This window comes from Eumetopias jubatus, unplaced genomic scaffold, assembly GCF_037043125.1.
Source record: "Eumetopias jubatus isolate StellerSeaLion01/CBP00866 unplaced genomic scaffold, mEumJub1_p1.0 scaffold_13, whole genome shotgun sequence".
Lineage (NCBI taxonomy): Eukaryota > Metazoa > Chordata > Mammalia > Carnivora > Otariidae > Eumetopias > Eumetopias jubatus.
In genome coordinates, this window is record NW_028274819.1 from 102,673,146 (window position 1) to 102,745,234 (window position 72,089).

General features: G+C 39.8%; 3 protein-coding genes and 1 long non-coding RNA gene across 5 annotated transcripts; 1 reads left to right on the forward strand and 3 right to left on the reverse strand.

Moving 5' to 3' along the window:
• Window positions 1-14,297: 14,297 nt before the first annotated feature.
• On the reverse strand, window positions 14,298-24,374 carry REXO2 (RNA exonuclease 2). Its single transcript, XM_028106036.2, has 7 exons — window positions 24,190-24,374; window positions 23,143-23,226; window positions 20,213-20,290; window positions 19,507-19,618; window positions 18,033-18,141; window positions 16,619-16,672; window positions 14,298-14,743 (listed from the first exon to the last, which is right to left on the reverse strand). The coding sequence occupies exons 1-7, from the start codon at window positions 24,334-24,336 to the stop codon at window positions 14,614-14,616; spliced, it is 714 nt and encodes a 237-aa protein (XP_027961837.1). The 5' UTR covers window positions 24,337-24,374; the 3' UTR covers window positions 14,298-14,613.
• Window positions 24,375-27,235: 2,861 nt separating this feature from the next.
• Window positions 27,236-36,695, reverse strand: LOC114211279 (uncharacterized). The gene is made up of 4 exons (XR_003609724.1): window positions 35,894-36,695; window positions 28,089-28,165; window positions 27,897-28,003; window positions 27,236-27,800 (listed from the first exon to the last, which is right to left on the reverse strand). It is a non-coding gene; the product is annotated as an uncharacterized LOC114211279 (long non-coding RNA).
• Window positions 36,696-37,841: 1,146 nt separating this feature from the next.
• On the reverse strand, window positions 37,842-51,746 carry RBM7 (RNA binding motif protein 7). Of its 2 annotated transcripts, XR_015766633.1 has the most exons (6): window positions 51,549-51,746; window positions 50,505-50,667; window positions 49,783-49,870; window positions 46,857-46,947; window positions 40,995-43,824; window positions 37,842-37,981 (listed from the first exon to the last, which is right to left on the reverse strand). XR_015766633.1 is itself a non-coding variant. In XM_028106038.2 (5 exons), the coding sequence occupies exons 1-5, from the start codon at window positions 51,642-51,644 to the stop codon at window positions 43,471-43,473; spliced, it is 792 nt and encodes a 263-aa protein (XP_027961839.1). In that variant the 5' UTR covers window positions 51,645-51,746; the 3' UTR covers window positions 40,853-43,470. The 2 variants fall into 2 exon arrangements, 1 of the variants encoding a protein (XP_027961839.1); XM_028106038.2 differs by lacking the exon at window positions 37,842-37,981 and having other exon boundaries at window positions 40,853-43,824.
• A 232-nt stretch (window positions 51,747-51,978) lies between these two features.
• CUNH11orf71 (chromosome unknown C11orf71 homolog) lies at window positions 51,979-52,374 on the forward strand. Its single transcript, XM_028105754.2, has one exon. It carries the CDS (start codon window positions 51,979-51,981, stop codon window positions 52,372-52,374), a length of 396 nt encoding a protein of 131 aa, XP_027961555.1.
• The last annotated feature ends 19,715 nt before the right edge of the window (window positions 52,375-72,089 follow it).

Sequence of the window (72,089 nt, forward strand, 5' to 3'; positions counted from 1 at the left end):
GTACAGTGAATTTCTAAAATATTCGCCTGTTATTTTAAAATCAGGAAAAAACTGACATACAAAATACATACAAAACAAAGACTCTGTCAAAATATAAGGGAAAAGGCAGCCTAGTAAAAGCAAACCAGTGACCTAGAAGTACACACAAATCTAGTCTATCCTAAAAAGATAGTAAATCCAGAGAACACCTATAACATTAAAGTCTTCTTCTCTGTAAATTTATTTAGGGGAACTTCCAAGTGCAAACCCACGTTCCCAAAGCCCTGATGCTGGAAAAAGTGATGCCCCGTACAGCACACATTAATATGGTAGCTTGCTTACTAGAGAAAAAGATCCCGATGTAAACCAGCATTCAGAATTACACATCAGACCCTTTGTGTGTTTGCCTGGAGTAAGTTCCTTCTTAAGGGACTGGTCTACTGTTGGTATACTGATGAAACCAGATTTCTGGGCCTGTAACCCAGAGGAACCTAAATTTGTGCACCCAATTGAGCTATTGCTCTCAAATCTGAGTTAACCAGTTGACCATCATCCACAGTGATACCACCTCATTCATGATCACCTTTTACTCTGCAATAAGGGATTTTAGTATGCAATAATGATTTGCCAGAATGAAGGCTATCAAAATCTTACACTCGTTCACTCATTCATTAAGCAAATACTTAGTAGGGCCCTATTCAAAGAGCCTGGGGTGTCCCCTTCTCCTTCAGCTCACTAAGCTCTATCCAAGCTTTGACAGTTCCAAGAATACAGTAAACTCTTTGCTACTTCAAGTCCACAGTTTTCTATGCCTCCTACAGCCTCCTTCACAACTTTCTGGGCCAGACTAAAATGTTGCCTAATCATGGCAACCTACATTAGTCATCTTATTTAAAGTAGCCCTGCCTCCACCCTCAACACCACCCCCTTGGTCTTCACCACGGCGCCTTTTTATTTAATAGCACAATTATTGTTTTATTTATATAGTGTTTGTCTTGCTCACTAGAACATAAACTCCATGAGAAAATGAAACTGTGTTAAGTCTTGGCTAGATGTTCAATTTTTAAAAAATAGCACAGAGGAAGCTGGGGGAAGATGGTGGAGAACCAGACTCATGTCACCCCACAGACACAACTACATCCAAAAATGATTTGGGGAATGGCAAACAGACCTTCCACAGCTAGATGTGGAGAGGGAGGCCAGATGCAAGAGGGCAGAAGGGCTGAAGACACAGTTAGAAAGCAAAGCCCTGATGCAACTAGAGGGGACAGACTCCACAGACACCTCTAGCCCTGGGGATGTGCACTGGGAAGAGGAGTCTCCCTTATGTCTGCTTTTGAAAACCAGCAGGGCTTAACTTCAGAAGCTTTAAAAATCAGGGGGCTTAACTTGGGAGAGCCGGCAGGTGAGAGAAACGGACACTCCACCCTTAAAGAGCCAGCAGACTAAATAACTCAGCGCTGGACACAGCACAGATGAAGCAGTTTGAAAGGTGCCTAGGGTATATGTGAAGAATCATTACCCAATCTTAGAACGTTGTGCCAGACGGGCAGGGATCCACTGGGGATTTCTCTGGGAACAAAAGTGCCAGTAGGTGCCATTTTTCTTGCCCTCACCCAGTCTGTTCCCCTGCAGACCTGCCCCACCCAACCCATCTACCTCAGCAAGCGCCCCTCCAAAGCAGCTCCTGCCCTGCTACACTCTACAGGCAGCCCTGGCCAGGACCAGCACCATTCCAAAGTGATTCCTGCCCTGGGGATGGGGGAGAGAGAACCCAGCATGCCCACAGTCATGGCAGCTGTGCCTTTTAGTTGGCTGTGGAGGGGGCAAGGCCTGTCATTTTTGTGCCTGAACTGTGGCAGAGGTGAACTGCAGGCTGCTAGGCTGAGTACCAGCCCCAGCAACCAATGAGCCCACAGCAGCTTTAGTTGGGCTTCTCTACAGCATGAGGAGCAAACCTTGCACTGTGCACCCAGAGGAGGTGAAGTGGGTCATTATAATCAGCTGGGCTAAAGGCCAGCCCACCAACAAACATGCCCACGGCGATAGTGTCTCAGTGAAAACAGAAGTCACACATGCAACCCACACAGGGGACACCACTGGAGGGTGTGGTTCTGATGACCAGGGAGGGGATTATGTTACAGGGCAACACAGGACCTCTTTACACAGGCCACTACTTTCAAAAGCAGGAGACAGAGCTAACCTACCTAATACACAGAAACAAACAGAGCATTGGACAAAATGAAGAGACGGAGGAGTATGTCCCAAATAAGAAAAACAGGACAAAATCAGAGATAAACAAAACAGAGATAAGCAATATGCCTGATAAACAGTTCAAAGTAATGGTCATAAAGATAACAGATTTGAGAAAGGAGCAGGTGAGCTCAGTAAGAACTTCAACCAAGAGATAGAAAATATAAAAAATAACCAGTCAGACTTGAAGAATGCAATAACTAAAAAGAAAAATGCACTAAAGGGAATCAAAAGTAGATTAGAAGCAGAAAAACAGATCAGCAATCTGGGAGACAGGGTAAAGAAGAGCAACCCAACTGAAGAGCAAAAAGAAAAAAGAATGATTTAAAAAACTGAGAACAGGTTAAGGGAACTCTGTGACACCATCAAGCGTAATAATATTCACATTATAAGGATCCCAGAAAGAGGAGAGAGAAGGGGGCAAACAACTTATGTGAAGACGTAATAGCTTAAAACTTCCCTAACCTGGGGAAGAAAACAGACATCCAGATCCAGGAAGCACAGAAAGCCCCTAACAAGAGGAACCCAAGGAGGACCACACTAAGACACATAATAATTAAAATGGTGAAAATTAAAAAAGAGAGAATCTTAAAAAGCAGCAAAAGTAGCAAAACAGCTACATACACGGGAATTTCCATAGGTTTATCAGCTGATCTTTCAGGAAAAACTTTGCAGGCCAAAAGGGAGTGGCATGATATATTTTAAGTGTTGGGAGAAAAAAAAACCCTACAATCGAAAATACTCTGCATGGCAAGATTACCATTCATAAGTGAAAAAGAGATACAGAGTTTCCCAAACAAAACTTAAAGGAGTTCATCACCACTAAACCAGCCTTACAAAAAAAGTCAAAGGGAAGTCTTTAAATGGTAAACAAAAAAAAGGCTATACATAGAAAAATTTATGAAGAAAAAAATTTCACAGGTAAAAGCAAACATACAGTAAAGATAGTACCTCAATCACTAATAAAGCCAGGTTAAAAAACAAAAGTAGTAAAGCCATTATATCTACAAAAATCCAATGAAGGGATACACAAAATAGAAAGATATGAAACATAACATGATACAAATAAAACATGGAGGGGAAGTAAAAAGTCAGTGTTGTTAGAATGTGTATGAACTTAACCAACCAACAACCTAACATGGGATGCCATATATGAACCCAATGGTAACCACAAATCAAAAACCTATAAACAGATACACAAAAATAAAGTGAAAGGAATTGAAGCCCAACACTAATGACAGGCATCAAACCAGAAAGGGAGAGAGCAAAAGAAGGAGCAGAGAAGAACTACAAAAACAGCCAAAAAATAAGTAAGAAAATGGCAGTAAGTTCACACCCCTGTCAATAATTACTTTAAATGTAAATGGACTAAATGCTACCATCAAAAGACATAGAATGACTGAATGGATTTTTAAAAAACCAACTCATTTATAAGCTGCATAAAAGGGACTCACTTCAGTCCTATAGACACATCCTGAAAGTAAATGAATGGAAAGATATCCCATGCAAATGGAAGAAAAAAAAAAGATCAGAGTAGTAATAATTATATCAGACAAAACAGACTATTATTTTTTTAAAGATTTATTTATTTTAGAGACAGCACAAGTGGGAGGGGCAGAGGGAGAGAGAATTTTAAGCAGACTCCGCACTGAGTGCAGAGCCCGATGCAGAGCTCAATCTCATGACCCTGAGACCACAACCTGAGCTGAAACCAAATATCAGACACTCACCCAACTGCACCACCCAGGCACCCCAGACAAAATAGACTTTAAAACAAAGGCTGTAACAAGAGACAAAGAAGGGCATTACATAATGTTAAAGGGATCAAACAAGAAAATAGCAATTATAAGTATCTATGCACCCAACACAGGACACCTAAATACATAAAACAGATATTAACAGACATAAAGGGAGAAACTGAGAGTAATACAACTATAGTATGGAACTTTAACACCCCACCCACATTAGCATATATATCATCCGCACAGAAAATCAACAAGAAAACAGTGGCTTTGAACAACACATCAGACTAGATAGACTTAAGAGATACATACAGAAAATTCCATTCAAAACAGCAGAATACACTCTTTTCAAGTGCACACGAAATACTCTCCAGAAAAGATCATATGTTAGACCACAAAACAAGTCTCAATAAATTTAAGACTGAAATCGTATCAGCCATCTTTTTCAATGAAAATACTATGAAACTAGAAATTGATTACCAGGGAAAAAACTGGAAAAAAAAAAAAAGGTGGAGGCTAAACATGATACTAAACAACCAGTGGGCCAATGAAGCAATGAAAAAAGCAACGGTCCAAAATCTTTGGGATACGAGAGCAGTTCTAAAAGGGAAATATGTAGGGATACAAGCCCACCTCAAGAAACAAGAAAAAGCTCAAATTACAAGCCTTACACCTAAAGGAACTAGAAAATGAAGAAACAGCCCAAAGTTAGTAAACAGAAGGAAATAATATGGAGCAGAAATAAATGAAAGAGACAATAAAAATTTTTTTAAAAAATCAGTGAAACCACGAGCTAGTTCTTTGAAAGAGAAAAAAATTTGATAAATGTTTAGCCAGCCTCATCAAGAAAAAAAGAGAGAGGACTCAAAATCAGAAACAAAAGAAGAAAAACAAATGACAGCACAGAAATACAAAGAATTATAAGAGACAACAAAAATATTCTGTGCCAACCAACCGGACAACCTAGAAGAAATCAATCAATTTCTAGAAACATACAATCTTCCAAAACTCAATCAGGAAGAAATAGAAAATCTGTACAGACTGATTCCTAGTAACAAAAATAAAACTTCCAACAAACATGTTGGGACCAGGACCAGATGGCTTCCCAGGTGAATTCTACCAAACCTTTAAAGAAGACTTAATACTTATTCTTCTCAAACTATCCCAAAAAAATAGAAAAGGAAGGAAAACTTACACATTCATTTCATGAGGCCAGCATTACCCTGATACCAAACCACACAAAGACACCATAAGAAAAGAGACTACAGGCCAATATCCCTGATGAACATGGACACAAAAATCCTCAACAAAATATCAGCAAACCACATTCAACAATATATTAAAAGGATCATTTACTACGATCAAGCTGGATTTATTCCAGGGATGCATGGGTGGTTCCAATTTTGCAAATCAATATGATACATCACATTAACGAGTAGGACAAAAACCACAGGATCATCTCAACAGATGCAGAAAAAGCTTTTGACAAAATACAACATCCATTCATGATAAAAACCCAACAAAGTGGGTTTAGAGGGAACATAACTCAATATAATAAAGGCCACATATGAAAAACCCAGAGCTAACATCATACTCAACAGTGAAAAAGTGAAAGACTTTCCTCTAAGATCAGGAACAAGACAAGGATGTCCACTCTCACCACTTTTATTCAACATAGTACTGTAAAGACCTAGCTGCAGCAATTATACAAGAAAAAAGAAGTAAAAGACATCCAACTTGGTAAGGAAGAAGTAAAACTGTCACTATTGAGTAAAACATGTCACTATCAAGGATTGGAAGAATGTCATTAAAATGTCCATACCAGAGGTGCCTGGGTGGCTAAGACATTAAGCATCTGCCTTCGGCTCAGGTCATGGTCCCAGGGTCCTGGAATCGAGCCCCGCATCGGGCTCCCTGTTCGGCGCGAAGCCTGCTTCTCCCTCTCCCACTACCCCCTGCTTGTGTTCCTGCTCTCGCTGTCTGTCAAATAAATAAATATTTAAAAAATAAAATAAAATAAAATGTCCATACCACTCAAAGCAATCTACAAAGGCAATGCAATCCCTACCAAGATATCAACAGCATTTTTCACAGAACTAGAATAATCCTAAAATTTGTATGAAACCACAAAAGACCTCGAACAGCCAAAGCAATCTTGAAAAGAACAAAGCTGAAGACAGCACAATCCCAGATTTAAAGATATACTACAAAGCTGTAGTAATCAAAACAGTACGGTACAGGCACAAAAAATAAACAGATCAATGGAATAGGACAGAGAACCTAGAATTAAACTCACAATCATATAGTTAAATGAGGCAAGAATATTCAATAGGGAAAAGAGTCTTCAAAAATTGGTGTTGGGAGAATTGGACAGCTACATGCAAAAGAATGAAATTAGACCACTTTCTTACACCATGTACAAAAGTAAATTCAAAATGAATTAAATACCTAAATGTGAGATGTGAAACCATAAAACTCCTAAAAGAAAACACAGGCAGTAACTATCGGCCTTGCAACATATTTAAGAATATGTCTCCTCAACACGTGAAACAAAAGCAAAAATATTAGGACTACACCAAAATAAAAAGCTTTTGCATAGCAAAGGAAACCAACAATAAATCAAAAAGGCAAACTACTGAATGAGAGATGGTATCTGCAAATGATATATGCAATTATGGGTTACCATCCAAAATACATAAAGAATTCCATATACATGTACGACTGAACACCAAAAAAAGACAATCCAATTAAAACATGAGCAGAGCACCTCAACAAACATTTTTCCAAAGACATACTGGTAGCCAACAGACATGAAAAGATGCTCAACACCACTAATAAAGGAAATGCGAAGCAAAACCACAATGAGACACCACCTTACATCTGTCAGAATGGGTAGCATCAAAAAGACAAGAAATAACAAGTATTGGCAAGGATGTGGAGAAAAGGAAACCTTCGTGCAGTGTCGGTGGGAATGAGAATTGGTACAACCACTGTGGAAAACAGAATAGAGGTTTCTCAAAAAATTACAAATAAAAATATCACATGATCCAGTAATTCTACTGAATCCCAAAGAAAATGCCCCCCAAAAAGAAAATACTAATTTGAAAAGATACCTGCACTCCTATGTTTATTGCAACATTATTTACAATAGCCAAGATATGGAAGCAACCTAAGTGTCCACTGACTGACGAATGGATAAAGAAGAGGGGGCATATTTATACAATGGAATATTACTCAACCATAAAAAAAGAATGAGATCTTGCCATCTGCAAAAACACGGATGGACCTAGAGGGCATTATGCTAAGTGAAATAAGTCAGAGAAAGCAACACTGTGTGATTTCACGTATATATGCAATCTAAACAACAAAATAAACCAAAAACGACTCTTAAAAACAGAGAACAAAGTGATGGTTGTCAAAGGTGAGCTGGGTGGGGGGATGGGCAAAATGGATTAAGAGGTACAAACTTCCAGTTACACAGTGAGTCCGGGAGATGAAGTGTACAGCATAGGGAATACAGTCAATAATACTGTAATAACACCACGCGGTGACACATCATGACTCTACTTGCCGCGAGCACTGAGTGATGTATTGTGGAATCGCTATGTTGTACACCTGAAACTAACATAACGTTGTATGTCAACTATACTTCATAAGCAAACAAACAGCACAATCAGAATCTTCAAAAAATGTATCAAAATAAGTGAAAATAAATTTTTTAGTCATAAAACTTATTTTCTAGGGGCGCCTGGGTGGCTCAGATGGTTAAGCGTCTGCCTTCAGCTCAGGTCATGATCCCAGGGTCCTGGGATCGAGCCCCACATCGGGCTCCTGGCTCAGCAGGGAGTCTGCTTCTCCTTCTCCCTCTGCCTCTCCCCCTGCTCCTGCTCTCTCTCTCTCTGTGTCTCAAATGAATAAATAAAATCTTTAAAAAAAAAAACTTATTTTCTATCAACTAAATACTATCTAATTTAATTCTCCACAACTATGGAGATCTGCTATCACATTTATGTAACTTATCTATTTTCAAAGAAGAAAATCCCAAAGCATGGACCATTCTCCCACTTAATTTTAGAACCATTTTTATCATGATCTCTAACACTGCATTTCCAAGGGTCTTTCAGGAGCTCAGTATTTAAAAGGATTTGTCATTCTTTTCTCAAAAACCAGTATTAATCGTAGGAAACACTTACTTATATTCTTCAAACATAAACTAGATTTGGGATTTAATTTGGGTGAGTTTTTTTTTCTTTTTAATTTTCAGGCTTTATCTGAAACTCTAAAATAATTTTAAAACTCATACCTGCCCCCTCTCCCCACCCATCCTCAGAAAGCCAGTGTTAGAACATCAAAGACTTCTTAGCTAAAGGTCAGGCAAAAACAGTTTCAGAATGTCAAAACTGGAAAAACAACATTTCAAATAACCAAGGAATCCATAGCATTCTTAGAATCACCTGGAAAGACTGTACAGGGTCAACAATGGTATAAAACACATGGAAAAAGCACCTTGCTTTGATGCTCTGACCATTAACACATCACAAAATTTCATCTCAACTAGACCACTACAAGGCTTTTTTGCCTATCTTCCAACTCCTCTCATTTAATAATTGTCAAAAAAAGAATTATTTGGGTAGGATAGAAGGTACCTTCTTTCTCTCCTCTCCCAGGAGTGTTTTGGAGAGATGTCCCATCCCAAGCGTAAATATACCAGTTATTCCCAAACTCCAGGCTAGTAACTGATAGAGGCCCAGGATTAAGATGGTATGTTTTTTAAATCAACCTGAAGTGCAATGAAAATAAGGACACAATTGGATTTTTCACAAAGCTAAATGTATTCCAGTTAAAGTACCTGTTCCTCATTCTGAAATTATGTTCGTTATTTTTTAAGATTTTATTTATTTGAGAGTGCAAGAGAGAAATCAGAGAGAGAGAGGGAGAAGCAGGCTCCCCGCTAAACAGGGAGCCCGACACAGGGTGACACGGGGCCAGACCCCAGGACTCTGGGAACTTGACCTGAGCCGAACGAAGGCAGACACTTAACCAACTGAGCCACCCAGGCGCCCCCTTTGTTATGTTTTAAAATGCCTTTTCTCTTCTGAAATGGTGATAGAAGATGGTATTTTTAACATCCTTATTGGGCAAAATAAACATTGGCAATCTCTAGAGAGTATCCAAATAACTTAACATTTTTATTATTTATAAAACCCAAAGCTGTGGAAAACTAATACTGATAGAGGAAGAAACAAGATTTTCTATAAAAGCAGGCCCTGGAGCATGTGAGGCCAACCCCCGTATTTCTGGACGCTTACGTTGAACCCGTAGTTCAAACAAGAGCTACCTTCCCTCCTGTTCCACTCTAGGAACGGCCAGGAATTCCCTTCAGTGTCCTTCGTATCTGTCCTGCTCTTCTGACTTGGCTTTCTGCTAGTTATCAAGCGTGAATATAAAAATGACGGGGCAATCATGTTGACATATTTCGCAAAGCACTGTAAGGACAGAATAAGAAGGTACAAGGTCCCTTGAACAGTAAAGATGAATGTGTAAGAAAAATAAACGGGGGCGCCTGGGTGGCTCAGTCGTTAAGCGTCTGCCTTCGGCTCAGGTGATGATCCCAGGGTCCTGGGATCGAGCCCCGCATCGGGCTCCCTGCTCGGCGGGAAGCCTGCTTCTCCCTCTCCCACTCCCCCTGCTTGTGTTCCTGCTCTCACTGTGTCTCTCTCTGTCAAATAAATAAATAAAATATTAAAAAAAAAAAAAAAAAAGAAAAAAGAAAAATAAACGGGAGGGGGGTGCCTGGGTGGCTCAGTCGGTTGGGCGTCTGCCTTCAGCTCAGGTCGTGATCCTCGAGTCCAGGGACCGAGCCCCGTGTCGGGCTCCCTGCTCGGCGGGGAGCCTGCTTCTCCCTCTGCTCCTCCTCCTCCCCACTCATGTTCTCTCTCTCTCAAATAAATAAAATTTAAAAAAAAGAAAAAGACACAAATGATATGGACAGAGGAGAGTCAAAATATTTACTACATAAGGTCTCGAACTTAACAGTGGATTCTATTACCTACTAGAGAGAGCTGGTGAGGTAGAATGGAAAATGGAGAGGTTTTCCCACAGAAGCAAAACAGGCCTGGATGCCAGGGCAGCCTTCATGAGCCAGTTAACCCAGATGGTGCAGGAAGTACACCTGATGCAGAAATCAGAAGCATCTCTCATGGGACTAAATTTAAAGGTAGGAAGAAGGCTAGATGCTCCCAAAGGATATTTGCTAAATTTCCTTGGTCTGTAAATAAAACCAGTCATTCCTTATACCAATTTGATGCCAACATAAGAGAAAGCAGCTCCCTAAATTCTCCACCTCCTGCTATTCCAAATTGGGAAACAGAAGATCTTCTTCCCAAGGGCACAAGCAAGCATCCACAAGTTCAGCTCCTCCAGGCCGGCTTTCATTTACACATTCGTCCTAAGGATCATTCTGAAAATGGGTTGTGTCAAATTATGCATCCTTTTTTGTGTGTGTGGTAAAATATACCTAAAATTTACCATTTTTGCCATTTTAAGTGTAGTGAGTTCAGTGGCACTAAGTACAGTTGACCCCTTGAACAACACATGCTTGAATCACATGGGTCCACACATATGTGGATTTTTTTCAATAAACATGTTGGAAAAATTTTGGAGATTTGCGACAATTTGAAATAACCCACAGACGAGCTGCATAGCCTAGAAATATGGAAAAAACTAAGAAAAGGTTAGGTATGTCACAAATGCACAAAATACATGTAGATACTACTTTAACATTTACTACCATAAAATATATACAAATCGATTATAAGAAGTTACAATTTACCAAAACTTACACAAACACTAATAGGTCATACCCTGCACCATTCATAGTTGAGAAATGTAAGCAAATATGAAGATGCAGTATTAAATAACAACTGCATAAACTGCACTACCGTAATAATTTCATAGCCACCACCTTTGCTACTGCAGTGAGCTCAAGTGTTGCAAATATCCACTTAAAATGCTGTGTGGCACTGATCATCCCCGCATGAGCACTGCAGAGAAAAGCAATCTCTGGAGATTCTATTAGTAAAGTTTCGGGGCAGAAAGTTACATATGCACATTTTGCATGGGGGGATTGGCGCCCCTAACCCACTTGTTGTTCAGGGGTTAGCTGTACAATTCACACAGCTATGCACCCCAAATTATGCAAACTCTCGTGGGTCCCCAAAGATTCTGCAGGCTGTTTATGGTAGGTTTTCATTTGCACAAGAACACATTTTTGCTCCACATTCCCCAAATCTTTCCATTTTCTAGGTCTTATTCCTGAATGAGAGACTCCTGTTTTCTGTACCCTAGAATACCAGTGGTATTACAACCCAGGTGCAAAACGATACTGATTACATTCCCCCGGACACCAAGTTAAAGCTTGGGTCAGATGCACTCGACTTGACAAGTCAGTTATGAAAGCAACTATTACATCTGTCTACATTTTAGTGGAATGAAGATTTATAATCCCTTTTTAGCAGCCTTTAATTGAGATAGCTGACATACAGAAATTATATATTTAAGGGGCACAACTTAATGTTTTTATATATAGGTATACATTGTGGGGGAAAAAAAAAACATCAAGCGAAATAAATGTCCATACTAGTTACCCTTGTGTGTGTGTGTTGAGTAGATTTAAGACCTGTCCTTTTAGAAAATTTCAAGTACTCCTCTACTCAGCAGAAAAGACTCAACTAAGGAGGAGCTCTTCATTTCCATGAACACTGTGGCTACGGTATAATTGGGAGCCACATAAAATTAAAAGGCTTTGGTCAAATAACCCAAACTCAATACTCACAACAGACAGACAGCATGTAGCGAAGTCCAGAGCATTAATAGTTTTTGCCTCATCAAAAGATACAGAACATAACAGCTTTTGCTTTCATCAATCTGCTACAGAGGGCTTATCCTAACAACCAATTTTCCACTGTCCCTGCTACTTATTAATTTTTCAAGATGTGAACACCTTAGTCTACCTAGGACTGTCATGAACTATCACAAGGCAATCAATGTGTCAAAATTTATTTAATGACAAAATTGCACTTGAACATTACAACTAGCTATTCTTACCTTTTTTCTTTAAGGCTTACACATATAAGAATACCACTTCTGTCAAAGGAAACGATCAATTTCCCTTTGAATTTGTTGGCTGGTTTATTAATAAAGAGATCTATTGTTTCGTAAATGAAAAAACACAGGGGTCTCAGGCTCCATCCTTATCTGCTATGGCTACGCTACTGAAAAAAAGGGGTCTTTCTTGCCCACACACTCACTGTCATGGCAAGATTACCATGAGAACTCAAGGAATGCTGACTGGAGACTATCATCACTGTACTAATCCATTCACCTTATGAGTTTAATTCAGGGGAAATATACCTGCATAATCCTATGAATATAGCTTGCAGGATAATTACAGGACAGCCAGAAGAACCACTAAATGAAAAGCTCTCGGGAGTGCTGGAACAGCAAGCTCTGCTAAACAAACATACTGATCATTCTTAAGGCTGTAGTTATATTTAAACCAATTTGCATGGCAGTTCATTTCACAGAAATTACTTCATGGCTTCAGGAATCCCCTGTGAAATCAGTTACCAGCACTACCAATTTAAATTTTTTTTTTAAAGCAGACTAATAAATAATGAACTGATCACTGAACCATCATGCCTTCATAGAGACCTGCATCAAACCAGATTTGCTTATTTCACAGGTTGCCAATTATCTTGCTAAAAATTAATACATACTCCATCAGGGGATACTGCTCCATTAGGAAGATAAGGAATAGAGGATTAAATCAGTGAGCAGGTCATTGATGGGAATGAAGATTTAAAATGAACACCAGGAGCTAAAATTCTTAAGAAAACTAAACAGTGGGGCTCAAACCGTTAACCTGATGAATACATGGGCCAGCTGTAGGGGAGAACCCCTGCAGCATTAACAGCAGCATCCGCCTCCTTGGAACCTTTCTCAAGCCCAGTGTTTTCCTATCTATTCTTGCATTAGAATTTATAACATTCCTGAGAGACAAGTAAGAACGAAGACTATCTTGCCAAATTTTAGTTGGAAGCACTAAGTCAGGTCAAGGTCACACTGGCAGTGAAACAATCCTCAGCAACATAGAGTCAGTCACAGGCCATTAAGTGAACACGGATTTAAAATAATGCCCCAGTCACCATAGCAAATCAATCATAGCACCATTTCCCAGAGATCCTGACTGAACGAATCCACTCTCACTGCGCATTAGTTATCACAACAGGGTACTCACTGTGTACCAAGCACTGAGCTCAGAACTACATGAGAAGCATTTCATTCTAACATTATTCTTTAAGTCAGGTACCATCATTCTCGTTTTATAAGTAAGAAATTTGAGGCTTAGAGAAGTGAACTTGGCAGAGCAACTCAGGTTTCAAAGCTCAGATCAGAAGCCAGAGTTTGATGCAAGAGCCCTGTCCTCGACTAGGATACAATCCTGTCTTCCAAACCACTGAGGATGGCACATGAGCTAAAACCCATGCAACTCCAGACAGCAGAAAGAACACTGGTCAGAAAACTCAGCAGACTTATGTTTCTTCAGCTTACACTTAACTATACTTATGAATTTGAGCCTTATCATTTGGAAAAGGTTCAAGTCTTTCTCCACTCACATGGTTGTTGCAAAGCTAAAACAACTTAGTACATAAAATTATGATAATTCTGATCTACAGTCTAGTAATTTCTGTATCTGCAACTCTTACACATCAGGATCACACAGCTATGTTCATATAATGGCCATAATGGGCTGAGGAACGTAATTTGAGATCCAATGGTTCTCTAGGACAGGCAGAAGCCACCTATGGGCCTTCCCAATTCTGACTTGAGATGACATTTGTCAGAGTGAGTTGTGTTCCATAGACAGATTATTCTAATACACCCTCTGGCTTACAGAGCATTACACCCAGGGCAGCCAACGTTTTATAAAACGAGCACAGGGATAGCGTAACACATAATATCTCTTCAAGAATCCTTCTTACTTACAGAACCCCTCTCTGATGACAGACTTGAATTTCTTGGGTGCAGGGAAAAGTAGCCATTCCAGAGCTCTGTGAGTTTGATAACTATAACAATGAGCCCAGATTTGCCCCAGTTATTCTATTCTTGATGTATAAAGCAAAACAGAGCAAGTTCACCTGCTGTTTAACATACGAAAAGTTAACCAATCCCTGATGTCATCATGAGAATTTAAACATTAGCCATACCACTGAGAAAAAAGCCACCATTTCAAACTACTAAAGAATAGATGGTACAAAAACATTTGCATTTCAATAGAACTAGCTTTATTATTATTATTATTTTTAAACAAAAGAAATGGTCTAAAAGCAAATGCAGATATGTACCGAGGGATGGACATGACCTGGTACTTACAGAGGAGCTGCTGTGTCATAAATGAAAACAGAATGTTAGGAGAAAAATGGTATTTCAGGTACTGTCTGCTTGAATAATCTGGAGACGCAAGTTAACTGAAAGAAGGTGCTGTGCCAAGCAATCAGCAGGAACAAAAAACAAAACCAAACACAACCACCAGCAGCTGCTTCCCAAAAACTACGTGCTGACAGCATGAGAACTGCCATCAACTCACAGTCTTCTCATTTTCCCCGTTTTCTATAATTTTCCTCTTCTTTTCATCTGTTTTCTTCTTGAAGATGTTATTTCGGTAAAACTGAAGTTCTTTGATGCTTTCGCTAATGTCATCAAGCGCCCTACAAGCAAACACATCATACTGAATTGAAATGTCCACAGAGGAAGTAAGCAACTGACAACGTAACTTCTTACAAGTAACAACAGGTACAACTGCAAATGCCACTGACACCATCAAGAAGAGGAACATTTCAATAAAGCAAATTTAAGTACTTTGTTAAAAAAAAAAAAAGGCTGTTAAAAAAAAAATCTCCTAAAATATATCAGATTATAAAGTCTCCTAAACTGTCCTATAAGACGGTGAAGTGTTCCACGGAAAAAAAGAATTCTAGGGTTGTGAGTTTAGGAAAAACTAGATCAAGCATTCCTTTCCTGAACTTATTGACGAATGTGTATTATGAATTTCCAAGGGGAGGCTGTACTAGGCACACGGTATTTCTAAAACTTAACCACATGTGTGGAATAATCATTAACAGCTCATGGAACAGTGTTTGGGAAACACTGTGCAATACTTAGACACATCCCTATGCAAAATATACTGACCTGCTCAAACATGACTCATGACTCAGTCATAATAAACATTGATCATCAGACAGTACCTAACCATAACAGAGGATCTACCTCCTCTCTGGTAGAGATTTGTGCTACCATCAGCTACAATACCCTCTCTTCTCCAACATGCTGTCTCCCATCTGTTGTAGTCTGAGAAATCAAGTAACAGAGATTATGAGACCTGTGTGCAGGTCAATCAGTAAGCTCTGAATGATAAGCCAAGGGCTTCTTCTAGAGAATAAACTGCATAAATGTTCGTGCGAGAGTTTTACGATGGTTATTGCTGTGGCTAAAACGGCAGTTTTGCTTTCTTCCCTGGTATTGGATATATGGTGGAGAGTGGACTAAATCAAGGTACACAACATCTTACCTACAACACTTCAATCCAAAAACATCTGAAAATCCAAAGTACTTTTATGACTCACTCTGAGGCAAAACCTGATCAATCTTGACATGGGGCTATTCTCATCAGTTATGCCATTTGGTGTGCATGTCTGTACGTTTCGCTGCAGAAACATCCATGTGTTTGACCATTGGATGCTTCTTCAGACCTTCTAAGGCATGTTATATAACGGTAAATACCACAAATACACTACTACCTTTCTAAAGCTTGAAAATTTCCAAAATCCAAAACACATCAAACCCTAATTGTTTCGGATAAGGTATTCTAAACTTGTATCGTGCTGTGGTCTGTGCAATCCCCCCGCAAAGAAACACTAGCATGCCAGGCTCCTTACAGCAGGGACTCGGTCTTTCTGTTTGCCTAGAACTGTGCACGTAGGCACTCAGCAAAGGGATGAACTCAATGCTGCCCTTAGAAGCCAGCTGCTAAATCCCCAATTGAGTCTTATGTTCCTCCTGAACGATGGTAAAATTAAAAAAAAAAAAAAAAAAAGTAAAAGAGCCAGTACAGGACACTGGATAAACAAAATCTTCAAATTTCTTGTGTACCTGTGCCTAAGTCTGCAGACTTAATAGAAAGGGTCTGAAACACTCAAAAGTGTCAAAGTTAGGCTATGTTATATAACTGTTCACAAAGTGTTCTAATTAATTTTAAGTGGCTACAATATTCATATCCTTGCTGGGAAGAATATTAATACTGCTCATTACTAGAAAGATTACAGACTGTTTCATCATACCTACAAACTAAGCTATCTTTTAGTGTTTAAAGACGCTATGCATCTCAGAAAGGAATACTAGACTCCTGACGAGAATTCCTAATAATCTTAGCAAAAAAAAAAAAATTATCTTTATGCTAGTTGACCTTTGTTTCCCGCCCCACCCCCCAAGAAAAAAGAGTAAAGAACAGACTGTTTTAAGCAGTCAAGAATTTGGGGGTTATGTGTGTGTCAGATTGCCAAGCGCTTGGAAGGACCCAAACTTACCTGTGAGAAGCAGCCTTCTTTGGTGCAAATTCATATTCTTCTGGATACCAGCGTCTATACACAGCAAAAATGGAACTCTCAAAGGAAACTGTCTCAAATATACTGGATAATTACCTCCTTCCAGTCATTTATTAACACTGAAAAAGGCATTCTGGATTGTGACTATCAAGATGCTTCCTTGCCTGGGACTCTCTTTTCCACCCTCTCTTCACCCTAGATATTCTCTTTAGGCAAGCTCACCCACGTCTACGATTCCTAGATTCACTCCACTCCAGCCCTCTCCTAATTTGTCATGGATAGCCAACCACCTGCTGGACATCTCCACCTACAAATCCATTAGACATTTCTAATCAACATATATAAAACTACATTTATCCTCAAGACCTCCCTTCTCCCATCCACCAAATCTGCTTTTGCTCCTATTTTCCCCTTTATCTTTAAACGATTCCATCATCTGCCTACCTGCCCAAACCAGGAACACTACAACTGCTTTAGAGATGTTCCTTTCCCTCACTCCCCCATTCAAGCATTCCATACCGTGCCAAGAGATGTCTCAGATGGGACATTCTCCACACCCTTCTCTGCCACCCAAATGCCATGTCCCTAGCTCATTCTTCCCTCAAGATAAGGCAAAAATCTCCTTTCTTATCTCCCTCTTTTCTTGCCACCTTATAATCTGAATGACCTAATCGTATCACTCACTGCTCTACTTACACTTTTTGAAAGGAACCCATCCCTTATGTTAACCAACTCAGCCCACCATACAAGCCCTTGACGATTTGGCCTCACCTCTCACATTTTGCAAACTGCATGCTTGGCACTCCAGCATTGATGAACTATCTGTAATTCCCTTATCTTCCCAAGCCCTCACTTCTTCATACTTCTGCCCATTCTCTGGAATCCTCCTGCTTCATTTAAACGCCAGGAAAACATCCAACTCCTCTTTAAATCTCAACTTAAATTTCCCAGGTAAAGCTTTCCCCAACTTCCCATTCTTCACTCCAACAGCTAGGGGCTCCTTCCCCGTTGCCCTCAATATTCAAGATGCACATTTCCATTACAGAGGTCATCATACAGTATATGTGTCAGGTGTGTTTTTTACACATCTCTCATCCCACTAGATTCTATGCTATTTCAAGGCTTTTCATCTGTTATGTTCCCAGCACATAGGCCAATGCCTGGCACAGAATGGTGCTCAATAAATTTTCTGGACTAATGAAATTTATACAGAAGATTTTCGACATTGTTTCCCCCATCTCTCACCAGTCCAGAATCAACTAAGGACCTGTCCAAGTGAGAAAGGAATGAAGTTATGCACCCACAGTTCTACCGTTCTATTCAATTACTTTCCACAAATTCTCAATTAAAACATGCTAAATGAGGCAACTTAATGGATCCTAAATATAGCCCTTACCTGCACAGTTCTTTAACAGTGCTCACATCAATTATTCTATAATGAAGATGTTTCATGAACTGGGGCATGTATTTGTCAAGAAACTTCTTATCTGCATGAACTGAATTTCCTAGAAAGACACGAAGCATACTGCATCTGTGTATTTCTAGCAATATACAACAGGATATAAAAATTCATTAACTGGTACTGAAATGGAGATGATTTTTTTCTTAATTCAAATAATTCCTAAAAGCATCTCGGAATTTCTAAATCATGTTTGAGTGCATCTGATTGTGTTACAAGTATAGACTTCTGAGTAGTCAGTCTAGCTCATAATAAATTTATAAACGGCCTCTCTATGGACAAAAGGATAAATCTACCATTCCACATACTTAAAATAATGCACAAAACTATTTGTTACTTTTTCAGATCATATCAGACGTGCAAATTTTCTCCCACTGTCATGAAAGCCACACTATTAACACTAAAAACTTAACTGAACCACATTAAGTAAATAAAGCTTTATTCACATTCCAGTTTTAACAACTCGTATCCATAATCATGTTTCCATACAGTAATTTATCTTAAAAACACTAAATTTTAAATAAGTACTTTAAAATAGACAGCAGCCACACTAACTAGAGGGAAAATATATATACAACATATACTCTAATACTTAATGTCAAAACTTTTTTTTTTTAATGAAATTTAAGGAAAGTGTAAGTTATCATATCAATTAACATATACAAATGCAAATACACCTCCACAGACCATTAACTTTCCTCTGACAATGGCAGGACTTTCAAAATCCTAGTAGAACTGGCCCGGTTTCTTTAAGAAGTCAATGTCACACAGGAAAAACAGAAAAAAAAAAAAGAAAAACAACAGGTGGACATTTTAGATTAAGAGACTAAAGAGACAATAATAACCAAATGAAATGCATGAGTCTTGACTGAGTGCTGGTTCAAAAACAATTAGACATTTTGCACGTGGACTAGATGTGAAATGATGTTACTGAATTATTTTTAATTACCTTAAATGTGATAATGATACTGTGGCTACATAAGAAAATGTCCTCATTCTTAAGAAATGCTTGGTGAAGTATTTAGAAATGAGGTGTCAAAATGCCTACAATTTACTTTCAAATGTCCGACAAAAAAACAGACAGGTAAAACAAACATGGCGCAAGGTTAAACCATTCATTACCAAATCCAACTTTCTTGTACATGTGAAATTTTTCCATAATAAAAACATGAAGGAAAATTTTACTGAATGAGTCTATGTACCCCGGATCCCATGCTGGGTTTTCAGGGCAGTTTCCCAATACTCATGTTATAAATTATATAAGGAAACTTGAACGGAAAATTAAGATGTATAATCCAAGTCAGGGTAAGTGGAAGGCATGATGGTCTTAGTTGATCTTTCTGGAACTGCAGTCTCTTGAACCACTACAATGGAAGACTATCTACAAGGTATACATAGGATTGGATTTTACCTGCAAGTGGACAGAGCCCCGGAGGAGTCTGCTGTCGTACAAAGGACAGAAATTCATACTCTGCCTGCTGCAATGTCATTGTACTCTCCTTCACTGCCTTGGTTAGACCAGACTGCAAGACAGAATCCCCAGCCCCCACCAGAAACACATCAAGTCAGTTTTCAAAGGCATCCAGAAATGAAACTTCACTGCTAAAATGGGCAAATACAACCATAGATGGGCCCTTCATAAGGCTCAAGTTCACACTGAAACTGCCATCTTTGCTCTGATTTGTTCTTAAAGAATCCAGGTCAAATAAGCTATGTTCCTGATTGTTAATAGCATTTCCACACAGTCAAAAAAAGATGGTGCTCAAAGTCCAAGCTCTGGGAAGAAACAACTATTAACAGGAAAGCAGCATTCCCCCTTTTCTGAAAGTTGATGTCTAACCTTATCCAAAAGACTGATTTGAGCAATACTTGACAATCCGCAATGCGTTCGCGACAGACTGAATGCAGGAGAGGAAAAAAGAGAACATTCAGGAGATGATCTCAAGAGGTCCCAAAGATGACAGATAAACAAGCAAGCAGTCTCCCAGGCTCGCCAAGCAATCTTCCTCTAACCCATTTCAGAATCCCATCCAACAATGGTATAGGATTCAGATGTGGGAGCAACACGCTTGTTACTGATCCCCATAGCAGCACTCCTGTTATTTTGGTAATGTTACCTTCCCATGATGCTCCTTACACCAATCTGACATGCTGTCCAGTAACTCATCTGGCTGTTTTATAATCAGGTTAGGACCCTGTGGATGGGAAAAGCCATTAGTCATCCAGAATTGACAGGGATAACCGTGGTTTCTGAGGTGAAGTTTATGCTGCTGTCAGGATTCAATATACAGATAGAGAAAGAGATGAGGGCCCTTTGTTATCTCTGTAAGTGGTCCTTATTCATTCCAGCACTGTTTACAATGGCTAAAATGAATGCATGCATGTGCACGCGCGCGCACACACACACACGCGTGCACACACACACACACACACACACTTCTGAAAAGTGAAATGCCTAATAGAGGACATTGGTTATCTGTCAAGGATCAGCAAACTATAGCCCCAGCCTTTGTTTTTGTTTTTTTTTTTTTAACCAGCAAGCTAAGAATGATTTTTACATTTGTAAAGAGTTATAAAACAAACATGTGACAGGTATGTGGAACTCCAAGCATAAAATATTTACTATTCGCTGTTTTTTCAGAAAGAGCCTGCCAACCTCTAACTAGGAGTTCATTTTGGAAAGTGTCTATATTGCCAAGTGAAAAAAGTAAACTGCAGAACGGTATATATGTGCATGTGATTTCGTGTACACGTGTTTAAATAAAAAAACACACATTTATACATGCATACAAAATACCAAGAAAATATACAAACTTTGGGGAATGCTACGCAGCAGCAGAACAGAGCAAAAAAAACCAGCTTTCTACACATACATTTTGGATAAAGTTATACTGTTTAATTTTAACAATATTTTTGTATCAAAAGGTTAAAAAGGTAACTGGCAACATTCGGAAAAAGAAAAAAAAAAGTAACACATGGCTCTCAAATCCTCCGCTCCATTTAACAGAACATTGAACTTTTGAGTGTCTCAGACAGAGTCCCAGCAGTCACAGAAGCCTGACTTGTGGCATTAAAATAAGTCTTCATGGGTATAGTTTCTCCTGTACGATGGCGATAACAAACTGACCCCCCACCCCCAACGGAATGTTTAACATAGGATAAAAAATTATAGATATCAAAGTTCTTTGAACTTTTGGAAGAAAAGTATTCTATGAATCCAAGGTATTATTACTACTAAGGTGGTAAAAAGAGTTTGCGATCACTGAGAGGAATGACTAGAATTTGACTATTTTGACATCTTAAAACTAACAGGGAGTTTCAGCCAAATAAGAAAACTGGTAAAGGCAATCCCCAAGAAGCAAAAAATTTGTTCTGATTACATAGTTTTTTAAAAAACCAAAAAACCCTCATACTGTTAAAAAAACAAAAAACAATTTCAACAAACCATGATAGGAAAAGGAAACTATTAATCTAAGGCTATCTAACTTATTTTAGGTCCCAGTTTGGCACACTAAGCTACCTACAGAAAAATTTTCAGGGTAGGATGTTTTCTCTTCTACCAGCAGAAAACATTTTCCTCAGACTCACATACAAGAATAAATCATATTTTCCACAGAAAGGACACTTAAGAGCCCTGAGCATTTTTTTTTTTTTTTTTAACATTCTTATCCTCATCTGAGTCTATTTACAAATGCCACACTCATCTGCAGCTGTGTGAATACAGACCCAACTTTCCTCCAGGGTACATATTAACTAACTGGTCCATTAAACTGTCAGTATTTCACATTATATCAACAGTCTAAAGGAAAAACTCTTCTTCAGCCAAGGGTAAGTAGGGCTCACAAAATAAAGACACTTCTCTTCACTATTCATCCATACTAAATTCCAAGTGACAGGAAAAAACAACCAAACCTAAAACGCACTTTATTTATATGTTAAAAAAAAAAGAAAGAAAGAAAGGAGCTAGTTGTTATGATGCGAAATACAAAGTCTTATGATTCTCCTCCAGCTGATGTATCAAGCGGTACTCCAGGATGTATGCCTGGTACTCCACAAAAGTCACAATTCATCTATAAATACCTTCTCCTGTCCCTTACCTACCAAGATAAGTAGAAGTCTTACTGTGCATTTACAAAATCTATCCAGTGTCAGCAGCACATGACTCTTGCTCTCTGAGAACTGATTTTAACAGGACTACCTTTTCCACAAACATCCCCACTGTGTTCCCATTCTAGAGTTTCTTATGGCCTCCGAAAATCCTGACAATATGAGACCAGGGACCAATTTCAGACCAGATGCCCTCACACACTTCTCGAATGCTTCATAAGTGGCCAAAAGGCAACACGTGTGTTGTTTGCTTAATGTTTCAGCTAAAAGCAGCATGTTAAAACCTTAATCATGCCCAATATATCAACAAGAGAGTATTCTGATTCTGCCTCAACGGGAATTCTAAAATCTTAATATAGATCTAGACAAGCACATATCCTAGTTGAGAAGGCAGAAACTGGACACAGAGAATCGAGTTAAAATTAAGGTGATGACATACAGGTATTTTGGCCTGAGTCACTAATCCTGAAGAGACAATAGCTGATTGTCTTATTGGTTAGAAGTACTTTACTCAAACCACCTGGGTTAAATTCCTCACTCCCCCAGTAATAAGCCAGGTGGCCTTGGGCAAATTACCCAATATCTCCGTGCCAAAATGTCCTCCTCTATGAGTGCAACTACCTACCTTATAGTTGTTGTAAGGACTAAGAGTGTATACATGTAAAGCACTTAGAACTGTGGGAGGCACACAGTAAGGTCTCAGTAAACAAGGGCATGTAGGTTTCTGTAATTTTTGGCATGGATAACTGAAAAATAGCTGGACTGTGAGATAGACTACTTTGGTTCCAGAACCAACCCTACCATGACCTAGCATATTCCTTTGGAACTTAACCTGTATGGATCTCAGTTTTCTTATTTTTTAAATAAAGAGATGGGGAAAAATGATTTAGATTTCTAATACACTCTAAACAGTATGACTGTATTACGTGGCATCACCTACTTCAGCCAAAATGTTGAGATCAGAGTCAGTTATCAGACAGGCCATCTCAATAATCTGGTCCTTCTCAATGTCCAATCCTGTCATCTGCAACCAAAAATAAATATGTAACACACCAAACCATCTTTCTGGTCTATTTTACCCAATTTTATTTAACAGTAATTCCCTCAAGCATTTTCCATTTATATCCCATAGCCAGGATAAAAGAGACAATAATGCTTCTCTGGCAAGCCCCCAAGACACTAAACATGAATCACTTATTCAGTGAATATTTACCAAGGGCCTGCTATATGTCAGGCACCCCAGTTCTACTGTAGGACAGATGGCAAAGTCAGCAAAATTGAGTGCTGACAGCATTCAATTTGGTAAGAGACTACTCACATCACTACATCTCTGCAGTTTACAAAGTTTTCATATTAATGACACCTCTTGATCTTCATCGCAATCTAATGTAGAAAGCACTATTACCCCCATTTCATATATAAGAAAACTGAAGTTCAACCGAGGGCGGAGTCTGCGGCATGGGTATGGAAAACCTCGAGGGGTCAGAACTGGGTTCTAGTCCTAACTTAGAACCTAACAGCATGACCTTGAATGAGCTCAATCCTCTCTGGGCCTCGGTTTTCTCGTTTATGGAATAAGAGGTAAGGCTGAGTCATCTCCGGAGTCCCGTCCAGCTGTAACAACCTAGGGTCCTGTTAAGACTGCGGAAGGAGAGTCTGGAGTCTAGCAAAGTCGCTGTCCCAACCCCCCCACCCCAGTGACCCTATACCCTGAGGAACCAAAGCGTTAGGGAGGTTTACATCTGGGTGGAGGGGATTGGGGGGAGCCATATGGATGACTCTTCCCTTTGGAAAAGAAACCCCACAGCCCAGCACAATCCCCAACACCTACAGGACTTCAGCCTGCCGATCTGCCCCGTGCAGCACACAGCCCGGCGGCGCTCACCTGCCACACCTGAGACCCGCCGGTGTCCGCGGACAGGCTCAGCTACTCTGTCTACGCGCAGAACCTCACTCGCCTCCCCTCACCCCCGCCGACCGCACTCACCTCCAAGTCCACCCAAACCATCCGCTGAGCCATGCTCTCCCCTGCCGCCATGGCTGCGCCACCTTCGCGGACACCCCGCGACCCGAACTGCCCGCGACTCCCACCCACACCTCGCAACAGCCTGGAGCCCAGGGAGCCGCCTAGCATCACCCGGCACCAGCCGCCACGGCCCCAGCCTCTCAGCCGGCGCTGGCGCAGGCGCGATGGTCGCTAAACGTCGCAAACCCGCGGGGAGGCGCAGGAGCGAAAACCACAAGTCCCAGCATCCTGCGCGCCAGCAGGCCCTGAACAGCCCGGCTTAGCTGACGAATGGGATGATGGGAGTTGGAGTCTCTCCCGGTGTTCCGACCAGTTTCCCCACCCCCGCCACGTGTTTTCGGATGTTACTGGACGCGCATGTTTTTCAGAACTAAGTTTATTCGTTTCACAGAGTTATTTCCTGAGTTTGGATTAGTTGCAAAGCGCCTAGTTGAAAAAGAAGTCTTACTTTGTTTGGTCAAAAATGACCTAATTATTTATAATTTTTTACTTTTGGTCTCCCCCCCCTTTTTTTTTACTTACCTGCCCCTCCACTCCCCACTGGGTATTTTTCTCATCGACGTAAAGCAGCAGTGCGGTGTGCTTCTTTTTTAGGCCAGAAGGCCAATTCGGCTATCGTCAAATCCTTTAGAAATCCTTGAGATCTCGTGTGAGCGATCTCTTAGCATGCATTAGGTGTTCAATAAGACTTTCCTTCGTTGGCAAAGAGCTGCTCTTTATTCTTTAGGGAGGGAGGTGGTCTGTTTGAGCTCAGCTGTGGGGTGTCAGTGGTAATGACTTCCTGCTCCACCCTTACAAGTCCTCAAAGTTTAAAGCTTGTCCTTTTATAACGAATCTATGCAGCAAATTAAAATGAACTAAAAACAGTTCTGCCTGCTCTGTAATCTGCTTTGGTTTTGATCGAGTAATCTCCGATGTAGCTACAGTTTCCGTCATTTCCAGGAGACGGCCATCAACAGAACCTGTTGACCCTGTAGTGTCAATTGCACGAATCTCTTAAATCTTGGCTATTCAGTAGCAAACTCGTGTGCAGAGTGCAACTTTGTCACAAACGTTGACTTCAGGCTGGAATTACACCCTCTATATATTTTCTCTGAAAGCCGTATTGCCACTAATTACAGAGCTTGTGGTCCATCGCATAGTAATTCGTACCTGGTGAGCTGGTTTTGTGAGAGAGAAACTTGTTGCCTAATCAGAGCTGTAAGGATAGCATATAGTGTACTGGATGTCACCTTCAACTCCTTTGGTGTACCCAACCCACCTGCCAGGGCACATAGAAACTCTTTGAAGGGTCATGAAATTGCCTGCACAGATTGTATACTTATAAAGACTTATTGTGCACAATGTGTATATATTATAACTGCATTGCCTGATGAGTCACATTGTTTTGCTATAGCTTTTTATTCACTGTAGCCTACTTTATAAGAAACAGTCTACATTCTTCCTTTTTCCCTTAGTTTTTAACTTGATTCATAGAAAGCAGAATCAGTTGAAATACAGAAACTTTTATCAATTGGGCTTTTTATCATCCTTCTAAAGTATTATTTCTTTAAATTTTCACAAAACACCTTTTGTTTTCAAAGTTACTACTGAAACATTGTTCAGTTTTATTAGAAATTACAACTTAGAAAATGCTATTTACATTTAAGAACTTATATCCTGAAAATTTATGACCTTAATTTTAAAATATTATGTAGTTAAAAATTATGTGTGGACAGTTTTGAAACTTCGGTTTTCATAGTAACTACTTTATAATGATAAAGACACATTTTAGGTGAATGGTGCTATAGCGCAAGGAGACTTAGCAGTTGTTGGTTTTTGTCTGTAATATTGTTACATTGGTGATCTTAAAGATTAATGTCCCAAAGCAGAGCACCATACGCACCAAATTCACAAATCCCAACCATGTAAATGAGGACTGACACAAGAACAGGGAACATTAGAATCTGCAAGCAGCTTCATCCGGTGGTGGGCTCAATCATTTCTCTGTCTTTTCCACACAACTCTGGTCAGAGACTTTGCCTTTTCATTTCTGTTCAGATCCTATAAAAACTGCTTTTATTAATTAACAACAAAGTTATAGTGCTAAGAAATCTTGTTCTCTAGTATCATAGACTGATAAACTTTGCTGTTTGAAGTCATTTTAATGAGAATAGAACATCTCCTCTTACTTAAAGAATCTGAGCCTTTTGAGTCACTGACACAGAAAAGCTGCCTTAATTGTCACCCCAGGGGCAGAGATTCAGATAAAAGGTTTTCAGACACAGCATTCCACATTTATCTTGACTTTTTTGTTTCTAAATAAACAGGGCTCTGAGTCAGCTTCTCAACACTGGGGGTAGTCAGACTATGATGTTTCAAACAGAATCAATGACAATGTTTCTAACAGAACATGACCAAGGCCACACAAATACTCCCCTAATTAAGAGATCACTAGTTCTTTTTTATGTTTTTTTACTTTTATTTTCTTAATTGTGGTAAAATAAATGTTCCTATTTTAACCATTTTTAAGTGTGCAGTTGAGTGGCATGAAGTACGTTGTTGTGCGACCGTCAATGCCTTCCATGTCCAGAACTTTCTCATCTTTCCAAACTGAAAATACATGTCCATTTAAACACTAACTTCCCATTCCCACCCACCCAACCCCCTCACCCAGCCCTTGGCAAACACCATTCTACTTTCTGTCTCACTGAATTTGACTACACGAAGTATCTCATATAGGTGGAATCATACAATATTTGTCCTTTTATGTCTGGCTTATTTCACTTAGCACAATGTCCTCAAATTTCATCCGTGTTACAGTGTGCATCATAATTATCTTCCTTTTTAAGGCTGACTGATATTTCATTATATATATATGGCACATGGCATCTTGTTGATCCAGTCGTCAGTTGATGGACACTTGGGTTGCTTCCACCCTTAGGCTATTGTGAGCACTGACATGGTTTTTAATATTATATATTTATATATATATATATATTTTTTTAATTGGGCTTTCTCACCAGAACTTCCCCAGACCTGCTTTGCTCTCTCACTTCCTAAGCAAAGATTACTGTGATAATCAATCCAGAGGTAATCCCCACTCCCCCTGGTTCCTCTTTAGAACTATTCCAAACCCTACCTTTTAAAATGTCCTTCCCTACTACTTCCTCTTAAGAGAGGCCCCTGGTTCCTCCTGTTAATTGTGACAGCAAGTTCATAAAACTAACACTGTTAAAATTGTGTTCTAGTGAACTTTATCTGATATGCTTTATCTACATCCTATTTAACTAGACTTTTATTTCCAAACACATTTATTTGTGTACTTTCATAAGACTCACACGGAGCCATATAATAAGGGTAGTAGTACTAGTTAGTAGTCACCAAAGTAATGAAACTATTTCACACCTGTAAACTGTCCTACAGTTTATAAAATATTTTTAAACAGGCAGTAGGTACCTCATGAATACTTACCAGTTGATGTTAATATCTCTTCCTTTCAACGGCTTTGTGGAGCTTAGTCTTGAGAAATGTTGACATCAGGTTTACTGCTGTTAATTACTGACAACTGCTATTTACTTCAATCTAGTGATCTGGGGAATAAAGGATGATAAATCTTTTGCCTTTACCCTTTATCACTGTAAAAAAAAAAGTAAAAATAGAAGCCAAATATAATCTTCAAAATGCACCTTGTATAAAATTGACACTCTATAAAGACTTTCATGAAATTTGAACTGCATTTTATCTCGATTCAGTTCAACAAACGCTGAATCCTTGGAGTGTATCAAACACTGTGCTAGAATATCAAAGTAAAAATACAATTAAGATGATATTTATTATACCAGACACTGTAGGCATTTAAGATATTAAAATAGGCTTACCATCTAAGAATAAGATGGTTCATTCTGGGTTTAGAGTTCTTCCTTTGCAGATAAGGAAACAGCTTTACTTTTTCCATCTGTAAAATGGGTTGCATGATTAAGCAAAAACATATAAATATCTAATACATTACATAATAGGTGCTCATTTAATTTATTTCTGGAAGCAAATCAGAAGATACAAAATTTAATAAAGAGAGTTGTACCAATGCTTTAAAGGATTAGAGAGGGCTATGGGAATATAGGGGAAAGGGGTTCATTTTGTCTGAAGAGATACAGGAGGTTGGAAATTGAATTTGATCCTTAAAAAAGGTAACTTTGACAACAGATAGTATGGTAAGCCTATCCCAGATAGAAAGAATATCTTGAACTTAAGCAACTAGAATGATAAGTCTTTAAAATAAGAGAGAAACCCAAAAGAGAACGAATGCAAGAGGTACAAGTAAGAGTTCTGGAAAGGTTGGAGTCACACTTCCATTGGGACAACTACACAGAGGTATCCAGCGGGCAGCCAGGAAGAGCGCACGGAAGGAGACGTGAACGTGGAAGTCATGTACAGAGACGGGATAGATGGAGCAATGGGAGAGAAGAAGGTTGCAAGTTGTCTAAAAAATACAGCTATATGCTCAGGCCAACCTTAGGAACTTCGTTTTTTCGCAAAACTAATTTTTAAACCCAGTTTGCACGTAAAGAAGATTCTCAGCTGGATTTATGCATGTTGGCACATACTGAACCAAGCGGTGAAGCAAGCCCACGAGAAGCCAATTTCTTGGAAGAGTAAGGAGTATCCTTGGAGAGAAATCAGCTAAAGGAAGCAGCAGCCAGAAACAAAGAGCACAGGGCAGCATGGAAGCCGACTAAGTCAGAGGGAGGAAAACTGTAATTCTGACAGCATGCAACTATCATGTAGTAGACTGTCTCCTGGCTTAGTCCCTACTGGTTGTGTGTCTAAGGTCCACGAGAACGGAGAGGTGTCCTAAGAGAGCGTTTTCAATAAAAAGCACATATGTCGCTTGAGTTCTCCACCAGCACAACAAAATAAAAGACAAAACTGAAGCGAGGCAGCAGCAGGCATGGGAACGAAGAGGAGTATCTCTTCCCACTCCTCATACTGGCCTTCCATGCAGAAGAGCAGCCACTGGCATACCAGTCCTGGCCCCATGCACCTGGCCTCTCTAATTTCTCCATGAAAACGCGGAGTAACATTTCAAGACTTGGAACAGGAAATCAGGCAAGGGCAACCTGGTACAAAGGCAGTGTCCTAGGGGGTGGGCGTGTTTAGAAGTCCTACAAGTATTTGGGCAGGAGGCTTAGCAGAGCCGAGGTCCTGTGTTACTCCGGTGGAGGGTCCCAGAGAATTAAGTGTGAGTCCTTTCTGTCACTGGCACCCACAGGTTGTTCAGATCTAACCACCTCCCTGTGCTACCAGGCTACCTTGGTGATTTCTGGATACCTTGATAACAACCTTGAATCAACTAGTAATTGTCACTGCAACCAAGTTTAGACAACTCTATAATATATTCTGAATAGTCCAAGGTAAATGCTACCGGAAATTATGACATCGGGCTAAAGCGGTCTAAGTAATTATTGGACAAAAGAAAATGTGCATGAATATTCAATGTGGGCCATGTATAATAAAAAAAAAAAAGGGCTTTGGATACAAACTAGCTAAATTCAAACCCTACCTCAGCTCATTTCTACCTATATTTCCTTAAACAAGTAGACTCTAGTCTCTCTGAGACTCTTTCCTCATCTTCAAAACACTGAGAGCACTATGGCATTTGAAAAATTATTGTAAGAGCTTCAGATACTATGCATAAAGGCAGGAGAATACCTGGCATGTGGCAGGTGCTTAATAAATAGTATAAATAAATCATCATTATTATTTAACAGACCCAACTCACCATTTATAAATACTGACCATTTCTGATCACGTAGCCAGCATCTGAGAAAACAGACTGTGGCAGAGAGTGAGCATTACCTATCAAACACCCCTCTTTCTTCATGCATATTTCTCAGTTTTAGCAAGACACTTTGCCACCCTTGTGGCTGGCTGTGGTCATGTGACTGAGTTCTAGCCAATCATATTATTGGATTTCCAAAAGTTTTCTTGAAAAGAACTGATTTATCCTTCCTGATACTTAGAATGTTGGCACAGTGGCTAAACCCTTAGTACCTATCCTGCACCATGATACCATCTTAAGCATGGAGCTAGTGGTGAGGATGCTGAAGCAGAAAGATCGGAATGATTTTGGTCTCTCTATGCATGGTGACTTAGGGGAGCTTCCATACTACCTAGAAACTTGCCGGAGGTGAAAGAAAACTCCCTACTTTGTGAAGCCACTATTTTTGAGCCTCTGTTTTTGATAACCTAACACAATTCCTAATCCCTACAGAACATGCTTTGGAGATTGCCTATATTTAAGTGGTGAGTGAAGAAAAAGGAAATCAGAAAGATAACTATTGGTCAAAGTGGTAGGAATAGGAAAAGTTTCAAGAAAAGGCAGCATTACAGAAAATGAAGAAAAAATTTGAAGGTGTGAGTGAAGTCTTTGGTATCAAACTCAGGACGAATTCAGAAAGATGTCATTGTATTTGGTCATTAGAATATAAAATTCGGGGTGGCTCGGTTCGCTGGGTGTCCAACTCTTGGTTTCAGCTCAGGTCATGATCTCAGGGTCCTGGGATTGAGCCCCACATGGAGTGTGGAGTCTGCTTGTCCCTCTCCCTCCCCCTCTGCTCCTCCCTCCCGTCTCACACACTGTCTCTCTCTCAAATGAATGAATAAAATCTTAAAAAAACACACACACAAAATTTCGCTGCAGCTTGAGAAACAAATCAGAGAACTACAAGTTGACAAAGTGAGTAACAAAGGTTCTTTCTTGGTGCCTTGGAGAGAATGGAAGAGAAGCAGCATAGGAGCGAACAAGTTTGTTAAGAGTAAGAACCACAATGCCACTGACAAGAAAAGCTCAAGAAATACAGGGAAAGAGGTAGAGAAGAATGAAATTGAGAAAAAGGTATCTGCAAAAGATTCTGGGAGAACAAATCACAGAGGCACAGCTGCTGGGACAAACCTCAGAATGATCACTTTCACAAATGAAATCTTCTCCTTTGAATGAACACTGGCTTTTAAAATAATTATATTGTCCTGACAAAATTTTTCAAACGTTAAGTGCTGACAGCAGTAATTCTATTTCTACATGGTAAATTAAGTGCCACCTTCAAACACTTGCATTAAATTTTAAATGAGCATAACAGCACTCAGAATGTAATTCTGAAAGGGGAAAAATCTTGCAGCACCAACAAAACACGAGGAAAAGTAATTGTTGGGAAAAGTACATAATTAGCTTTCCATTATTTTTAAAATTGTCATTAACAGCAAATAGACTAAGAGTAAACTAATACACCAGAAATATGTTCATGAAATTAGACCCTCTTCAGAGCTCATCATTTACCTTTGAATTTTAGTCATCTTGTGCCACAACCAAAATTTTAATGACCTGTTTCTTTTTCCCCTCATTGTACAGATCTCATTTTATTTCACAGAACTTATTACTGATACAGCTCAATGTAAGCATTGCTCTAAAGGCAAACTCTACAAACTCCTTAGTACTATTTCATTCTTCAAATTTGTTGTATCTAGTTTGCTTCCTGTAAAAGCAATAAGAAATAGCTACTTCACTTTAGAGAATACTTTGATGACTAATCCTAACTATTCAAATAGGAAGACATCCATTTCCTATCTTCTGATTCTGCACTGACCTCAAAGTAGCCTTTGAATTCCATTCTGAGAAGAAAAGGTATGGATTTAAAAATTACAGACATTAAAAAAAACTAATAAATTATTTTCACTTTTTTTGCCCCATCTGTACAGTGATTCCCAAAGCAAAACACTTCATCTTGGGAGGGTCGGGGATGGGGGTAACATTTAGTACTAGGGTATTTGAGAGTGTGAGTTTAGGAGTAAGAAAGACCTACATTCAAATTCTGATGCTATCTGTGTGACCTTGGGCAAGTAATGAAAACTGTCTACATTTCTTGTTTTTCACTCATAAAATAATAGTAACAACCACTTCCTACAATTACTCCTTTCATTATGATAAATGAAATAAGCCAGACACAAAAGGTCAAATAATGCATGCTTTTACCTATAGAAAATATCTAGAAAAGGCAAATTCATCGAGGCTTAAAGTCTGTGGGCTGAAATGTTGGGAGTGGGAAGGGCAGTAGAATAGGAAGTTACTACGTAAAAGGTACAGAGTGTGTTTCGGGTGACAAGAAAATTTTGGAAATACAGAGTGATGGTTGCACAGTGTGAATGTACTAAATGCCACTGAACTGTACAATTTAAGATGGTTAAAATGCCAAATTTTATATATTTTACCACAATAAAATTTTAAATGGAATTATTTCTTTATGAATAGGAATTAAAAGTTTTAATTTAAAACTTACAGATCGCCAAATTTGGAGGGAGGCCCATCTTAAAATAGAAACTAGGGGACCTCAATCTGTGACTTGATGTGTTTATACTCCAGCCACAAGTCATTTTACATTCAGACCTGAATGCCTATTATCTGTGGGCTTCACACAATCATATTTAAAAATCATAATTGGATTTTTCTTCCAACTTGAAAAATTACGTTTTCTTGATTATGTTTTGAATTCTGGAAAAAAAAAAAGGCATTTGTTTAATAGTGTTGGGAGAAACAGACAAACAAAAAAACTGGTTCGATCAGAACTTCACAAAATACACTAAAATAAATTTCCCAAATGGATTAAACACTTAAATATAAAAACAAGGGCATAAAAAATCCTGAAAATATGTGACTATTTATTTTGGGACAGAGAAAGAATGTGTAATTCTCAAAATCGCAAAGAAACCACTCAAGAAAAGATAGTTTTCATCCCCCACCCACTCATGTGCACACACACACATTTACTATTTATTTCAATACTTAAAAAAATATTAGAAGCAAAATTAACTACAGCAGTCCCCCCTTATCTGCAAGATAGTTCCAAGACCCCCAGTGGATGCAAGATAGTACCTAACCCTATATATACTACGTTTGTTTCTTATACATACATACCTATGATAATGTTTAATTTATAAACTAGGCACAGTAAGAGATTAACAACAATAATAAAATAGAACAATCATAATATATACTGTAATAAAAGTTATGTGTACGTGGTCTCTTTCTCTCTCAAAATATCTTATTGTAACTATATTCATCCTTCTTGTGATGATGTGAGATGATAAAAGGTCTAGTGCTGAGAGGATGGGAGGGGAATGACGTAGACACTGTGACAGACTGAGGCTACTACTGAAAGATTGTCAGAAGGAGGATCATCTGCTTTCTGAACACAGCTGACCGTGTGTAGCTGAAACCACAAAGTAAAACCACGGATGGGGGAGGATTCCTGTAACTGGGGAAAATATTTACAAGAAACATTTCAAACAAAGCTCTGATATCCCCAAATACAAAGAGTTTTCACAGATGAATAAGAAAAATCAAAACCCTAGTAGAAAAATGGTCAAAGATTATGAACAATTCACGAAAAAACGGAACTGGCTGAAACAAAGTAGCCAAAACACCCAATTTCATTAATGATAAAAGTGATTTAAAATTAATAACCACTATTTTGATGGAAATACCAATAGAATGGTTTAAAAGTAGACAGTCTAAGTTGCCACAGAAAAATTAACATAAAAAAATCAACATGCAAGAATAGCCAGCAAAATTTTGAAAAAGAAGACCAATAGGGTGGGTGTGGAATAGTCCTACAATAATTAGGTTCTAGGGCAGGAATAGCCAGACATTTGTAGATTGTAATGCCCAGAAATAGACAATACAAGGGGGGCTTTAGACACCATTTCATATAAGTGATGAAAGATGGACTGATAAATTTTGTTAGCAACTAGGCAGTTATCTGGAGAAAAAATTAAATTGGCTCCTGACTTCAAAATTTACACCAAAATAAAATCTAAATGGATTAAGCATTTAAGTGGGAAAAATTAAAAATAAAATTGCTAGAAGAAAACAACAGTAGTTGTTTTTAGTTGTGCCATTTGCAGAATCTAGGTCCTGGAAGAATAGTACGGCAGATTTAATTTTTAAAGATGGTCACAACCGTAGCTCCTGTCCCACATTCTTCTCTTGCAATATGATCTTAAAACTCCTCTCATTGATCATTGAGCTCTGTGCCCCCTCTCCATGAACTAGGGTGGACCACTGCGGCTTTTTTGACCAGAAGAATATAGCAGAAGTGACTTCTCAGGCTAGATTATAAAATACTTCCACCTTGCTCTCTTGGAATGCTCACTCTTGGAATGCATTCACCATGCTAAAAGGAAGCCCAAGCAGGACCCCATGGCTAGGAACCAAACCACTCAGCTCACAACCTTGGCTGAGCTCTCAGCCAATAGCCAGCACCAACTTGATAGTAATATGAGTGATCCATCTTGAAAGTGGATCATCCAGCCGTGAACTGAGTCACCCCAGTGATGCTAAGCAGAGAAGAGACATCCCTGTTGAGTCCCAGCCAAATAATTTTTTTTTTTAACACTGAGTTTTGGGGTAGTTTAGGGTTAGGGATTAGGGTTAGAGGTTAGGAGAGGGAGAGAGAGAGAATCTCAAGCAGGCTCCACGTTCAGCACGGGAGCCCAACTCAGGGCTCGAGCTCATCACCTTAAGGATAATGATCTGAGCCAAAATCAAGAGTCAGACACTTAACCAAGTGAGTCACCCAGGCACCCCAAGGAGATAAAATCTTTAAATATTAATGGCAATCTGAAACTAAAATCCAAGTAATTGTGATAAAGCACTGAAGGTGGTCTATATGCTTGTGGTGGGAGAGAAGCGGCAAGGAAAGTGAAGGCATGCTAAAGGCATTTTCTTGGTGGGGTGCAAGGGTGTCAGATACAATATTGCTGTGGTGGTTTGGCACTGTATCAGGTTAGTTAGGGCGGAACTTTGGCTCCCAGAATCTCCCCCACCCCCCTCTAGTTCCATTTAGAGTTGGTGTTCTATAGTAAAGATTTTGACTGGCCTTTGTGTCTGCTCCCTAAATCCTTGGAATTTCCCAAGTGAGAAGAGTACCTTTGAGATTCTTGGATATCCTAGATAGTTTCAGGACTGGGTCTGGCCATGCTGGAAAGATCAGCCACGTGATTAGAGCTGAGGCTTTGAGCCACTTGATACCAGTCCAAACTCCTGGGAGAGTTCAATCTCATGGCCAAGGTTCAATCAATCATGAAACCCCAGTAAAATGAAACCCCAGTAAAAACTCTGGACACAAAGCTTAGATAAGCTTCCTGCCTGGTACCACACACTGATGTACCATGAGGGTGATGCACCCTGACTCCATGGGAAGAGGACACAGAGCCTTATATTTGATACCCTCCCAGACCTCACCCTATGTGTCCCCTCTTGTCTCATTTGATTTGTATCCTTTTGCTATAATAAAATGTAATCATAAATATAGCTCTTAGCTGAGTTCTGGGAGTCATTCTAGTGAATTACCAAACCCGAGGGATTAGTGGGAATCCCTGAATTTGTAGCCAACTGGTCAGAAGTGTGGGTGGCCCAGGAATCACTGACCTTGCAGCTGGTGTCTGAAGTGAGGGCAGTATCTAGAGGAATAAGCCCTTAACCTGTGATGTTTGGCCTAACTCCAGATAGTTCGTGTTAGGACTGCAATGTAGTTTTGACCACAAGAGAAATTCACTTGAGATTTGGACATCGTAAGGAAAGGGTGGTCATATTTTTTACACTGCAGAAGATCAGCGGTGGGTGCCAGCGTACCTCATGCACATTGCTATCTCCTGGTTCACCTTGCTGGCGTGGGGCAGCACCCAGCCCATGGCTCCTCCAGGTCCTGCCACATGTCCTCCAACTTCTCTGAGTCCTGAGCCAAAGATACGTGCAGTTCTGTAGCCAAGAGTGCCGGTTACACCTGCAGGCATCATCTGAGTCATCTAAGGCAGAGTGATGAGAGACAGATGCAAGCTCTGTGTTTGTTTTCTAGCAGTTTCCGGTTTGCTCCTGCTCCTGTTCTTGTTCAGCTTTTCTTCCCAGCTGTGGATCTGGCAAACTTATTTATGACTTCAGGCCCAACACCAGATGCAGGGCAGCAGATTTTTCCACCTGCAATCACAGCTGTGTAAGGTTAAATCCCCACAGTAAGTCCCTTATACTTTATCACTCTGATTTTACCTTGACTGCTACAACTGTTTCAGTCTGTCTGATAAAAGACTATAAATTTAATATGATGGATGAGAATTTAAAGGAATACACTGCAGGAATAGAAATAGTATGACACTAGGGTTTTCAATTCTGACTACATACCAGACTCTTTTAAAAAATACTGATACCACTCTCCTCCCCTGAGATTCTGGGGTAAAGTTTAGGCATTAAGTTGATTTTTTTTTTTTTATTATGTTATGTTAGTCACCATACATTACATCATTAGTTTTTGATGTAGTATTCCATGATTCACTGGGCATTAAGTTGATTTTTGAAAAGGGATTCCAGTCTGCATCCAGGGTTATTAAATGCTGCCCTGGAAGGAAGGAAAAAAAAGAGAAAAGGTGATCAATCCTATAAACCTATATACGCAAGTAGGTAAAGCAGGAATAAATTAAAATATACCTTACTATAAGAGATATTCCTAAAATCAAGTGACATAAAGGTATTAAAAATTAACAAATAGACAAAGACAAAGCAGGCCAATATTAACAAAAAATAAGATGTGAAACAGCAGTATAAAACAGAATAGAGTCCAAAGTTAATAGCATGAAGATGGGTCAACGATATTTCCATTAATAACCGATTACAGGACACGGGGAAGGAACGTCATACCTCTTTTTGCATCTAGCAGCGCTTCAGGATATACACTAACTGCACGATGTATTATTACTCAGAGAAAATGATAAATTAAAATCATCTCTTTCAGAACTAAGAGATCAAGAAGAGAAAAATATACAGAACTTAAAACATGTAATTAATAGAACTTATCTACCATATTAGCACATTTAACTCCTTGAATTCCACATAACCGATTTGTTGGGTTAACTGATGTTCTCCATTCTTTCTGTAATAAATGTCTTTGTCCTTGACATATTGCAAGCTAGGTGCTAGTCAACCCCTCCTCTATGTTCACCTGTTCTTGCTCTTACTAGGTAAGTGGTTCCAAACCTGCTTATGCTAGTTCTCATTAATATAACTTCTTAACCTGAATATTATATAAGCCAGTGAATAAGAACATGAATGTGAAATATGAATTTGTAAAATAACAATTTCTAGAAAACTAGTTGAATACTTGGTAATGATTCAGTAAGGATAAATCATTGTAAGAATTTGCTGTCAGATTAAATGTGTGCAAGACAACTGTAAAAAAAAAAATACTAGAATCCTAGAAAACTTGAATCCTTCACAAGTTTCTCTGCATTTGTATTCCACTATAAAGAAACCCAAAATGGAAATTATAGGCAACGCAGTCTGGCAGTGATTTATACAAGAAAGGCCAACTAAACTCCAACTGGTGTAGCTAGATGTAAGGAAAAGGCCTTGGCCCTACATCAAAAGATTGGCAGATGAATGTATATCTATGTGTATTAAATTAAAATGGATGCATTTTCATTTTTTAAATGACTCCTCATTCTAACATGTTTGATTTACAAATCTTGTCAGGTAAGAGATAATTTTGTAAAGACAGAATTTTGAGACAGAGAAAATAAATGTTTTTCAGACATGCATGGAACCATTATAAAAATTGGGAAAAGAAACCTTTAGGCAAATACCTTGCAGACATCACATAGTGCGGGATGGAACTCACAGGCAGAAGGGCCAGCCAAGGAGGATGGGTGTGGCTCCAGGTTCTCCTCAGCAACCCTAGGATAGGTGTGCGGGCCATGAGTCAGCATAGTTAGGTCACTGCCAGGAAACCTACAGAAAGCCTGTGATCATCCAGCTAGTGAGCTGGTTCGTTATCTCTACAAGTTTATGTCACTTTGGCCACATTCTCTGTCCACAGGCTATAAAATTAAAAGTCACAGTAGAAGGAAAAAAAAGTCACTTAGAAATTTAAAAAGGATCTAAACAACTCAATTTAGAGAGAAAAATCAAACATAAAAATACAGACCATTTAAAGGAAGGATGGTGAGTACACTACATGTCAAAACCCAGGAATTACCTTCCACTTCCAGTCAAGATGGAGTAACAAGGATTTACCCTCCTGCCCAAAACAACCAATACACACAAAAAAGCACAAAACAAGACAATTGGACACCAGGTAGAAAGGACAGTGATCCTGAAAAGCAGGAGACGAATGAGGTAAGCTTTACGATTGCCTCAGCCTGCTGCCTTGAGGGAATTTCCAAGCTGCAGTGTGGTTTGGGGGCAGGGTGGGCAAAGCCTGGCAAATTCCACGGGTTGAGGAGCTAAGACTGAGAATCTAGGGAAACCAAGCCAGCTAGAATGTCCAGTACACAGGACTGAAGAGGGTTAAGTTGCCCAGGAGAAAACTCTCAGAGATCTGCAGGTTTCCTCCAGTATCCATGAGAGTAATGAACAGCATATAGGTTTGAAGAAATTATCTAAGGCTGAGAAAAAAATTGTCCCAAAAAGTCAGAGGGAATACGACTCAGCACTCACATAGGACCAGGAACAGTATCTGTTCCCACTAGTCAGACCAAAAGTCTTGGTAATTCATGAGGCACCTGTTACAGTATCCAAGAGTTTTGCCTCAGTCAGTAATGGGGTGAGTTAATCCTAAATAGTTCTCAGATTCTGCCTAACAAATCTTAAATCATGTCCTGGATACAATGGTTTACAAGTAACGTATGTGTGTCCCAGAACAAAGCTCAAGAATATTTATAGAAATACAAACTATCAAGTATCCAGTAAGGTAAAATTCATATTGCCTAGCATTCAATCCAAATGACAAGGCATGCAAAGAAGCAGGAAAGTACATCCAATAATGAGAGTGAACCAACAGACACCAACTGAGAACTGACAAAAATATTAGAATTAACAGGCAAGGACATTAGAAATTACTATAACTTTATTCCATTTGTTGAAAATTTAAGTAAAGACAGTGAAGATATAAAAAGAAGATCCAAGTCATGTGCTAATTAACTGGGGTGGGGGGCGGAGAAGCCTCTCACAATCATATGTATCGAATCATGTTGTATACCTTAACCGGCTTACAGTTTTGTCAACTGTACCTCACAGAGCTGAAGAAAAAGAGTAACAATCAGAAGTGATGTAAATCAAACTTCTAGAGAGAAAAACTATAATGTCTAAGATGAAGATTACACTGTAATTGCTGACTAGACACTTCAGGAAAAAAAAAAAAAAAGACAAGTGGGCTTGAAGACCTAGTAATACAACTATCCAAAATGAAACAGAGAAAAAATAATTTAAAAAATAAACAGCGTATCAGTGAGCTACGGGATAACATCAAGAGGTCTTATATAAGTGTAGTTGGAGTTTCCAAAGAGGAAATTGAGGACAAAACTTTTAATAATGGCCAAAATTTTCCCAATTTTGATGAAAATTATAAACCTGCAGATCCCTGAAGCTCAATCAACTCCAAGCAAAAGGAACATGGAAAAAACTGTATTAAGACACATTATCATCCAACTGCTCAAAATCAGCCAGAGAAAAATGACACATTATGTACCTGACAGCATATTTCTTACAGGAAAAAATAACAAGCAGGAGGACAGTGAAGCCACATTTTTAAAAGTACTGAAAGGAAAAAAAAGGCCTGTCAAGTTAGAATTCTGTACCCAACAAAAAGGTATTTCAAAAACAAAGGTGAAAGATACTTTTTCAGACACGAAAGCTAACAGAATTCATCACCAGCAAAGCCAGCACTGTAAGAGATACCCAAAAAACTTCAAGTAGAATACCAGATGGATAAATGGATCTACACAGAGGAACAAAGAGCACCAGAAATGGTAACTATTGGAATAATAAGATTTTTATTTATAAATCTCTTTAAAAGAGAATGTTTAAAAAAAAACAAAAACAAAAACAGGGCGCCTGGGTGGCTCAGTCAGTTAAGTGTCTGCCTTCAGCTCAGGTCAAGATCCCAGGGTCCTGGGGTAGAGCCCCATGTCGGGCTCCCTGCTCAGTGGGGAGCCTGCTTGGAGAAGGCTGCCTGCCGCACCCCCCCCCCCACCACTCTGTCAAACAAATAAATGCGCTTTAAAAAAACAAAAAAAACAATGCAGTGAGGGGCTTTTACATATATAAACTGTGAAACAGCACAGCCTCTAACAAGTCTGACCAGGATGTAGGAAGAAATATATCACGAACTAAAACTGGACTCTAACTGGAGGAAGAGTTTAACAAAAATTGTAAGAAATACCATGTACTTCTATCAATTAATTTGGAAAGATAAAGAAAATGGTTGATTTTTTTTTAGAAAGGTATGAATTATTCAAATTGATTTCTGAGAAAGTAGGAAACAGTTTCCCCCATGGCTAATAAGGAAAAATGGGGGGAAAATCATTTATTTCTATTTTATCTGTTTTATGAGTTCAACAAGTCTTAAATTAACAGATAATTCCTATATTATTCAATTTTCTTGCCAGGGCATAGAAAAAGATAAGCTTACCAATTCATTCCATAAAACTAGCAGAACTATAATTCCCAAACCAAGATAATAAACAATTTTTTAAAGAAAACCTCATGAATACATATCTAAATCTTAACATTTTTTAAAAATAGAATTCTAGAGTGTTAATGGCACAGTATCTTGTAATACAGAGTTTTTATAACAGGATGAAATGATGGTTCAGGATTAGGAAACCGATAAAAAAAAGAGTACTATGCTGAAGCCTCCCTTTTTTATTCAATTATTTGACAAATGTTCATTTACTCATCAAAAATTTACCAAGTATTACTGTAGTGCCAGGCACTGGATAATGAGAATTCAGTGGTAAGACATGGTCTCTGCCTTCATGGAGCTACCTAGAGAGATACAGATAAAAAGAAAATTAACACAGTATAAGGCTATGACAAAAAAAATACAGGGTACTATTACTGTATTACATAAATTGGCACACTAGGGTGCTGTTGGAATAATCCTGTTGAGGATGACTGCCCCTTCTCAGATGATGGCAGTTGGTGTGAGGAATATGGACCTACAAAGTATGATTAGAAAGTAGTATCAAAAATGTTGGTTGATTGGATAGAGAAGGGTTGAGTCAGATTCTTTGGGGTCTTAATATCTTAGTGTTATACACAAAAGGGTCAAATAAGTTCGGAAAATACTAGGTTAAGCATAAAGATTTCTTTACTGCAGTACTTGTCAGAAGCTTTGTGGTGTTGTCACTAAGAGAAAGACACCCAATGTTAGATAGTACCCAACTTTACCAAAACACTTGATTACAGAACCCTTATTGTGCAGAACACCTTGTGAGAATGGTGGTTCAGGAACACATGGGGAGAAACTGCTCCCACAGAAACACCTCTTCCTTCCTACTGCAGCTCCCAAACCGACGTGAATCATCTTACTAACTATATTCAGTTTGTTGAGGCTGTCTTGTTTGATCCCTTTACACAGGACATTTATTGGTTTGACTACCCTCAACTGGGAGAGATTGAAGTGAAAAAGTTTCGCTGAAACCTCAAAAGGGGTGTGTCCCAAGTCATTAAAAAAATAAAAAGATTATTCCGAACCAGGATTACCTATGAATCAATATGAAAAGAACTGACCCAAAGATAAACTGCAATAAAGCAGAATACATCTTTGTGAATCTCTATAAAAGCTAACAAATACTCATACAGGTAAGATACCTGAGAACAAGCTCATTGGAAACAAATCCTTCTATTAAACTGCTAAAGCAAACAGAAATTTTTGATCCTAATGCTCTCCATGTTGAGTAAATAATTCCATTTGCCTAAAACTGCATGCATTTTATTTACAAACAGGGAAGACCTGAGAGTACGTGAACTCTCAGAGGCTAACTTGAACTAGTTAGCTAATGCTCAGAACTATAATCCATGTCACCAAAAATCTGATTCTAAAATATTAAGTTCTGTATGTACAAAAGGAGTATTTCAGGATGCTCTAAGAACAGACATTCTTAACATTAGGCAATCACTGAATTGAAGCATATTGCTAACGTCGTATACAGTAAGTGATGTCAAAAAAATAAGGCACGGTCCTTTTTGTCTTCAATATATTAAAAAGCAACAGTACAAATGCTGTGATTAATACTAAAAAGGATCAAAAATTTTCAAGGAATGATATTTTTATAAACAAGTTCTACAACAAAGAGGAAACAGCATCTTGATACACAAAAGTTCTGCTAAACAAGATCTTAAAATTTTTAATCAGAAAATGTTTAAGACTAAATTCTTTCAAATGTTCAAACAAAAAAGCGACCTGTACAATCTCCATAATAAAAATGTATCCTTATACACATGTCCTGGGCACTTTGAAAATGTCAGAATTTTAAAAATTTGAGTGTTAGAGGCAGCACTTAAAGGCTTCAGGAACCTTTTTTTTCCCTCACAAAAGCATACTTTCAGTAAAACATTTTACCATTTTTATCTGACTATGCATTTACATTTGTGTTATTCCTGAAAAGGGGGATTTATATTAACACTGTATTTTTAATGTAAAAAAATACATTTAAAAATATTTAACTTCCTGAGTGACTTCAGCTATACATCAAACATGACTTAATGCGCAAATTCTAAAATTTTAGAATGAGATAGCATGTATAAATTTACAATTTTATGTTCAATTGGAGTAAAATTCAAAAGACCAGGTCACAGAACTTACACTAAGAATTCTCTAAGAAGTCAAATATGATTTATCCCCAAACTTTACCAATAAGCTTTCTACATAAAATGTTAGTAAAATGAATCACTGAAATTAATTTTCTCATTTAACAAAATATTGATAGTCAATTCAGACTATCAGAACTTGAATGTTTTCATTATACACACCAAAATCTGATTCACTAACAAGAAACTTCTTGCAATACAAAAAGATAACAGATAATTAAAATATTTGCTTTATAATACAACCAACACATATAATACATCCCCCTTCCTCATTTGTCTAAAATGATTAGGAATTGTGGCACTTTCTTTTGCATAAAACCCTTTCCTCTTCATAAAACCCTGAGGTGAAAGGTTATTACTGTAGTAAAACTGGAACCACAACCCTTATTTCTGTATTAGACTGTAGCAATAGGTTTTAAAAATTTTATAAAGAAACGTGGCAACTTGTAAAGCTGCTCTATACAGTTTAACAAAACATTTCCAGGTCAGTTTAGCCAAAAGGACCTAGAATGACCCTATAACAACTTCGGACCTAGAATGACCCTATAACAACTTCGTCCTTTTAACACTTGTTAGTGTCGAGATGAACGCCATTTCCCATCTCGGCTGTTGTCTCTTCTGTTATCATAGTCGTGGCTCCAGCCATCGGGATTCCTATCCTCACTGAAGCAGTCATCCCTGCTTCCTCTGTAATGATGATCAGACCCATGGTCGGTGTACCACTGTTCACGGCTATAATGCCGATCCGGGATGTAGGGATGAGAATTCTGTCTGACTTTACGTTGTGATGATGGCGTATCTTGGCGCCACTGGGAGCTTGAAGACTGGTTAAAACTATGACTATGCGATGGGGAAAATCCTGATGGATCCAGATGTGGAGAACCGAATTTCCCACCATAGGACATCTGTCTCAGAACACTATTCATCTAACAGAAGACAAAAAGGAAATGTTAACTACAAGTATTTCTAGGTATCAAAGCCAATATATATTTAGTCACAGTGAACCCAACACATAATGATGGAAAAGCAAAATTACTCTTGCCCATATAGATCTTAGGTTAAACAGAACTCAAAGTAAAAAAAAAAAAAAAATACAATGGCTTTGCTCATTCCAATGTACACCTGTAAGCTATTTGTACATAACTACTACTCCTTGCCCTCAAGAATACAACTTAGAAGGGAAGAGGTCATACAAATGATTATAATGTAAATCACTGTCTAATGGACACATAAAGAGCCAAGAGCTCAGGAACATTAGGAAAGGCTTCATGAAGGTGGCATTTTTGTCTAAGTATTAAAAGTATGGATGGAATATTTTAAGGGGGAAGTATACCAAGGAAAGGAAATTGCAAAGATAATAAGGAAACAATGAGTTTGTAGAATAGCAAGAATTCTGACTGATAACAGATCTCATAAGCAGTGAATAATGGAGTTAGGCTAGAAAGGTTTATTGGCATCAGATGACGGGAGTGCCTTGTAAGTAGGCTAGAGAATTCAGACTTTATCTTGCAAACGATAGAAAATCAAATTACCAGGAAGATAAGCGAAACAGGATTGTAACATTCATTTTGAAACATTGTGAGATGTGAGATGGGCTAGTGAGGAGAAAACGGAGACAAGTACGAACTGCCTAGACCAGTGGTCCCCAATGCTGCCTGTGGATAAGCATTAGCCAGTCATGATTTTTTTAAATAGCCTATACCACAATGAGAAAAATATGTGGTATTTACATAAAAGTTGACATCCCCTTATATTGGTCCCTCAAGTTTACTTTATTTCACTTATATTTTTATTTTGCAGACCTGCAAAATGGTGAGGGGTCACAAGTCAACACTGTGATTTGGGCAAAGAAAAAAGGAAGAAATGAATTCAAGAAAAGGAAAAAAATAAAGGATCTGGTGACAAAATGAAAAAAATGAAAGACTGGAGACAAAGATGGAACAGTAAAACACACCGAAGATTTTAAGTCTATTCTCACAGTCTCGTTATTACAGAAAAAATGGAAATGAAGAGGAAACTGGTCAAAGAGTCCAATCAATATATTCAAGTACTGTTATTAAGCATTAAGGAGAATGTACGGTAAGAAGCTCTTCAGCATAGGTTGCAAGAATATCAGAGAATAAATTTCCAGTCCTTGAAACACACACATACACCCCCAACCCCCAACAATGGCTGAAGAAAAATACAAATGTGATATGCAGTTCTTCTATTTATCTTCAATCTGTTAAACATGTTTTTCAGCCCAGTGAAAATCAAAATGGGTGATCAACCTACAGAGATCATGCTAGTCTAACTAACTTAGAACATTATTTAAGAATCATTTGAACATTTTTTAAAACATTTATTTTAGAGAGAGTGAGCGAGCGCATACGAGCGCACATGCATGCCCAAGTAGGGGCAGGGGCAGAGAGAGAGAGAGAGAGAGAGAGAGAGAGAGAGAGAATATCAAGCAGACTCCCCACTGAGCGCAGAGCCGGAAACAGGACTCGATCTCACCACCCTGAGATGACCTGAGTCAAAATTAAGAGTCAGATGCTTAACCAACTGAGCCACCCAGGCACCCCTGTTTGAACATTCTAAGTTTTTGGGTTTTTTTTTTTTTTTTGAAGATGTCTGAGTTTTAGTCAACATTTTTGCACAACCTCTAGAGACATTATTTAACTTCAGTTATAAGTGACCTTTAGACCCAACAAATATGTCTCAAGAAGTGTATTTTAGTTTATTTGCAGAGGAAAGTAAATGAGTGATAAATTTTATTTTACAGCCGTGAGAGAGATGCAAGTTTGTAGCATAATGTTGTTAATTGGCTGATAAATTTAGACTGGGTGTTCAAAGAATTAAGGTTTCAGCAAGCGTTCAATATATCAAAATGTGACTATTTTTGGGAAGCTGAGTTTAAAACCCTCAAAGTACATAAATCACTGGTAAAAGCAATTACAACTTCTGCTTTTGTCTTTGTAATACAAAAAACTTCTTGTGACAAATTTTGAAAACTTCATAAACTGAATTGTATTTGCAAGTGTACATCGTATTGTTGCGTTGCATAATTATCATATAACGTGATACTTCAAAAACCTAATCATGATTTTCTGGGTTTTCTATTTTAATTATATTGTGTTGCTCTTTTTCATTAAATTTTCTGTGTAACACTCCACGGTTTCAAATTTTAGCAGGCTGCAACTTAATCTCAGTCCTGCCTTTGCTAATTTTATGACCTTTCTAACCCTTAATTTTCCTATATAACAGGGCATATATCTCAGTTACCCTGAAAAATAAGTAATATATGTAACACTTTTAGGTGATATTGCCTGACACATATTAATCAATACACTGTAACTATTTTTATTTTTGTAGGGACTTCATTTATGTGTGTGTGTGTGTGTGTGTGTGTGTGTGTGTGTGTGTAAGCTACTTAAAGGCAGACTTAGTCTAGACATTTGGGTAACCCCAGTTCTAGCTCTAGTAGATGCTAATCAAGGTCTAATTTGTTTTAAATTCAAAAATTTGATAATTTACTCATCATGAAACTAACTTTTTAGGTAATACCTTAGAAATTATTCAATTTGTAGAAGACTGCATGGTATTTTTCATGGCTACTAAGAGACTAGCTTGTCTGTACCTGTGAGTAAATAGCACAACAAAGATATGTGCTAGTTTTTTTAATAAAAGGAATTATTACTTTATTTAAAAAGAAAAAAGAAAGGAAAAGAAAAGAAAAAAAATAAGGGGCGCCTGGGTGGCTCAACCAGTTAAGCATCTGCCTTCGGCTCAGATCATGATCTCCAGGTCCTGGGATCAAGCCCCATTCGGGCTCCCAGCTCAGCAGGGAGTCTGCTTCTCTTTCTCCCTCTGCCCCTCCCCCCTCTGCCCCTCCCCTGCTTGCGCTCTGGTTGTCTCTCTCTCAAATGAATAAATAAAATCTTAAAAAAAAAAAGAGAGAAGAGAAATATCAACCTACCACTGCTTGTCTCTGAAAATTTTCTGGAGAAGAGAAAGATCTCTGAATTATCTGTACTGATGGAGTCATGTTATCCACAGTCCTTTCATACCTGTGAAAAATAAGAAAACCAACATATAATCAACAGTTTAACATATATTTACTACATACCAATCATGAGCAAGACACAGTGTCAAAGGTAGGAATGAACAAGACAAGGTATCTATCTGCTCTCATGGATAAGGGTAAGGATTCAGACAGTAAAACAACTTCACCTTGTTACAAGCGATATAATAACTGATTAAAAAGCAAGTAATGGGATAGAGAGAGGGGTTCTATTTTAGCTCTTCTGGTCAGGGATGGTCTTTCTAAAAATGAGACACATCTGAAGTGAAAACTAAGTAACAAGATTACCTGGAGACAAAACATTCCAGCCGAGGGAAGAATTAGCACAGGGGTAAGCAAGCTATAGAGCCTGTGGGCCAAACCCCGTTTTTCTAACACTACTGTCTGTTTTATCTATGTAGTGTTACAATGACAAAGAAAAAGAAAAAAAAAGTATGGCCTGTAAAGTCTGAAACATTAACCATATGGCCCTTCACAGAAAAAAAAAAAAAACAAAAAACCTTGTCAAACCCAGGACTAGGGCAGAGGCCTAGGTTGAAAACTAAGATGAAAGGATTTGGTTGATTAGATATGACAGATGAAGGAAAAAGAAAAATAAAGGATAAAATCTAGATTTTTGGCTTGAGCAATTATGTGGGCATTTACTGTGAGAGGGAAGAGGAACAGGTCTGGGGGAGCAAGAAATTAAGAGTTCTGTAACATAAATAGGATATTAATTTTAAAGAATTATACCTATTCTCAATTCCTAAAAAAGTAGCTTGCTCTACAGAAAAAGTCACTTTAGCAAGTGCTTTAATTTTATTTTAAAATACTTAGCATCAAATCACTAACTGATTTGTCTCATAGTTTAGATCTTTTCATTTTGGGTTTTCTTAAATCCGGTTAGACGCGTGTATGTTAAAGGGGTAAAAAGTATTAATTTCCTTTTTTCTTTAAGATTTTATTTATTTATTTGAGAGAGAGAATGAGAGATAGAGAGCACGAGAGGGAAGAGGGTCAGAGGGAGAGGCAGACTCCCCGCCGAGCAGGGAGCCCGATGCGGGAACTCGATCCCGGAACTTCAGGATCATGACCTGAGCCAAAGGCAGTCGCTCAACCAACTGAGCCACCCAGGCGCCCCTATAAATCTCCTTTTAAGAAAACAAAAACGATGTGCACTCTAGCCTTAAATTAAAAACAACTTATTTACTTGTATATTTTTTTCCAGAGAAATTCTCAGGGAGGTAAAACTTTTTTCCTCCACCTGAGATACCTTTGAAGCTTCTACAAAAGTGGTTTGAGATGCTTCAAGTTCCAAATGTGCTGAGAAGTATTTAAACACAATTTCAGTTGGCAAGAAAGGTTGCTAAGAGGTACCATTTTTACACTATTCTTTCTTGGAAATTTTACTTTCCAGTTATCTTTTCATACTGAAGTGACTTCGCCCCACATCCTGGCACCACCCTAATCCAAACCAACAACCTCACCCTAATAACTTCCTTGCTATCTTGCTACTAATAGCAATACTTAGCTGCCAATAGCTTCCTAACTGGTCTATTTTCAGCCTTGTCCCCTCCAATGAGCCATTCTCCCACAGGAAGCAAACAACTAATTAAAATACAAACCTCTTCTTGTTACTATCCTACTGAAAACATTTCAATGTGTCTCTACTATTTTTAGGAGAAAATTCCCAAATCTTAACTATGGTCTGTAGGAAAGATCCTCTTTCTACTTCACCAACATCATCTACTACTCCATTTTTCCTTCATTGTCATCTAGATACATCTGCCTCTTTTAGTTCCCCATTCATTTATATCATCTCTCCCCGTTAGACCTTTCTCCGAGCACATCCTATGATTTCTTTAGAGAACTTATTAAACAGGTAGTCGCCAAATATATATGTATCTTCCTATAGACTTTTAAGCTTCACTATGCAGCCTATGACAGTGGCTGGGGCTCAGTCACAATGCCTGGGTTTCAATCCCAGCCCACTGTTCCTGAGCAGTTCAAACTTGAGCAAGTTAATGTCAGTCTTCACTTTCCTCACATACAAGGTAGAACTAACAATAATCCCTACCTCCTAAGACTGCTGTGAGAAATAAAACCATAAATGCAAAGGACTTGGTGAAGAACCTGACACATGACAGATATTTGTTGACTCTTTCTTGAATGAAGCCCATTATGACTGATGAATAGCTCTACCGATAAACCAGGGGGAAAAAATGTCCCTGGTAAAATATTACGCTTCCCAAAGCAAATAAAATTATTTAGTATAAACATGGTACCTTTTCTAACCCTTAGTAGCTGGAAGAGACTCTGGAGAGCATTCAATTCAGCTTTTCCTTACAAATGGAAGGACAGGACCAGAGAAATGAGACTACTTCAAGATTACACAATCGGAGAGGCAGACCTAGAATCCAATTCTATAACCTCTTAGTCCACCAGTCTGTTACTGATAGGTACTTTTAAACTGCAAGTAACAACAAATTAGTGGTCAAAACTAATTTGAATTTTTAAAAGAAAATAAAATAGAAAATTGAGTATACTGAAAGTAGAGAATAAGTAATGTTCTGGGAAATTTCCAGTTACATATTAAATATGTGGCTATGGGTATATGTCTTCACAAATGAACGTAATTATAGGTTCATATATATCTATTTTAGGGGTACTATATGTCTGTAGTCCCCTTAAAATAGATACCTAATTATAATCCAAAATATAATATAGCAGAAAAATAAAGAAGTAGGCACTTAAAGAAGGAAACAAATCTCTCAGTATGTTTTGAGATCACTACCTAAAAAATTTCTAATAAATGATTTTAACAACAGGTCCAAAATATTACCTGCTAGGAGATGTAGAGGTAGGGCTTGAGTTTCCAACATGATGCTGGGGATATGGCAAACTGACATCCTGTGAGGCATGGCTACTTCCTAAAATGAAGTAATTTGAGAAATTATCCTTGACAGAACAAGTTGAAATTTCATCCCTCCTACCCCAAAACATGCCAAAAAGGTAGACTGAAGCTACAAGAGAAAACTTCAAATTTCACTAGACCGCTTTACAGGTTCATCAGAATGAAAATTATGTGTTTAGTATCAGATACATCCAAAACAAAGGGTTCCAAATAAGTACTATCCAATGTACAAATATCCAATCTGGCCACAACATTCTGATCCCCACGCTAAATTTTAACTGGATACATGGAAAGTTTCATCCTCACGTGATCCAGAATCAAAATTTGTAAATGTAAATCACAAAGCAGCCAGGAAAAGTATTTTTAGAAAACAACCTCACTCTTTTCAGAGCAGGAACCCAAACCCAAGTCTTCCTAACAACAAAGTTTATGCTCTCTTTAGTAACCCAAACTCAATTCTAAAATGACGATTTTCAAAATCCATGTTATCAACGTTATCTAGTTTCAGGGATATATAAAGCTTACCACCCACAAAGCTTAAGGTATTTTCATCCAACAAGAGGTTCTTTAAAAATTGAGTAATAAAATTAAAAACAAAGAACAAAGCAGCAAAAAACCCATCTCCCTAAACAATAACACTGAACAGTTACCTGATCTAAATTGAATTTTGATGGGCCTCCCAAAAAGTTTGATTCCATTAAGTAGATTCATCGCATAAGGAACAGATACTTCATGTTTGAAATTCACAAATGCGAACTGTTTTGGTTTACCATCCTTATCTTTTGGAATTTTCACCTTTACTACTGGTCCAGCCTACAAACAAAAGAAAGTCTTCAGAATTTAAATGAGGAAGTTTAAAAACAACAGAAATGTAACCAGGAAAAGTCTAAAAAATGGACTCACAGGGATTTCCACCTCAATTAAACATTCTATAGATATGACTCAACACTTGATTCACTTATTTGGGGAAGGAAGCCTATAAGGAACTGGAAACAGTCACTCAGTTTACATTTCATATGACTTTTTAACAAGGCAACCAACATCCACCACTTTCCCACTCCAGGTACCGTTTATCAAGAGCTAGAAAAAGTGGTTTCCTTGGACTAAAAATTCACTTTTGTACTGATTAACCACATATTACCAGTTGTTAGAGAATGGAACTGGAAAGAACAAGAAATTCTGAATTTTTAACACATTTTAATGCAGATTCAAATACAGAAACACTACGAGTCTGCTGTTCTATGGAGTAGTCTATTTTAAATTATTTTAACGCTGCAATTAATTAAAAAAAAACTTAAATGGAAACAGATACTAAACAAGCAACTGAAATCTAATTAGCCAGATAAACCGAAGACAAAGTGCCTTAAGGGGAAGGATGACAAGCAAAGGAATAGGAAAAAGCCCTGCTCCACGAAGAACCCCCACATATCGTGCCCCTTCGGATCCTTGAATCTTTACCTCGGGAATGCTTCACTGAGGAAGCCTCCACCACCCTGGAGTGAACTAAGGTTCTTCCCATAAAGCGACACCCAGCGAGCGCCTCACTTTCCTAGTGGACCTCCGGCCCCAAGCGGCCCACCCGTCGGGCGCCCGGACCCACAGACCCGCTTTCCCCAAGAAGGCGGGCATGACCGTCGGACTGGGCCGTATGGGAGCCGTATAGCGAAAGGAAAAGCCTGCTGTCGGCCGCTGACCTGGTGGAAAAGCTCGAAGAGGAGCTCCTCGGTCACTTTAGTTTCAAGGTTGCCCACAAAGAGAGTGCGATCCGCTTCCGCCGCCGCCGCCCCCATCTCAGCGTCGCCCCCTCCCTAAAAAGGCCGAGGGGGTCGTCGCCGTCGCACTTACTGCGCACTCTCGGAAACCCCACGTCCTTGCCCTCCCGGGCGTCACGGACGTAAACGTCAATCCCGCTCGCTCCCGGCCGGCGCCGCGGCGCACGGACGCGCTGCGCATGCTCGCGAGGAGAGCGCCGGTGAGAGGCGGCTCCTGGGTCGGCCGCGGCTCTACCTATGGCCGCACGTTTAGGCAGTGGCGGCGTTCGAGACGGCCTGGACTGATCTGTGGAGCCGCGAAGGGCCCACCTTGACCGAGGGACGCAACAAACACTGCGGGCAGTGTTTGAGGATGGCGCTGAACAATGTGTCCCTGTCCGCCGGCGATCAAAGGACCAGGGTGGCCTACCGCGCGTCCCACGGCGACCTCAGCCCGTCGGCCTTAGCGCTGGCGATGGTCTCCGGAGGCAGCTTCCTCGTTGCCAGGCCCGAGGCTATTCTTTCAGGACCCACTCCTCGTCCGGCCCTGCGGCCGAGCGTTCGTACCGAGAGCGGTCGGACGAGTGTGGGCGGCCGGGGCCCGACCCGCTTTATAAAGGGAAGGGAACCTGGTGGACAGAACCGGGGCAGCCATACCAGATTCTCACCGTATCCGACCCCCGGGCTTAAATTGGATCTCCTGAGGAGCCTGCTGCAACAGCGGCTGACTGCCATTGGAAGTGTTATCGCAGCCCGCCTTTCGGCTTAATACCCCCCTCTGCCCCTCGACTCGCTTGTAAACGAGGGCCTCCCTAAAATCCTTCCTTGGTGCCTTGGCAGTCTTATTTTCAGAGGGATGTATTTTCGTTTTAATATAAAAACACGTAGGAGTCAGGTTAATACGGCTTAGTACAGAGGAAGATTCTTACCGCTGAATTCCGATGGTTTGGGGCGGCCAGAGTGATTAAATCAGGAAGGAGGTAGAAGAGATTTTCTTCTTAGTCACAAAGCTGAACCACCCTTCCCAGAGGTCTGCAATCATTTTTCACCCCTGGTGCGCTCCATCCCAGCAATGGACCCAAATTTCTCTGCTTTCCACAAACCTTCTCTCCCACCCTGGCAGATTCTCCTACCTTGAGACTTGTAATTGGAAACAGCCTACGCCTCTACCCCAGACTATTGCCGTTACGTTTACTTCTGTTGCTGAAAAGGAAATGCTTCTTTTTACTCCCCTGGCTTATACTTCCATAGGGCCTGAGGCTTATCCAGTCCTCTTGCCTTTAACCCTTTTCCATCTCCCTCCACTTTTTCTTCAGGAATATCTGCAAACTCCAGTCGCAGTCATAACCAAAAACAAAAGCAAACCTAAACTTTGCTGCTTTTTCACATTATTAAGCTAGTTTCACTTATTTTTTTGCCAAAGGCTCCAAATGAGTTTTTACATTTCTATTTGTCATTTTATTATTAGCATTCAATCCCAGTTTCCTTAATCTGAGTCTGTTGTCCCGAAATAGAATGGTGGATAATTTAGGCTTACAGTCTCCTGTTAGGAAGCGGTTCATCAATTCACTGTAGCATCTTCCCCAAATGTTCTTGTTTATATTTATTCATTCACCATTCAACAGTATTTGAAGATCTTCCCAGTGGTGAGCACTGTGGATAAACTACAGTCAAGGAATGTATTCTAGATAGGGAGGCTAATAAATCAATAGGTAATCACCACACTGCACTGTTCATTAGGTGCAGTGATAACAATAGCATTGGTTGCAGTGGCTCTCCATGACACTGTACTATCCTGGTTCTACCTGGCTGATCACTCCTTATTTTCTGATATTTTTATTCTCTTAACCATATATTTCCTAAGGTTTAAAGGGTGGTATGGGGAGAAAATTAGTGGGGTTTTTTAAGTCCCAACTCTGTAAGCAGGTAGACTAGCTTTTTCCCAGTGCACTCTTATGTATAATTATGATCAGGTAAAGCAAAATTACCACATACCACACAGTACTGAATTGTTAGAACCACATCTGAAGAAGAATGTTGGTAAATCCCAAGAGCTTCCATAAGAGAGTGATTAATATGGTGAGAGATCTGGAAACCAGGTCATAGAAAAAAATGGTTGAAAGGATAATAACAGCTATGTTTTATTGAGTGCTATGTGTAAGGCAATGTTGTAGAGGCTTTTATTCATTATTTATTCAGATATTTATTGAGAACTTATTCTGTGCCTGATATGACCTGTATTAGGCATTTAGAATAAAGTGAACAAGTTCAATAACGTCTCTGCTTTGGTGGAGCTTTATATATGTCATTTAATTCTCACAATGGCCCATAAGAGAGATATCATACTTCATTTTATTGCCCAGAAACCAAGGCACAAAGAGATGAAGTAAACTTTCCAAGGTCATCCAGCTGGTCAGTGATAGAGCCTTGCAGCTCTGTCATCCAGTTTCCTCATTTGAACCATGCCATACAAAAAGTTATTTGAGTAACTATTTTCTCAGTTCTCTCAAAGATAGCATATATCTAATACTCTTCTAACCTAAAAGATTAATAGATAATATACGATGGGTGCCTTAGACTGGGCATTACAAAAACCTGTAATTGAGAAAGGAATCCCAAATCTATTTGTTAACGAGTTTTAGACTGGGAAAAATAATAAAATTAAGGCTAAAGGTAAGAAGTGTTTTCATAAAACTTAGAGATGCCTAATAGTGAAAAATAACACCTCACAAGGTAAGTTCAGCCAAAAACTTCAGAGAGAGGCTGAATACTATCAAGTATGAAATAGGGTTATGTCTTCTTAGATCTTCCCCCATTTAACCTATAATTCTGTACTTTAAAAAATAAACTTGTTCAAATGAGAAGTGGAGAACCGAATGAGAAGAGGAAAACGAGGTATAATACACAGGATGACCATTTTACTGTACAAACCAGGACACGAGTGGGAGAGGGTGCTATCAACTATGCTGAGGCAACAGGCGTGAATAGAGGCTGTTCCAGGCCAGCTAACCCTAGGAGTAGGAGAAAAGCTGAGATTTGTAAATGAAGAAACAAGGTTCTGGCATAAAAGTGCACATGAGAAAAGGAAGAACCCAAGGGGAGTGATTTCATTTCTGTTTGTTTAGGTGTGAAATCATCAGGAGTAGGGCTTTGATTGAATAATAGTGTATACGTGCCAGAGGAAAAAAAAGAAAAAAAATGTGTGGTTTATTGTGCTTTGTTTGACAGGAGGAGACCCTTGTTCACATAAATGTTCCATCATTTTAAATCTGAGCCAATGAATATCTAAATTCTCCTTAGCATCTGTGCTAGTGTCCAAGTTACAATGAGTCGCAAAGACCGTATCATGGAAGCAAGAACCAATGTAAACCTCTGTCAATGAAATTACCTTGAAGTAGGGACAAAGTTTTCCCAAGAACAGTCCATGTCATTAAAAATGTTAGTGTACAAAATAAATATTTAACATCAGTGGTGAAGTATAGCATGTTGGCATTCGAAAATAGATGCATTTTCTAAGAGTAACACAAAAAAACAGTCCAAAAAATCAATACTTAACGTTAGTTTAAAAAAAATTGTAAATTCCTGTTTGTTTTTTATTGTCTCGTATTTATCATATCATAGTAACTGACTAGCATGTGTTGAAAGTGGAATCCTATTAGAATATTTACTTTCTCTATTCATCAGCACTAAAGCTCTTAAAAAGAATGCCCACTAGGGATATAGAAAAAAGAGGCCAGGAGACTTTCCCTCAGTATCTGGATTTCATGATAAGCCTTACCTCTAAAGTGGGGTACCTTGGAAGAAAAGGAAAGGAGGGAGGAAAGTCCTACAGGAAGGATGAGTAAGTTAACTTTTGATGGTCAGAGGCTTGGCTGTCTTGCGAGCAAAATTGGTTGTCTTTCATTCCTTCAGTGAATCCAGATCCTGTTAAGGTACAGCTTAGAAATAGACTTCTTTGTCGAAAGACGAGATCAATACATTTGACAAGTGGTACATGTTTTATCACCTTGTTAGGGAGTCATGGTGTATAATAATATGTTAAATGTTCTGATAATTCCTTTAGAAAAAGAAAGCTGTTTAACTTCATTTTCACCAGGGTTTCACAAATTTATTTGTCCATAAGTTTAAAATTTTTGCATACTACCTCTCTTCCCAATGAGCCTCAGTTCTACAGAAACATAATTCTATATGCTGCCTTACTTGAGAAGTTTCATTGGCTCCCCATGTCAGGTATTAGAAATGGACTTTTATATAATTAGCAGAATTTGCTAAGTTTCCAGAATGTTATTATAAGTCAGGCAAATTGGCTGGTTTCCTCACTCGTGGTTTGATAAGATTCAATCTTTATTCCACATGATGACTGTTACCCATCATTGTCTTTGGTGAGTGGGTGGGCAGAGGGAGGCAAACATGCAGCTGCAGATTCCCCAGCCACTGAGGATACAGACTGGTATTGTCACTAAGGGAAGGTATTAGGAACATCCCCTGATGAAACTTACTTCTTAAGCATGCTAATAATGTAATATTTTTTTAAAATGTAATGATTTACTTGGCTGTTAGCTTCACTGGAATATCTGAAGACAGCCCTTCTTCAAAATACACTTCTAAATGAGAAGAAAATACTGCCTTCAGCTTCCCAAAGACCTGAGAGTAACTGAAGCAATGCCACTCTTAAAAATTGCAGACTCCACAAACTGACTTTTAAGACTTTACAAAATCTGACCAGGCTACATTGCCAGCCTTCTTTCTCATAACGTGCCCACGTGGCTGCTGTTCCTTCCTGCCGCTGTGCCTATGCCTATTCTAGTCCCCTTAACTAAATCGTTTGTACTTCTTGTTTTCTGCCAGTTAAACTTCTATCCATCCAGATTGGTCCAGTTTCTTTACATTACAAAGGACACACCCATTTTAACAAGGTTAAGCAAAAAATGGACCGGACTGACGCCGAGAGCTGGAAACATGCAGAGAATATGGGATGTTCTGTCCATTAAGCAACTATTTATCCTCTAAGAGCACCTTGGTTTTTCTTTTCTGTGGAGCCGCCTCCCTCATCCTCCATTCATGTATCTGGGGAGAAGCTTAACACCTACCTCCAGGGTTAGAGTTATAATCCATGTCTTACCTCTTCTACTACCTTGAAGCTCCCTGAGAGCAGACGACATGTCTAAATTTATTTTTAGGGGCGCCTGGGTGGCTCAGTCGTTTAGCATCTGCCTTTGGCTCAGGTCATGATCCTGGAGTCCCGGGCTTGGGCTCCCTGCTCAACGGGGAGTCTGCTTCTCCTTCTCCCTCTGCTCCTCCCCTGCTTGTGTGCTCTCTCTCTCTCTCTCTCTCCCCACCTCTCTCATTCACCCTCTCAAATAAAATCTTTTTTAAAAAAATTATTTTTATGTTTACTTGTACCTATTACCCAAAGAGTAGATATTTAATGAATGCCTGTTACATGAATGAATGAACTTCACGTAGGCTATCTCTTCTTGGAATCAAAATCCAAAAGTGGAGCATTCCGGGAAGGCAAGGGCAGAAATTGAAGGCCCTTTAATCTAAAATTATCCAGTTATCTGGGCAGATAAGAGTAATATGGTAAGACAAAATAAGTTTTGTTTAAAGGTTTTACTTCAATTTAGAATCAATCTGCCTCTGGGAATATAACCTGAAGATAAATCCTAATCCAAGATGTGGACAAATATTTATGCACATAAATATTTAATGCACTTTAAGATGCCCCTATTTATAATTTTTTAAAATGTGGCAAAGCTTCTATGTCCAAAATAGATGATGAGGAAAGAAAAAGGAAAGAGTGCTTAGTGTATACCAGGTTGCCACTAACCACTTTCCCAAGGATTATTTTATTTAATACTTACAATCATTATATGACAGGAGGTGGCAAAATTTTTCTGTCAAGACCCAGGTAGTAAATATCTTAGACTTTACAGACTAAGGGGCAAAACTGAGGCTATTATGTAGGCATTTATGTAATGAGAGAAAACAAATTTCCACAAAATTTGTATTGATGAATTTCAAAATCTAATAGTTTATACATTTTTTGGTGATGCCTATACTATTAAGGCGAAGATAGAACTCTTTTTGGCGGGGTTGGGGGAGACATTTCATTCTACTCAACTTAAAAGTTCGTGCTCCCTATCATCAAAGTCAATAGCAAATGCTCATTTGTTAATGCTGATTTTTAGTAAGATTTTATATATTTTATCTTTGAAAATGTCTTTGAAATATTCTTTTCATAGGTACTGCCAAATCCCGATATCAGCCCATGAGTATATGGTTTTAATTGAGCATATTCATTGCTTGGAAGGCATTTATGCAATTCTGTTAAATTTTTCTCCTGATATTTACCTTTTAGTATGTCATTATGTTGCAGATTAATTGCTTCCAATTGAAGGTGGAAGCTCCGCAATTGCACAGTTGAATGGATTTTGAAATATGGAAATTTTTTTGCACTCACATCTGGGTCCAAAAGACACTGTTGGAGCTGTAGTTTGAACTCAGAAAATATGTCTACTACAAATTTGTGTGGGTATGGAGATCCTGCTTCTTAACTTTTTAACAGCACAGGAAGTGCATAAAACAGCTTGAGATTGCTTGTGATTCAAACAATGCTAGCTGTGGAGATTACCACAGTATAAATTTGGTGTGTAAGTGCTGTTTTGCCTTACAGCTTTAGACTTAATTCATTGAGAAACATTATCAAGCCTGCAGCAAAAGCTAATTTCCAAAGCCATTCACAGTTCAGCAACAGTGGTTGTGGGTAGTTCTTCCAACCACCTAACGACTGAGCCACCCAGGCGCCCCTCTTCCAACCACTTAAAAATGTACATGGGGCACCTGGGTGGCTCAGTTGGTTAAGCATCCAACTCTTGATCTCAGGGTCCTGAGATTGAGCCTTGCATCCAGCTCCATGCTCAGCTGGGAGTCTGCTTGAGATTCTCTCTCTCTCCCTCTCCCTCTACCTCTCCCCACTCCCATCACTCTCTCTCTCTCTCTCTCTCTCTCTCTCTCTCAAATAAATAAATAAATAAATCATTTCTAAAAATGTACAAACTGTTCTTAGCTGGAGGGCTATGTAAAAATTGGCAAAGGGCTGGATTTGATCCATGTGCCTCAGTTTGCAGAGAATTTTATTATCTGCCCAAGGGCACAAAACTATTTAGTGGTGGAATGGGGATTCAAATATGATCAGGCAGCCTGTCTCAGAGCCCATTCACTTGGTAACTACGCTCTACTACTTATCATGCTAGGGTAGCCAATGGGCAGCCTGTGGCCAAATCCAGCATGGAGTTTGCTTTGGCTAACAGTTGAGGGTTTTTTTTTCTTAAAAAGATGTATTATACAATATTTAATATGTACAAAACAGAAGAAGTAAAATGCAACCAATACCCATGTACTTACCATCCAACTTAAGTAAAATATTGCCCCACACTTAAAATCCCTTCTGTTTACCTTGCTTTGATAACCCTGAGTTCATACCATTTCCTGAGTAATCACTGTCCTGAATTTGGTATTTTGCATTCCCTCCTTTATTTTCAAAAACAACTTTTACTATACATGTACCCCTAGTGTATCTCTAAGTGGAACATAGAATTGTTTTACCTGCTTTAAAACAAGATAAATGGGGGCACCTGGGTGGCTCAGATGGTTAAGCGTCTGCCTTCGGCTCAGGTCATGATCCCAGGGTTCTGGGATCAAGTCCCGCATCGGGCTCCCTGCTCCTTGGGAGCCTGCCTCTCCCTCTGCCTCTCTCTCTCTCTTCTCTCATGAATAAATAAATAAAATCTTAAAAAAAATTAATAAAATAAAATAAAATAAAATAAAACAAGATAAATGGTATTATACTAAACATGTTCTGTGGCTTATTTTCTCCACTTGATTTTGCTGGCACGTTTAAAAATAAAACTGGGACACCTGGGTGGCTCAGTCGGTTCAGCGTCTGACTCTTGATTTCAGCTTAGGTCATGATCTCCGGGTCCAGGGATGGAGCCCTACATTGTCAGGCTCCGTGCTCAGCATGGAGTCTGCTTGTCCCTCCCCCTCTGCTCCTCCCCCTGCTCACACACTCTCTCTCTCCCTCCCTCTCTCTCTCAAAATAAAATCTTTAAAAATTTTTTTAAAATAACAATAAAATTAGATTTGGATGCCTTTTGGTGGGATCTACATTTTCAGTTACCATCAGCCCTTATGTCTCACACCAACCATTTCACGTATTTTAATTACCCACCAGGCCTCTGAAGCCATTTGAGTTTGTGATACCCGATTTAAGAAGACATCTCATGTAGCCATTAGGTTAGAAAGTTTTAATAACTGGCGAATTTATTTGTCTTATATTGTGTTATAATGACATTTATGTTCTATCTGGCAAAAATGATATAAAATTGTATATATTATATGCTCTAACCTATATGAACAAAATATGCATAGAAAAGACTCAGTAATTTTGCCAAAATGTTATTCTTGGGTGGTGACATTTTGTGTGATTTGTAATATGTGCTTATTATGTTTTCCTGAATTTACAAAATAATTGTTCATTTTCATAAAAAAATTTTAATTTAAATCATCTGTAAAATAGTTTAATAATGCCATTATTTTTTCTCTTTATTCTTTAATCATATTAACTTCAATTAGGTTATGTTGATTTTTTTAAAGATTGTATTTATTTCTTTATTTGAGAGAGAGAGAGAATGCGCGTGTGAGTGCATGCGTGAGCTTGAGCAGAGGGAGGAGCAGAGGGGGAAGAATCTCAAGCAAACTCCATATCAAGCATGGAGCCCTATGTGAAGTTTGATCTCATGACCCTGAGATCATGACTTGAGCGCAAACCAACAGTCCAGTGCTTAACCGACTGAGCCACCCAGGTGCCCCAGTTATGTTGATATTTTTAACTACTTAGCATAGCTCAATCAATTCTTACATTGTCCTTTTAGTAGATCATTTCACAATAATCATGGATGATATATAAGGGTGATAGTCAGGCACAAGGTATTGTCTAGATTAAAGAACAAATATGTTAGCTCTGCGGAGTCATTTGTCTTAAACCCTATCAAAGGAAGATTGCATTAATAGAAGGGATAACTTACGTGGTATTTCTTTTTTTTTTTTTTTTAATTTTTTATTGTTATGTTAATCACCATATATTACATCATTAGTTTTTGGTGCAGTGTTCCATGATTCATTGTTTGTTCATAACACCCAGTGCTCCATGCAGAACGTGCCCTCCTCAATACCCATCACCAGGCTAACCCATCCCCCTACCCCCCTCCCCTCTAGAACCCTCAGTTTGTTTTTCAGAGTCCATCATCTCTCATGGTTCGTCTCCCCCTCTGACATACTCCCCTTTTCTTCCTCTCCTGTTATCTTCTTCTTTTTCTTTTTTCTTAAAATATGTTGCGTTATTTGTTTCCGAAGTACAGATCTGTGATTCAACAGTCTTGCACAATTCACAGCGCTCACCATAGCACATACCCTCCCCAATATCTATCACCCAGCCACCCCATCCCTCCCACCCCCAACCACTCCAGTAACACTCAGTTTCTTTCCTGAGATTAAGAATTCCTCATATCAGTGAGGTCATGTGATACATGTCTTTCTCTGATTGACTTATTTCACTCAGCATAACACCCTCCAGTTCCATCCACGTCGTTGCAAATGGCAAGATCTCATTCCTTTTGATGGCTGCATAATATTCCATTGTGTATATATACCACATCTTCTTTATCCATTCATCTGTCGATGGGCATCTTGGCTCTTTCCACAGTTTGGCTATGGTGGACATTGCTGCTATAAACATTGGGGTACACGTACCCCTTCGGGTCCCTACATTTGTATCTTTGTGGTAAATACCCAGTAGTGCAATTGCTGGATCGAACGGTAGCTCTAATTTCAACTGTTTGAGGAATCTCCATACTGTTTTCCAGAGGGGTTGCACCAGCTTGCACTCCCACCAACAGTGTAGGAGGGTTCCCCTTTCTCCACATCCCCGCCAACATCTGTCGTTCCCTGACTTGTTAATTTTAGCCATTCTGACGGGTGTGAGGTGGTATCTCATTGAGGTTTTGATTTGGATTTCCCTGATGCCGAGCGATGTTGAGCACTTTTTCATGTGCCTGTTGGCCATTTGGATGTCTTCTTTGGAGAAATGTCTGTTCATGTCTTCTGCCCATTTCTTGATTGGATTATTTGTTCTTTGGGTGTTGAGTTTGATAAGTTCTTTATAGATTTTGGATACTAGCCCTTTATCTGATATGTCATTTGCGAATATTTTCTCCCATTCTGTCGGTTGTCTTTTGGTTTTGTGGACTGTTTCTTTTGCTGTGCAGAAGCTTTTTATCTTGATGAAATCCCAATAGTTCATTTTTGCCCTGGCTTCCCGTGCCTTTGGCGATGTTTCTAGGAAGAAGTTGCTGCGGCTAAGGTCAAAAAGGTTGCTACCTGTGTTCTCCTTTAGGATTTGGATGGACTCCTGTCTCACGTTTAGGTCTTTCAACCATTTGGAGTCTATTTTTGTGTGTGGTGTAAGGAAATGGTCCAGTTTCATTCTTCTGCATATGGCTGTCCAATTTTCCCAACACCATTTGTTGAATTACGTGGTATTTCTAAAAAAGCAGTCCAATAGGTAAGAATTTTCTCCTGTTGAAGGAAGAGTGTGCCCCAATGTGAGAACAACAACATGTAATCTATAGAGATGGATATACAGCCAGATAAAACTGATAAGGGAGATCCATCAACTTTCCTTGCTCTGGCTCCAAGCTGACCAAGCAAACACCTATCTAGCTTGTCATAAGGGAAAGAGTACACCATCAGCTCACCTGAGCATTCCAAGCCCCATAATTATTGGCATCCGGTTTTATGTGTCAGCTTCTTTTGAGTTTGGTTAGCATGAAAAGAGTCCCAGAGAATCTGATTACATTGGGAGGCCCTTACAAAAAGCTCCTTGGCATACGAAGCCTGAAGATTAGATCCTGGAACAAAGTGTCCATATCAACGTACTGCTATTCTAGAAAATCTTATCTAGACAGTCCTCTGGTTTAGCATCTCTTAGGTCACATTCCCTTCACATTCCCTGAGCTTCACAGGTGCAATGATAATACGTTAATTCCATTTCAGTTTTTTCAACTTATTGACAAAGCCTCTATGGCCAAAGTGAAGAGTTGGCAATCACGGTTGCCAATTTAAGTATTTTCCAATAGACTCCTAACTTTCTCTCCATTAACTGGTAAATGAACCCACAATACACAGGTATTTTTTTTTTTTTGGCCTGGATTATCTGGTTATATTGGACAGTATTTTACATAGAAATTCTTTTCATAGTCTACTTCATTTTAGGCAAAGCAAAAGATATTGCCACCCCACAGAGAATTTCAAGATTGTTGTGGAGGCATTCTGTAGAACTTGCCAAATTAGGACATACTGGCAATTTTGAAAATAATCCAATATGTTGATGTGGAAAGACTGTGCATATAAATTCTTTAATTATCTCTCCTTTTGGCTAAATTTTAGTTCTGTGATGTGAGAGTGGGTCTGCATTTTGCACTGTTGCCATAATATTGGATGGCAGTTCCACTTGGCTCCTTTCTCGGCCTGAGTTCAGAGCAATATGGCAGTTCTGTGATGTGGACACAGTTTCTATGCTAAAGCCATCCATTTTAATAAAGTGAAGGTCTAGCCCATTGAGCCTAGTTGAATACAGCTATTGCACTGATCTCTTCTGATGCTACAGCCGTTGAGTTCATTTCCTTAATCACATTTTCCATACGGGTGAAAGCATGAAGCTGCTTGGTATCTTCCAGAGTGCATGCATTCTAATTTCAGAATTTAATCAAATGGAACTGGCTTCCTGACAGAGTAAACAGAGCAAAATACTGTATCCAGACCAGCTGCCAAGCTAGCAGCCTGAATTTATTTTTCCTTGCTTTGCTAAATGCATCTTGAATTTTTGAAAACATAGTCCAGGTTCAGGAAATTTAGCATTTTTGAACCAAGACCAGTCAGCTCTAATGTTCTTCCATAAATACATCCATTAAATTTCAAAAGTCAGGTAGCTGAGTTAATCTTTTCTCACATGTCTGTGGCCAGAGAAGAAAACATATCCCTCCTTTCTGCTGAACGCAGGGACTGTGTACATAGCCCTTCCATCTGGGCTAATCTAATAATAGGGAATGCCTGTAAATATCTATACATGTTTTTTTTTTTTATTACTACCTCTCTACTTCTTATTTGATTCTTGTAACGTACCTCATATCTGAAATCTTTCCAGGTATTTTCAATGCCACTTTTTACATATCATTCCATACATAAATATCAAAGCTTTATTTATACTACAGACTCAATATAGCAACCAGGATACAGAGAGAAATAAGAGTCAGCTGGGTAGACTACTATTGCTCAAGCCATTTGCCTTGTGAAAGAGGGCTTGAGGAGGCACAGAATATATTACCAATTCCTTTGTTACTGCTAATGCAAATTTATCCATCTGCGAAACAGACTCTTTTGTACTATGTGTGTCCTTTATTGACCACAGATATTTTGTTTTTGTTTCAGTATCCTTTAACACCACACCAGGGATGGCTTTTATCATTTACTCAGGAGATACTTAGAAATGTACGTTGCCTCAAATCAAATGGATACCACTGTCCACAAGAAGTTATTTATACCTTAACTTCCTATAGGCTCTGGAATTCCCTACCACACCTACTCCAGTTCAGATCCTCAGTTCCCTTTCCAGGCTAACTCCTGATCATGTGTCCACATTCAGCTCAGCTATCACTTCCTCCCAGAAGCCTTTCTTGCTCTCTTCTCTTTGGTTTCACACTCTATCTTGGTTTCACACACCATCCATATGCTAAGGACTCCCAAATTTAAATCTCCAGTTCAGCTCTCTTCTGAGCTTCAGACATGTATGTATAATTGTTTGCTCAAAAGCTCCACTTGGATGGCATCTTAAACTAAACATGCCCAAACCAATCTCATCACCCCTCCTTCAAAGAACCCAAACCTAGCACTTATGTTGAATTACTTATCTATTGCCGTGAAACAAATTACCGCACAATCTAGCAGCTTTAAACAACAATACATATTTATTATCTTAGAAATTCTGTGGGTCAGGAATTAGGCAATAGCTTGGCTGGCTGATTCTGGCTCAAAGTCTCTCATGAGTTTGCAGGCAAGATGTTGAGCAGAGCTGCAGTCAATCGAGGGCTTGAACGGGGATGGAAGATCCCACTTCCAGGGTGGTTCACTCATATGGCTTGCAAGTTGGTGCTGTCTGTTGGTAGGAGACCTCAGTTCCTCCCTACGTGGACCTCTTCACAGTGCTCTAGAGAGCTGCTTGAGCATCCTTATGACATAGTGGCTGCCTCCCTCCAGAGCAGGTGACCCAAAAGGAGGATGCTGTAATGCCTTTCCTGACTCAGCCTCATAAGGCAAACACTGGCACTTTCCCGGTATTCTACTGGTCATGATTCATTGTGAAAGGGTATTCCACAAGGGTGTGAATACCAGGAGACAAGGATTACTGGGGCCATCTTGGTGGCTGGTTACCAGCACTGTCTATCCAGTTGCTCACATGAGAAACCTGAGAGACATCTTTGACACCTTCTCTCTACCATCTTTAGTCAATACCAAGTCTAGTCTACCTCATCTCTGCTTTGACTTTGTCTTCTCTTACCACTCTAGTCCAAGCCTTGTAACTGTATAACAGCCTCTAAGCTGTCCTCCCTAGTCCTACCCTTGTGCCTCTCCAACCCATTTTCCACACAGATAGCAGCCATCTTTTAAGAATTTAAATCTCATCATATAACTCTCCAACTTAAATACTCTTTAATCATTTCCTATTGAATGGACCAGGTGTACAAACCTGGTCAAGTTAACAACCATGTTGAGACTTAGTTGCTTCCTCTGTAAAATGGTTATAAAAATAGCTACCCCCTGGAGTTATAGTGAGGATCAAACGGGACAAAGTCTGTGATCAGAGAAAAGGGCCTGAAAGGGAACCAGTGCTCAGTCTGTTGACAAATACAATGCCTCCGGTTGATGCCTCCTGGCATCCGGAGGAGACGTCTTTCTGGGAGGAGAGGCTTAGCTCAGTGCGTTGGGGAGGCTTGGCGACCTGTACCTTCTCTGATAGAAGATTCTCAGGCACTGTCTCCTGGGGCGGGTAGTAGAGCAGAAACGAGAACGTAACCGTGGGAACACGTGAAGTTGATGGCCTGGTCTAGCTGTGGTAACAAGACCTCATGGCAGCTTTACGCAGGAGGCCAGACACCTGGGGAGAAAGGCAGACTCTTGTCCACAAACCAACTCCGAGGTCTCTGCCTGGCCCAAAGATTTTTCTAAAGGAATGTTAGGGCAGTGAATCAGTAAAAGGGGAGCGCAGCAGTCTGTAACCCTTCTTGAATGCGTGCAGACTCTAGGGTACCAGTTACGGACCTTATCTCAGCGCTTGGAGGTTGTGTATTGGTGCCCAGAGGGAGGTTGCACCAGAGGGTTTGGTTCTGAGTTTTTCCAGGAAACACTGCATGATCTGTAAATTTACAAAGAAACCAATCATGGCACTAAAGGTGCTTACTAATAAAGACTACTAAGTTGGCCAGACGGGTCAAGGCGGTGGCTTCACCAAGCCCATGATAAAGGGGTTTTGATCTTCGTTTTACAGAGCAGGAAACTGAGTCGTGCAGGCATCAGTTCATACTGTCACAGGCGGTGAGCAGCTAAGCTGGGCCCTGGACCCAGGTCTATCTCCTGCAGGCTCCAGTCAGATCCTGCCTTTCCAGAATTCCTCCTTCAGCAGCCGTGTGTCTCCTTAGTATACTCCGTTGAGAAGGCACGTTCCTATCTTGGTATAGAATAAAGGGCAAGTGGGAGGCAAAAAGAAGTGCTTAGGTCTTCCCTTCCTGTCCAAAGAAGTAAATGACATTCCCTTCAAAGAAAGGTCAGGGGATCCCAGGCTGGGAGGAGAAGCTGGGCTTTGGGAGAATCAGTGCCGAAGGCAAGGGGACAATGTAAAGATCAGAAGCCCACCAAGGTGTGTCAGCAAGATGGGGGAAAGGAAAAGATCTCTGCTTCTGAAACTGGTCAAAAGCATCCAGACTGTGCCTTGTCTGCTACAAGCTTGTCAGTTTGTGGGGTGCGAGCAAATCAAGGGTAGAGCTTGCATCCAACTTTTCTGCTGGGAGCAGGGATGTCAGAGAGTCCAGATCAGAAGGCTGCTTGCCTTTTACTGCATCCCGGGGTGTGCACTCTCTCTTCCCTTTTCCACCTCACATTTCTGGAGCTATGGGGAAAGATTCTGTCACTGGCACTGCTCAATGACAAACAGGATGTCCCAAGGAGGAGACCATAAAATGGGGGAAATGAGACCGGCAGAAAAGCACCTGAAGCAAAAATCTCTTTCTGGGGGAGTTTAAATTGCAGTAAACAAGAGGGGATGGTAGAAATTGGACCCAATTAATGTTTTTGGCTTGGGTCCTCCTCAGCTCTGGGACCAGGTGTGGCAAGTGGAACCAGCAAGCCTGGGGGCTTTACGGTGGGACAGAAATGGCTTCTGTCATTCGCAGCCCCTCCCGCCGGGGAGGCGGGTGTGACTCAGCGGCTTAGGTAATAAACAAGTGAGCCTCTTGCCCCAGGACTTTCTCCATCTTGAAGGAAGATAATTCCTAGGGAATGCGAAGGAATGAGTCTCTAATCTCCAACAGTGGGAATGCCAAGGACATTTGGCCCAGGAGGGGCAGGAGGGACACCCGTTTTAGGTTGAGGGTGGGCAGAGCAGTCCCGCTCAGATGCAGGTGCCCAGGGCAGCTGTGCCAGGTTCTGCTCTGTTCCCGGAGGCAGCCCTTTGTGGGCTGGCTAATTCCTTCCCCAAACATCTGCTTGCTGTCAAGTTAAGAAAGATACACCTGCTTTCCACTTTCTCAGGGATGTTGAGAGGATTCGTGGAGGGTTATAATGAAGGGAACAGGGAGATTCTGGAGACAGATATTGTTTAATTGATTAAGTTTTGTCTGTGAGTAAGCTCAGCTGTGGAGAGCTAACAATTGCCTGGGGCATCAGCCAAGGTTCTTGGCAGCAAAGGGCAGGCCCCAGGCATAGTCCGGTCCACCTTGCCACTCTGCAGTGTGATGAACATGAACTCCAGCCATCTTCATGTTAGGCTGGTTGCATGCAGACTTGGGGAGAGGGGATGTGGCCCTCAGGCTTCGTGTCCACTACCTCCCAAGACTCCCCAAAGAGAAGACGGGCTGTTAACAGGAAGAGAGTTTTGACAAACACTCAAAGAGCAACACGTGCCTATCACCCTTGCTTGATTTGCTCACTGCAGTGAGATTAGAGCGGGTAATTCCGCTTGGCGGTAGGGTGTATTTCGTTTTTCAGAGTTGTTGCTTCCACTGATGGCTCATTCAATTATGTGGCAGTCATAATCTATTTGTAAAACACTTTAGTTTATAAGGGGATCTCGCATCCTCTGTTTTCTTGGGCTTCTAACAGTTCAGTGAAATACACCCAATTTGGATAAGGTTAAACTTTAGGGACCTCCAAAATGGAATAGCTCACACAAGATACTTTATTTTATCCTCATGTAAACAGACTGGCTCAGCATGCAGCTCTCCCCACAATTATTCATGGACCTGGACCCGCTCCATCTATCTTTCTTTCTTTTTTCTTCTTGTTTCTTCTCTTCTCTTCTCTTCTTCGTTCGTTCGTTCGTTCGTTCCTTCCTTCCAAGTAAGCTCCACGCCCAACGTGGGGCTTGAACTCACGACCCCAAGATCAAGAGTCGCACGCTCCACCAACTGAGCCAGCCAGGCGCCCCTCCATCTCGTTTCTTCATCCAATTTTGAGAGGGCACCTCATCTGGGTGGCGCCAAGTGGAAAGGGGAAAGCATATGACCCCTCCTGGTCTAGTCTCAAGACACCAGGCTGGGAATTGGACACATCGCTCCTGTCACACTTCACTGGAGAGAACTTTGTCACCCCTTCTTTAGAGAAGGTGGTGAAAGGTAGGACAGCCTGTCAGCCCTGTGTCTTGCTACATGTCCATTACTATGGACGAAGGGCAGAGTGAAAGCCAGCAGTGTGTCATACCTACAGAGTGCCCGTATTAGTTCCTCTTTCTACAGAGGAAGAAAAAGATAATGGAGACAAATGAACTCATTCAAAGGCACACAGCCGGCTGGCTAGGGGAGAGCACCTCAGTTCTCTCTACCATGCCCCCAGAACAGTGGGGCAGATCATTTGAAATGAGCACTGCCCTGGAAGAGTGAGGATGTATAATTAACATCAGTATGTGGAGCCAAGAGCCTACAGGGGTAAGTGCTAAATAGGACAGAATTGTGTTCACCTCCTCTTCCCTATGCTCAGGCACAAAGACAGAGGTCATGGGCGCCTGGGTGGCTCAGTCAGTTAAGTGTCTGCCTTCAGCTCAGGTCATGATCCCGGGGTCCTGGGATCGAGTCCCACATCGGACTCCCTGTTCTGCAGGGAGCCTGCTTCTCCCTCTGCCTCTCTCTCTGTCTTTCATGAATAAATAAATAAAATCTTTTAATAAAAAAAAAAAGACAGCGGTCATAACTGTTCTGCCTGCTGCAGTCCTAGCCCATGGAGAGTGGATGTGCCCAGACATATAGAATCCAAGACGGTGATCACACTCTTTTAACCAACCTTTCAGGTTACATATCTCTGCCACAAACATGTCTCTGTGCCCATTCCAGTTCCCCCTGGCTTCTCTTATTCTAGACTTCCTCATGCTTTTGACTGCTTGCTTCCCCAGTATGATCAGTCCATGGAGAGTAAGGATTCCGTGGGCAAAAGAGATCCAGATTCAGATAATTATGTTTGGTCGTCTCCTGCACTGGCATGCACAGCCACCACCCCAGCCACCTCCCTCCCATTAAGACTCCTACAGGAAATCAGTGATTTTGTGTGATGTGACTCAGATCTCTCCAAGCGTCACCAGCCTGTGGGCTCAAGCTTGGGGCTCCTTAAGATTCATTCTGAAATCCTGTTAATTCTTGGTATTGATAACTCATAAAAGTAATTCAGGTTCCTTGTAAAAGTGCAGCCTCAAAGCCCTTCTGGGAGTCCCTGGGGGTGGGGGAAGGGGTGACAGATGTTCATGTTTCAGGCCCCCCTTCATGGGCCTCTGCCCTGCAGAGTGAAGACACTCAGCCCCCTTTGCTCCAGTCTTCTGTGCCTCAAACCCCTGATCTGCCAAGAGTTGGACCAGAAAAACATCTTTCCATGGGTTTCTTTCACTTGGGGAACAACTACAGCAGGGTTTCTTGGGCCCCAAAGTGTTGCTAAGTCCAATGAGATGGCTCTTTCAGTTATGCATACCTCCCAGACTGTGCTGTGCCCCCAGGATGACTGGGCATGGATAAATCCAAGAACAAAGGGCTGCATATACCTGCACGTGTGTTGGCCCTAGACACGGAAACGCCTTCACTATGTCCTCGCAACTCACAATGAACTTTTGTGTCCTTCTCTGTAGTTTGGCTCCCCTTAGAGTGTCCTTCTGCTCCCAGGTTGCCAGACAATTCAGTGTGTATCTGATCCCCAGGCATTGGCATGATTTAAGCTCTTTTTCTAGGAGGAACCTTGGCTTCTAGAGCCCAGGGACTAAGATGAGGTCACAAACCCCTCTCCAAGCTGTATCCAAACCTCAACTCCAGTCTGTACAATATCAGTGCCACCCCCACGGGTCTCCGGGCACTGCTCAGATGAATGCTTGCCTTTAATCTAATGCTTTATTAGTGTGTTAAGATGCATGACCTTTCAGTCATGGCTACTGCTGTATTTCTGGGCCCTATACTCAGATACATTAAGAGAAAAAGGACATGTTTTTTGCATAGACTATATGACTACAGAAATTACCAGGTAGCCAAGACACCTGTCTTTATAGAAAATTATTGAATTGTTCTGTCAATCCCCAAAAAGACCACCAGAAAAAAAAAAAACTTTCAATCATGCAAAGCTAAGTTTATAAAATTAAGGAGTGTACCATTTTGACAGTCTTGGTGGTATCTCAGAGGAGAGAAATCAGGGAAGGGTATTTTTGGTAGTTTAGGCCCAGGGCCAGATGATTTAGGGCAGGTCTTAGAAGCAGGTTAGAGCAGAGTTAACGACATGAGAGGTTTGGACTACTGACCACACCAAGCTAGGGTTCTCAGTAATTCCTCAGAAATCACCCCCAAGTTCTCAGGGATTTCACAGGACTTTGTTCATGCCACTATTTTGATGCATGTCAAGATGGGGCTTTCTTCCCTCATCTTTTCCTCCTGTATACTTTCTTTTCTTTTTTTTTTTTTTAAGATTTATTTATTTTGGCGGGGGGGCAGAGGGAGAGAATCTCAAGCAGACTCCCCACTGACCACGGAGCTCAACACAGGGCTTGAGCCCAGGACTCATGAGCTCATGACCTGAGCGGAAACCAAGAACTGAACGCTTATCCGACTGAGTCACACAGGTGCTCTCCTCCTGTATATTTTCTTGGGAAGGGATCTTCAATAAAACAGAGTAAAGAAACAAGGACATGGCTAATATAACAATTCACTGAAGTTTACCCTTGAGAAGTGATCACAGTAGCTATATATATATATATATATATATATATATATTTATGAATGTGAAGGAATGAAAGCCTTTTAGCAATTCCAAACGTTCAGGATTGGATATTGCCCCTCCAGATGGATCTGGGTCTTGGGGGGAAATCAGAGAAATGGAACCAAATCAAGGATACTGTAGGGAAGGAAAGTGAGGGAAACAGAAACAGAAGGGTCACCCTGATACTGATGGGTGGCCGATGGGTGACTCAATGGAAAACTAGAGGAAGATTTTGCTTTGTCCTTTGGAGCTTTATTCAATTAGCCTGTGTGCTTCTTCCTATGCCAGACTTGAGACCCGAGAGGGTGTGCCAGGACTATGGCTTCTTTGTTTTCATATCCCTATGGCCTATCAAGGTGATATACCTTTAGAATAAGGAGTTTTGAACAGAATTGATTATGAGGCTGACTTCCCCCCATTTACAGAGGAACAATCAGGCTTCCTGTCAACTGCATCACAATTGAATATATTTGTTGTTTAGATGTCCAAAACCTTGCAAAAAATGATTGTACCCCATTGTATCTGTCTTTGTGGTTGAAGTTTGGCAGTCATATCTCTTAGCCACACTGTAATCCACTTTTCTTCTGTCCTTCATTAGGTATCTCTTCAAAATGTCTTTTGAAGTGCAGCATCATTATAACATTTTTACAGATACGAATCTCAGGACCAGTTTGCCCTCTGGCAGTTTCCTTAATTGGTGATTTGGCAACATTGGGTTTTTTTCTTCCAACCTGCCAGTTTCCTTCATTTAAAGCAAATTCTGTCAAATGAGTAAGTGCCCATAGCACAATTACCAAGCGCAAGACGAAACCACAAATATGCATTAGCTTACCAGGGTAGTGCCTGGTATATTAAAAAGAAAGAGACAAGCATATGAGA

Bases quoted from the DNA above. Each gene is read 5' to 3' on its own strand.
- REXO2 (XM_028106036.2), bottom strand. From the start codon at position 24,336: ATGCTAGGCGGCTCCCTGGGCTCCAGGCTGTTGCGAGGTGTGGGTGGG. The intron at 23,227-24,189 runs GTGAGTGCGGTC...TTTTGGTTGCAG, and splicing joins TGGTTTGGGTGGACTTGGAG to ATGACAGGATTGGACATTGA. The intron at 18,142-19,506 runs GTAAAATCCAAT...GTGTCTTTCTAG, and splicing joins GGGGCTCTGTCCACTTGCAG to GAAATTCAGTTCATGCAGAT.
- RBM7 (XM_028106038.2), bottom strand. From the start codon at position 51,644: ATGGGGGCGGCGGCGGCGGAAGCGGATCGCACTCTCTTTGTGGGCAAC. The intron at 46,948-49,782 runs GTAATATTTTGG...TATTTTTCACAG, and splicing joins ACCTCTACATCTCCTAGCAG to GTATGAAAGGACTGTGGATA. The intron at 43,825-46,856 runs GTAGGTTGATAT...GTCTTCTGTTAG, and splicing joins ATTTTCAGAGACAAGCAGTG to ATGAATAGTGTTCTGAGACA.
- CUNH11orf71 (XM_028105754.2), top strand. From the start codon at position 51,979: ATGGCGCTGAACAATGTGTCCCTGTCCGCCGGCGATCAAAGGACCAGG.